This window comes from Protopterus annectens, chromosome 10.part0 (genome assembly GCF_019279795.1).
Source record: "Protopterus annectens isolate FY-2018-M chromosome 10.part0, PAN1.0, whole genome shotgun sequence".
Classification (NCBI taxonomy): Eukaryota; Metazoa; Chordata; order Ceratodontiformes; family Protopteridae; genus Protopterus; species Protopterus annectens.
Window position 1 is genome coordinate 951,860,956 of NC_056744.1, and position 72,089 is coordinate 951,933,044.

A 72,089-nucleotide genomic window follows, 5' to 3' on the forward strand; every position below is an offset into this window, starting at 1 on the left:
CTGTGGTGTAGTTCTTGTGTTGTCCATTACCTTACTTGGATAAGAAGGAAGTTTCTTTGCTCACCAGTGGGAGTGGGGAGCCTTGAGCAGCCTATCTGTCCCTGAAGGAAGTAACCTCAGCACAAGAGCTAAAGTAATTGGTTGTTTTGGACCATTTCTAGCTCTTTTCAAGTTCCCTGTTTAAAATCTGACTCAGAGCATTTTTTTCTGGCTATACTACTCAGAGACAGCTCCACGTGGTCCTGCAGAGTGGTCCTAGCTACAGAGAACTGAGAAAAGTGACTACTTTCCAGATTTAAGTATTTTTTTCTGTTTTTTACTTGGAATACCTTCTCTTGCTTATTTTAAACAAGCTTATACTGTTTTTTTAACTGTTTGCTGCATTTTATAGTATCTGCACTTAAAAGTTTACCTGGTCAAAAATTAATCGAAAATCTGTGTTTGTTTGTTTCATTTAACTATTGAGGCTGCCCACTAAAGTGTGCTAGCCTGTGTAACTGATTTATTGCTGCCTTCTGTATTTCTGAGTGTTTTCTATCTAAAAACAAAAAAAACAAAAAAAATAATCCTTGTTTTCCCGCCTCTCATCGACTAGTTTAGACCAGTTTACAGGCTTTGCTGTATTATGGGCTGTGGTGTAGCTCCTGTGTTGTCCATTACCTTACTTGGATAAGAAGGAAGTTTCTTTGCTCACCAGTGAGAGTGGGGAGCCTTGAGCAGCCTATCTGTCCCTGAAGGAAGTGACCTCAGCACAAGGGCTGTAGTAATTGGTTGTATTGGACCATTTCTAGCTCTTTTCAAGTTCCCTGTTTAAAATCCGCATTAGCATGGCTTTACGCAATTGTGTGCATAGCGCAGCGCCGGTTAAACAGGGTTAAACTTTTCCTGGCTCCGCCAAGTCTGCTCTTCAAATTTTCCCTTAGAAAGCTCTACTCTTAGAATAAACAGTCTACTCGTTATATTATAAACCTAGCACTTGTTCTCAAAGCTTCTCTTCTAAGTAAGCACTCTCAAACTCAAGTAGCAATACATCCACCTACCACCCCAACCACTTCCCTTAAAGGCACAGCACTCTCTTATAATATTCTAGCATGTCGAGTGGTAGATTGCTAGCATCTTCTCCTGCTCAGCTGGTTAATCTGGGAATCTTGAGACAATGCTATAATTGTCTCATGTACACAGACAACCCTCTCCTCCTCCCAACAAACACAAATACATGTGAGAGATGCAACTATATAGCCAAACTGGAGGCTGAACTCTCTCAACTCAGGACTGGCAAGACGAGACAGGAGGAGAAGGTAACCACACACGCAACAAATCCAGTCACACATAGACCTACCCCAACTACAAATCAAACACATAATAACACAAAAACATACTCGGAGGCTCTATTAAAAAACTTACCAAAACAACAGAGGCTCCCAAAGCAGACACCCAAAAATCCACCACCTCAAAACATAACACATGCAACACATACTTCAATAAATCAGTGTGTCAATAAATCACAGCCCTTAAGGCCAAACACTATGCCTGATACACTAGTGATCGGTGACTCTATAGTCAGACACACTGACGTCCCACTTACCAGGCTGAGCAAGGAAAGGGTAATGGTAAGCTGCCTATCAGGGGCTAGGATCTGCCATATAACACACGCACTCAGGTCACTCAAAAGCACGTACAAATATGACTCCGTCATTGTCCATGCCGGCGTGAATGACCTGAGACGTACCTCCTTGGACTACATGAAAAGAGACATTGAGGAACTCTCTGATTATGTAGCCCAGGCTGGTATGACCCTGACCCTGAGCAGCATCCTGCCCTCACCAAGAATGATGCCACAATACAAAGACAAGATGATCAGCTTTAATAATTGGCTCAATTACTGGTGTCATTCTAGGGGGATCCAATGTCTGTCTGCTTGGGATGACATGCTGGACAAGCCACGCTGCTTCACAAGGACGGCTTGCACCTGTCACCACTGAGCTTCCGGATATTGGCTAAGGCTCTTGCCACCCCCATAGTGCCTTTTTTAGGCAAGGCTCAATAGACGAACCCACCTCCTTAGAAAACAAAAATAGAAAGAAATTAAGGGTAATGCTGCTCAACACCAGAAGTCTAAATCTCAAGATGCAGGCTCTCGAAGCACTCCTCAGTATAGAGAACATCGATGTCTGCGCTGTAACCAAGACCTGGTTCAAGGCTCCTGAGAGCACCCCAGCCCTACCAAGCTTTACCTCGTATCATGCTTTTCGGCCCCAAAACCCGGGCCGAACCACAAAGGGAGGGGGAGTGTCCATATCATCAAGGATACCCACACCTCTAGGTTAGTGGCAACTCATGAAGCATCGGAGACCATCCAGGTGCAGCTAACCTTAGGCAAATCTGCTATACAACTGGTTGCATGTTACAGACCCCCCTCCCAATCTCAAGAACCCCACTCAGCCTTCCTGAAGACATTGGAAGATATGAATGTCTCACCAAATACCATCATATTGGGAGACTTCAACTACCCTAAAATAGACTGGGTGCACTATTCTAGCCCTAACACTCTAGCCCAAAGGTTCCTGGAATTCATAAACTCCAATGCAATGGAACAGCTAGTCACCTCATCCGCAAGGGGGGATAATACACTAGACCTGATCATCACAAACATGGGGACAAAATGCTGCACACCGGAAGTATTACCCTCACTGGTGAGATCTGACCACAAACTAATCACCCTGGATATACATTTACCACTTCCACCCCCAGCACAAAAGACTACAGTGAGAAACTTCTCAAAAGCTGACTTTACCCTTCTAAAGACTGAGATGGTATCATTTAAGCCCTCGGGGCCAATGGAAACCATATCCCACAATGCTGAATCCTACACAAATGATTTCTATGGACATCTCCAAGAATGCATGGATCATGCAATCCCAAACAAAACCAAGACCCTCTCCATCAAAGGAAAGCGTCCTGTCTGTTGGACCCCAGCCATAAACAAACTGTATAACAAAAGAAGGAAGCTACTGCAAGACAGAGCAAAATCCCATAAAGGGAAGGCATCTCTGATCAGCACTAGTAGAAAGCTACGTTCTCTCATAAAAATATCCAAGGCCAACTTTGAGAGAAAAATCGCCAAGGACACTAAGGATAACCACAAAGCATTCTTCAATTATGTTAGAAACCTGGGCGGAAACACTCAGATATGCTCAGAGTTAGTACACAACGACAAAAAATTTACCGAACCCACAGATATTGCCAACATTCTGGCAGACAGGTTCAGTGCAAATTTCTCCCCTCCCTCACCTCCAAAAGAAGAAATACTCATCCCAGCTGAATGTAACCTCCCTGTCATCTCTGATGTCCAGGTGAGAACCGCCCTCAACAAAGCAAAAAACACAGCATCTATGGGACCTGATGGTATCCCCGGCTGCGTGATACGTGAACTCCAAGAAGAGCTAAACCCGCATATAAAAATGTTATTTAACCTTAGCCTTACTACAGGATATGTACCTGAACACTGGTGTACAGCAACAGTGGTACCACTCCACAAGGGAGGCTCCACTACAGACCCTGGGAACTACCGCCCCATAAGCTTGACCAGCCTGGTTTGCAAAGCTATGGAAAGAATTATTATGGAACTCATAAACAACGACATTGGGGACCTACAGACACTTGATCCCACCCAGTTTGGCTTTGTAAAAGGCATATCCTGCCTTTTGAACCTGGTTGACTTTTTCGAAACAGTCACTAGAGCCATTGATGAGGGCAAGGCAGTCCATACAGCCTACCTGGACTTGGCTAAAGCCTTCGACACAATACCCCACTCAGGGATCATAGAAAAGCTAAACAGCTTAAAAGTAAATCCATATGTCACAAGATGGGTTGCAAACTGGCTAAAGAACAGAACCCATAAAGTCAAGATTGCGGGAGCCATGTCATACTCAAAGCCAGTCACAAGTGGTGTCCCACAGGGCTCTGTCCTGGGACCCCTCTTGTTCAGCATTTACTTCTCAGATGTGAAAGCAAACATGGGAGGGTTGTGGCTGACAAAGTTCGCAGATGACTGCAAACTAGGCGCCATAGTCGATACACCAGCTGACACATACATCCTACAGAAAGGCCTCACTGAAATGGACAACTGGTGCCGGAATCATGACCTTAAACTGAATGCCAAGAAATGTATAGTCATCCCCTTTGGGAAAAACAAAATACCCACAAATTATCACATAAACAGTAACCCATTTGTACCAAAAAAGTAATAAGAGACCTGGGGACCCAAGTTGATAGTGACCTCTCATTTGACACCCACATTGCCAAAATGGTTAGAAAGACTTTCTACCTTGCCCACCTTATCATGAAGGGGTTCACATCCAGATCAAAGGAGGTCATCGTGCAACTGTACTCCTCCCTTATCAGGCCCATGATTGAGTACAATGCCCCATTTGGTATGTACCTCACCCGGCACTTACAACAGTTGGAGAGACCCCAGAAGTACCTCACCAAGAGGATCAAGGGTTTCCAACATATGTCATATGCTGCCAGGCTAAAGAAACTCCAGCTCTATTCAGTAGCATACCGCCTGCTCAGAGGTGATCTGTGCCTGACATACAAGGCCATGTCCAACCAGGAATTGATGGACATGCTCCACCTCAAAAAAATCAAAATCCATAAGAACCACGAGAGCCAAATATTTAAACCTCAGTACAAACATGAATAGAACATGCTGGAGGGACAGATTCATAACTCAGAGGCTTCCCATACTCTGGAACAAAATCCCAGTCCATGTTAGGAAGAGCACCTCACTGACTCTCTTCAAGAGAAATCTTGACGAGTGGATGGGAGATTGTAGGTTTACCCCGGGGGTCACCCCTGTATTGCTACTTAACAGAGGCACAGTAAACTAATTTTAATAAGTAAGGGGGTCTTCAATGTGCCACTACTAGACAAAGGCACAGTATTCTAAATTTATTCTATACACCTTAGTACCACTACATGGGGTGGCGAAAGCCACATCTCTAGGGCTAGGCTTGCAAATGCCTCAGGGCAGATAGCCTAGTAATAAACTATGAAACTATAACATTAGATTCATGTGCAATCTAGAATTGAGATCAGGGAACTTGTAAAGTGTAACTTAGAGAATCAACCATCAGATTCGTAACAGGACTCTTGAGTAAAGGCAGGACAGAGATCCTGATTTGTAGATTATACCTCTCTATCAACATATTGTACACTTGTAGGTAACATGAAAATACCGAAGGCATAGCTTGTCCAGTACAATTTCTTTCATAATATTTATTATACACTGTACCTTATCACCAAGATCTTGTCTGAAATCAAGGTGCTTTTTAAAATATATCCAAGTCAACATCTTTATCTACTGCTGCAAATAATTCAGCTTTCGAGTCCTACGGTGCTGCAAGCCTAACATGCAGGAAACAGATTCCCACCACACCTGGAAGGAATTTATCATCTGTTTTACATAAGAAAAGATTGAGGGAATTCAAGAAGATAGCTCTGAAATCTACATACCTGGTGAGGTACGTGGGATTCATTCAAACATTAAGGGCATCTTGTACAAATCTGTCAAGAGTTATCCAAAGTCCTAAATGCAGGGGATTAGGTGTTGTTTTGTTGCCCTTGCTAAAAATGGTTTGCTCTAAATTGTGTCTATTTTTCTCTTCTGCTTAATATCTCATGTCCCTCAGAATGGTGTATAAAGGACTTTCTATTTCTCAAAGAAAGAGACTCTACATCTTTAAACTCTAGTTATGCAAATGTCTTCTTGGTCACTTTAGTTAATACAGAGACCCTTGCAGGTTTGGATGGACTAGAGCTTTTTGTACATATTTTGAAGTTAAAATTCCCAACAGCTGTAAAACAGGCATGATGTTTATATACAATGTGATGTATAATGAAATGTGCCTTCTTGGGTTCCATTTCTGGGTGACAGAAAACTGTGAACAAGGTGAATACTTTAGAATAGTACTTCAGAAAAACCCATCCATTTTCCTCAAAGGTATCTAAGATGTAAATATCTGTAGCCCCATACTGAATAAGAATAACCTCCCCCTCCATTTACCTGAGACATTGTATACCACTGTGAAAACTCAGATAAAAGTTCTAGCTAAGGTTAAATGTTCTCCATAAGTGAAATGAATTTTTCTGCATTACCAAGAAATTGAAGAGGAATGTCTTTAGTCAGCAAAATACTCTAGATCAATAAATTCTGAATAAAGACAATTGAGATTTATACTCAGTATCTTCATTCTCCTGTCCTCATAAAGAGGTTTCACTAACTCCAAAAATAAGCCACTGTCTTGAGGCTTCCCTGACAGGAAGGGTATATATTCTCACAATCACTCAAGAGTTTAGTTGAATACCATTTGTGTGAGCAGCAAAAAGGCATTCACGTAGTCATGGGAGCAAAACTTGTGCTGATACAGATTAAAGCAAATATCAAACATGGATCAGTAAATAACAACAGCAATAAATCTGCCTGCCAAATGTGGATTGACACCCACACAGTACAAACAATAACAATTACAGAAAATGGGAAAGGACCTACAAAGGCAGGAAAAGGGAAACCTTTGTCTGTTAATTGCCTTTAGTATACAAGAGGCGGGAGAGAAACAATTAACCTATAATCGGTATCAGATAACTCAGGTAAGTACCCACAGGGGTATGAATCATCATTTAACCAATTGCAAGAAAAACAGCTTGCACAGCGAGGCATTTTGTATGAAGCAGCTCACCTGGCTATTTCTGTTCGACCATATGCCACCTTTCCTTCCAATAAACTGGCTGCATTAAATGCTCATCAGACTTGCCCTTGACCTGTTCTTGTTATATATACTTCCTCAGAGATGATTCAAGAAAAACATGCTCTAATCTGACTTATGCTGGCTCATTACTATTAATTATTACATTTGTTTAAGTGCCAAGTACTTCTGGACCATTTGGGTGATTAACACATATCTGAAAGGATTTATTTACAGTAAAAGTAGGGGCATCACTGGTATCACACTAAGGCATTTGCCTGGGCTTTAAAATTGTGTATCCTTAGACTACGGTTCCTACTTACTTTTTTGCAGAAGCACAACACTGTTGTGGTACTTAAAAGACAAAAGACACACTCTTAAATCCTGGAACTAAGTTTGTAAAGATAAGTTGCTTCAGTTTGCACTGGCAGCATCCCTATTCCCAAAAAAAGGTACAAAAACACCTGGCTGCATTTACAACTTCCCCCTCCACCAACTGGTTGTATCAGAATAGCACAACTGGTCACCATTTTTTCTTGCATAGGCTTGCGCAAAGAAAACTCAAGAAGAACATGTTCTGACCTGATCAGCATTGACCCTTCAATGGAAGTTATTACTTGTGTTTTCAGTGTTTTACTTTTGTCAAATTCTTTTGAACCATTTGGATAGTTGACTGAGATCTGTAAGAGATTCTACTTACAGTATAAGTAAATTATATACACATTGTTGGATTTGGTGCAAAACATAATAAGGACGGGCAAAGAAGGATGAGTAACTATGCAGGTAGTGCAACTGTGAACAGAGGGTGAGCTTGGGAAAGGGACAGTTCAGTAAATGTGCAACTTCTGTGCAAATCCTTCCCAGTGTAAAATAGTTCGTAAACATTTGCAGTTTTGTTGGTATTTGAAAAGGTAAAGGAGGGTGAGGACAGCTGGGTATACATAGCAGGCACTCTGTACATACTAGTGTGTTTGTTTAGCTGCCTGTTGCTGCAGGTACTTACTGAGGCCTGGAAAGAGTTAAGTATTATTAAATGTGTGACTTAATTTGTGATGATAGAAAAGTTACTCAGTACCAGTACCAGCAGGTTGGTCATCTGTAAGGCTTTCAAACAGAAACGGTACATGCAACAGTCATTAAATGCATTTGCTGTTATCTGGATGTAACTGGCAAAGCAAAAATAATCAGTAAATGTGTCAAGTGTGATGAACCAGTCTGTGCCAGTGCTACTAGTAGAATATAGCAACAATTCCATATCTTTTTCAGTATTTTCCTTTCACTAGTAAGGAAAACTTGCACCCTTTCAGACTGTTTCATTGTTTGACTAAAGGTTACAGCATTATAATCAAACTTAAGAGAGATCATTGAGGTATAAAATGATACACTGATTCCATGGATTTTGAATAGGCATGCCTTTTAGAATTAAAAGGGTTAAAGAATATGCTTTCTTGAGTCTGATAAATGCACACTGGTTAAAGTTTAACCTATTGTCTACAATAGTCCCGAGTTCCTTATTGAGGGTGTCCTTTTATTATTTAAATATTTGTTTTGTAATGATAATTTATGCCCCTTTTGACTACTCTCATGATGCTATGTTTACTGAACTTAATGGGGAGCTCACTGGTGTTGCACCAGCCCAGGTATGAATTTTTGCAGTCTATGTTGGATAACTTCATTGGTATCTTTTTTTGAAGTAATTGAGTTATCTGATTTTCAGTCATATAAGATCTGATTAACCAGGCCCATTTCCTAGTTTTATGTCTGAGAAGATTAGTACAGAGATCTATAAGGCAGCATTGGTAACCCTGTTATGATAGGTGTACAATCCCCAAACCTTAACTTGTTGTATCTTCTTACTTAATGACTGTTTTACATGAAACTTCCCATAGACGGTCATTTTATGCTATTAAATTGGCAACTATTCCTTTATCTGAAACAGTGAAAGACAACAAAAAATAGGCAGGCAACAGTAATTCTTAAACTTTTATGGTTACACAATTGTTTATACAACTTTTAGCTACATGTGTTATAGAAATGAGAATTGTGTCAGGTGACATGGTGTCATGTGAGGTGACTGAACATGTGACTATGAATATGGTTTTAAATATGGCTACCATTCTTTTAACTAATGTCTGATGAGGTTGAGTGTAAGAATACTTGACGAAAGTATTAACCATAAAAGTTTAAGAATTACTGTTACCTGCCTATTTTTTGTTGTCTTTCAGTAGTTTGTTTGCAGTTTGACTTTATCTGGAACAGTGTCAAATGCCTTCCCTGAGGTGATGATAATTAGCACACATTGTCAGCCCTATATCAAGTGCTGCCATTATCTTTTTAAGAATACAACAAGATGGAAAGGACGTCTTACCATTAGTAAAAGCAGTGTATTCCATGCACGGAGTTCATACGCAAATCATCCCTCTCTAGAGGTATGTCTGACCTCAGCTGGTAAATAGCAAGAATCCAGGCATGTGCAACTGATGACACTAATCAACAGTGTAACAATCTTTCTTCCCTGTTAAAATTCCACTCAATAAACAAAGGTGAGCAAAATCATAACATGCTTAAAATACCAAAAAAAAAAAAAAAACTGTTACAACCATTACACTGTTGCTGGCAAGTTCCTCCCAAAAGGAATGTTCACAGCAGCAGACCCCCCCCCCATTACTCCTGGTCCATCTTTATGCCTAATGCCTCTCCTTTTCAGTCTCCGAGTTTATCAGTCAGTCATTGTCACTCATCTATAATCTACATGTACCTCATGCTGTCAACTTTCTTTTCATCCTACACCTACATGTACCCTTTTCTTATTTCTTATCCAACTCCATCCTTCCTACTCCTGTGCAACTAAATGTTTACATCATATTGTGCATGGTGTATATAGTCTTGCATATATTATTTCAGTATTATCCACTATCCATTGCATTAGTACAAGCAGAGACCTCATTCTACCCTATGCAAAAATATATCTGTAGTTTCCACTTCAAATCAAGTGTAAATATTTCATAATCACTGTTTATATTCTCTGTATCAGCAAGAAGTATTTTAAACAGTTTCTTCTGTATATCTCTGAGCTGTGCACCACTGTTTGTAACATGGATCTTTGGACCTTGTGTTGTTATATGCACCATATATATTCATTGTTATATACACTGTATATATTCATGCTGTTTTTTACTGAAATGTAATTAACTACATTTTCTATGTTGGAGATTTTCTTTCCAGGCTTAATCTGAAAAGGGTGTCCATGTGCAGTCAGACTTTCCAGGAAAACAAGTGTAAATAAATAAATACAGTAATTAATTAATTAGCTATGAATGATTCATTTTTATGAATCAATACTAGATAACATAGTTGACCATAGTGTAACAGACAGCAGCACAGTTACATATACTTGCCCTTTCTAACTAGCATGCAGCTACTTAGCATGGTACAGTGTATCTTACTAGGTAACTAATCTCTGTTGCATAAAACAGGCATTGTATACTTTTTGCAGATATTTCTAGAGGACAAGTATGCAGGCGTGTTGTGTTGAACAAGTCCATCTCAACTGATTGTCATAGCACAGCAACATGTGCATTTACATGCTATTGCTAAATTGGTGCATTCCCTACAGACACTCAGGCAGTCGTCACATGCCCAAGTCCCACATAAAGGTCCCAGCTAGGTAAGAGAACCTGTTTCCCATATTGAACAGGAATACTATAAACTCTTCCACCTCTGTGAGATGCTTCTGTACTGGTTGTCCAATTCTGTGGTGGACCTGTCCCTGGCAATGAATTGTATCTTGTCTTGGCATGAAGTACATTGGTTAACCTTCACTGCATCGATACCAGTATCTTGTTGTGGCAGCACACAGCAGTCATACTCTGCATTACTCCTTACCATACCTGGTCTCACAAAAACACATCTGCTTTACCTGTGTCTGAGTTGTGCATGCAATATATGCATAGGGCCTGCAGTAACATCCCAGTCTCCTGATTTATAAGCTTTTCTATCTGTAGCTGCCTTGTAATTATGCACATCTGCAAGTTACACATGCTGGTCAGTGTGTGTGTGTGTGTGTGTGTGTGTGTGTGTGTGTGTGTGTGTGTGTGTGTGCGTGTGAGTGTGTGTGAGTGCGTGTGTTTGCGTGTGTGCGTGTGTGTGTGTGTGTGTGTGTGTGTGTGTGTGTGTGTGTGTGTGTGTGTGTGTGTGTGTGTGTGTGTGTGTGCGCATGTGCATGTCTGTGTGTATGTGTGTACAAGAACTGTTATTGTGTGACCCATATGTATCAGCACTGGCCCCTCCCTGCATTTGGTGGCTGTGTACCTATTTGTTGTAGTGCTATAACTACTTTCACCATGTCCCACACTGATAGTAGCAATGAGCATGTGATATCACTGCACACCTTCCCAAATCACTTTGCTGAAGGCTGATAGGGCATTTCAAATCCTGCATTTTACCTATATATACATTGCCATGCTATAAACTATGTTTAGAGCCATTGTGTACCCTCTAGCCTGTTTTACACTCTGTGTGCATCAGACATAGTATGCTCCTCAACTGGTTACTTTCTGTTATGCCTTTGTCCTGTGCTCTCTGTTATCAAAATCTCCCTCCTAACCAGCAGAACCTATACCTGTAATGTCCTTGTCCTGTGTTCTCTGTCATAGTAAACCTCACAGCTGGACATTTACCTCACATGCCCTTCTGCTACAATATGTCGCTTACAAGGACAGCTCCCTTTCTTCCCTTTAGCTGACACCCACTATTGATGCCCAATACAATGTAGAGTTACATTAATAGGCGTCTTGTCCTGCTTAACTATGCCTATATCATAATTCAATGTCTTCTCCAGTGAATTCCTATTCCTGAAGTTTTTGCCTTAATTTATTCTTTTCAGTATACCTGAAATGGGCCTCATACCATGACAATTATGATATCAAGGAGAATTTGGAGTTATCATCTCTGTACCACTACCATAACATATTGTGCTATCATATCTTAGCAGTACTAACATGCACTCCCTTGCCCTTCCTTGGACTAAGTGAGACATGCACAACCTATGCTGATGGAGTCTGTGAAGCGTATATTGCTGTGACTCTATTCTATGGATGCATTCAGTGATGTATCATTGCTAGAGAATAATGTTTGAGTAATGACCAGACATATGGCTGTGTGCATGAGGCTACCATTTTTCCTCATTGTGGAACCATTACAATGGACATGGTCATTTCATGTGCTAATTTCAGTAGGGCCCCTGATGAGTGCAAGTAGAAAAGCAGGAATTTTCAGTATCCGATGCACAAGGACTATCAGGAGCACCTGCATGGCTATTATGACAGATCATTATATTCACAAGATGCCTGATACCAGCTTGCTGAAGTGGAGGTTGATATCACAGGCATCACCCATTTTGGCAAGCAAGGCAGCATTGCTATAGTAAACTATCTTGGTACCACCACAGCTTGCTTCACTGGAGGCAGAGTATGTCAAACTTTTATCATAAAAACTGTACAAACTGTATTTGTTTTTATATGTGTGTGTGTGTGTGTGTGTGTGTGTGTGTGTGTGTGTGTGTGTGTGTGTGTGTGTGTGTGTGTGTGTGTAAATATATATATGTGTGTGTGTGTGTGTGTGTGTGTGTGTATGTGTGTGTGTGTGTGTGCGTGTGAGTGCGTGTGTGTGGGTGTGTGTGAGTGTGTGTGTGTGTGTGGATTCACTTCAGAATTTCGAATTCTCAAAACTTCGAATTTGATATGGTTAAGACCATATGATTTTGGTTTTAGAACTTCAAAACTCTGAAATAAACCCAAAAGGAACACAAAACCATGTTCCACAATGCCCCCCTGCACCTCCCGACCCCCCACTATTTAAATATACCAATTCCAAGATTGCACTACAGCGAGGAAAAGGGAGAATTTCCCATTCTGTGTTGTATGCAGAGATCCATTCAGAATTTTGAAGTTCTAAAACTTCTATCATATGGTTGCGACCATATGAAATTCGAGGTTTTGGGAATTAGAAATTCTGAAGGGAATCTATATCTATATGTATATCTATATATATATATATATATATATATATATAGATAGATATATATATATATATAGATAGATATATATATATAGATATATATATATAGATAGATAGATAGATATAGATATATATATTAATATATATATATATATATATATATATATATATATATATATATATATATATATATATATATATAGATATATATATAGATATGTATATACAGAATTGCTATCAAATTGTCGCACCAACATTTTGCGAGTGTTCAGATTTCCAAACAGGAATATCAGAAAGCAAAGCAATGAACAAAAAAAATATAGGAGGTATTTCAGAAAAGTCAACATTTCTGAGATGTCGACTTTACCGAAAATACCACACTTCCAGTCAACAGCAAAGAACGTTTTTGCAGAGGGGCAAGTCCCCCTGCACCGCCCATGTGGGAGGCTGCACCACCCACACCCATGCTGCTTATATATACAAACTCCGAGATTGCACTACAGTTAGGGAAAAGATACATTTCCTGATCCCCACTATAGTGCGATCTAGATTCAAAATTTTGAAATTCACAACAGCGAATGCACACAAGCATTCACTGTTGTGAATTTCAGCATTTTTTTTTTGTTATTTCTAAATGTTGAATTGGAGATTCAGATTTATGAAATTCGAATGAAGTCCAATCGCCCTTTTCATAGTAAACTGTATATATATATATATATATATATATATATATATATATATATATATATATATATATATAATATATATATATATATATATATATATATATATATGTGTGTGTGTGTGTGTGTGTGTGTGTGTATATATATATATATATATGTGTGTGTGTGTGTGTGTGTGTGTGTATATATATATATATATATATCTATACACATTCTGTCTTCTTGCTGTTTTCCCTCTTTTAATTCAGTGTACTGAATTCTTCCTGTTTTCTTTTGCAGTGCCAAAGGAGTGAGAGTTTAACAGGAAAGCCTCTCTCATGAGAGCTAAAAGAATCTACCAGCAGTGGGGTGCATGTACTATACCCATTACTACATTTGCACTTTCTTTTCTACATGCAATTTAAATATGTACAGATGCACTTTATTTTTTTTTCCTTGTCCTTCTGCAAATCTAATTGTGTTTGATTTTGTAGAGCAGCAGCAGGAACTTGGGTTTTTCCAAGCTGATGTGTCTAGGATGTGACTGGTCAACAGGCAGCATATCAGGAGGCTAAAAGTCTGTTGAAAATGACATACAGAGCTTCCAGATTGACTCAATGGCCACTTCTCAGGAGGATCAGAGGGCTCTACTGTGGTAAACCAGCATTAGCCCTAGGTGCACTAGCGGTTGAATGCCTGACCTGTTAACATGGACTGCCTTCTGGCACAGCTGGTGGAGTCACAAAACTAGACAGTCATGACCAGATGGCCACCAGAGATAGAGCCTGCCCCTGATGTCACCCATTGAGGTAACTAATATCTGGTTGGACTATCCTCTCTGCTTATCAAACATGCCTTCATTACCTCAACCTATCCCCATCCTAGCATTCCCCTCCTTTATGTGCCATTCACTATAACATTTTGTAGTCCAAACTCTACCATCACCAATTATACTCCCTCTGTATTTCTGTGTCCCTCCACTGTTTTTCCTACCTTATTTGTCCATTTTGCCCATGTCTATGTCTCAGTTATCCTCCCTCTGTATATCTGTGGCCCTCCACTGTTTTTCCCACTGTATTTTTCCATTCCACCCATGTTTATGTCTGATTTTTATGCTTGTTTGTCTACCACTGCTACCTCCCCTACGCCCTCTATCCTTAACATACAAACTTATGTTTCCCTTGCCCATTTACCCATTTTTGAATACATAAAATAAACATGGGTGCCTACCTAAAAATAAGCCCTTCTCCTTTCTGTTTATCATTCCCTCTGTTTACACTCATCTGTGTTTCTCTGTTTTTTATTCCCTTTTCTACTTTTACTATTGCCCCCATTTCTACCCATTTATGTAATGAACCTTGTTGGCACTTTGTCACAGTGGCATTCTATGGCCTATTCACAGCACATGGGTTACCGCGATGAGTTGTGTCATTGTATGCAGTGATGTACATAGCTTTATTCATGCCACCTTGCTTTCAATGTCATGTCGGCCATGCAACAGATAATAATGTGGCCCCTAAGCTACACTTCAGTTGAGAAACTGCTGCCACAAATTTATCATGCAGTCTTTCCTCAGAATATCACATCCATGCTTGTATGAATGCATACATAAGCAACAGCAGGCCATGTCACTATGAAGAATCCCTGATATTTATCGTTGGACTACGGTGATCAGAATGCTTCTGAATACCCCAGTTTTAGCATATGACGTGTTATGATCCAAGGTATTATTTGAGTAGCAGATTTATTTCATCCATCTTTCTTTATGCAAAATCCCATTATTTTTGTGGGATTTAGAAAATGTGTATTCAGGTATATAAATCTCTCAGGTAAGTGTGTGCACCTATTTTGGTAGTGTGAGGCTGCATCACTCAACTACTACTTTGTAATGTTTTCTGTGTTATGCCCAGTATAGCCTAATCTATGCCATGCTTTGGGTATACTTATTTTCTGAACAGAACTGTTTGATTATAATTATGTGGTAAACCATTCCAATTTACCTACAGATTTAGTTGGACTGAATTTTAAATTTTTTTATTGCAAGGTATTTATAAAAATGTGCATCTTGGTAAATGAGTACATTTTAGAAAAAAACTACAAAGAATAAAGAATGCTTTGTGTATAAATTCCAAGCATTTCCAAGACATTTCCTTGAAAATGTTTGCTAGTTTACATACTGACTAGTTTTGTGATTGACTTGTAAATTTTGATTTAAGGAGGAGATACTGAAAATATATACTTCTTGACATGAAACATAAGCCTTCAATTTTGTTAGGGGTTTGTTCATAACTTCATAGAAGGTGAAAATGCTATTGGCTCAAGAGTAATTTTAAGCCTAGCCAAATGTACCAAAATATTTCTGTTATTTGTCAATACCCCAAGGAATTTTATGACAGTATAGGCATTTAAAGATTAAGCATTCAGAGACTGCCTCTGTCTGTTATGGACATAGGAGCCAATCCAGGGGTAAATTTGTGATTTCCCATATACTGGTCCAAGTTATGTTTAAATATGTTTAGGGGTGAGATTTGCTTCCCATGGATGAGAAGCCAGCTCCAGAGAAGAGGTAACCTTTTAGACACATACCTCTCCTTTGTCCTGTTTACATCAGAGACAAAATTTAGATCTGTAGAACAGGTATTTCTGGTGCTCTTTGTTTTCCAGATGTGCAACAAATCTATCAGTGTGGGATCAGAGGATGTTTTGTAGGCTAGGCAAAGTTGTCGCTCAACAGTCTGTAGGAGACTGAGTAGAAGGATAGGGCTTTTGGTCCACATAGAACTTCTTTTTTACTCTCTGTATTGTTTTTGTGGGGGGCCTTTGTGGTCTGTCAAGCTGCTTAAACTGCCTGGAAAGGTATATTTTGAAGGGTGTACTGCACTCATTGACTGGTCTGATGAGACCTGAGTATAGTTCCATAAAGACCTCCTTGGATCCCGTTTGTCTCTGCAAAAACAATACCAGAAACTTGAGAAATGTGAGTTTTGGGAACATGTTTTTGGTCTTAAACCTGAAATACAAATGTAATCAAATATGAGCTGCCTTTAAAGATAGAAAAGCAATGTTATAAAGATCACTATAAAAACTGTTTTGAGTTTCTAATGTTTTGTTTTGTTTTTTTAAGTAAAATTGATTAGTATTAAGGGCAGGGTAGAAAAGGGAGGGGTATTAAGGCACATGGAAAGACTAGAAGCCCCATTTAAGCATGAGTATCCATATGTGTATATTTATTTCATAGCTTGTAGTAGTTTGGGAAGATATACACAGGGATTCAGCAAACTTCCATACAGGAATAGCTTATTCCTGTACAGAAGGTACCATTGCTGTATAGCACTGCTGCACGCCATGCATATACATGAAGGTGCGCTGCCGTACTGCAATATGTACACAGAAATGTGTAAGAGAGCAGGGGGTGTGTTTGAGAGCAGTGGTCTCAGAATATACATGCCCCCTGCACACTAGAATTGCCGTACTGCAATGTAAAATGAGCGAGAACACTCGTAAAACACCCAACCCATCAGAGTAAGGAATCTGTCCAAAGCCATAAGGACAATTGTCCAAGAAAGCCATAAACTTGATAGAATAACAGGTTTAGCATAAGCACATAGCACACACCTCCCAACCCATCAGAGTAAGCAATCTGTACAAAGCCATAAGTACAATTGTCCCTACAAAGCCAGAAAGGTGCTAGAATAACAGGTTCAACATTAGCATGGATATACTGGTGTACAAATGAAAAAACACAACAAATATTTTTATTATTTTTTTTTTAAATATGCAATAAAGTTTAAGCATAGCTGTGTGGGTGTGCCTGTTGCTTAGCTATGCTTAGGCCAGCTGAAATGGCAGGATAAGTTAAAAATCAATACACATCAAGCATAAGCATAAATGCAATAGTGTAGCAGTTAGAGCATATGCCATGCGTGTAGTCATTCATGATTCGAGTCTCACTGAAGCCATTTCTATTTTGTATGTGTAAAGATTACAATTTTAATTTATTTGTATATTTATGTAGGAAGTAACTTATTTTTCCAAACCAGAGTAGCGTATTAGGCCTAGATATGAGGTGTCAGTGTAATAAAATAGTGAAACCCCCATATAAACACAAGTGCCTCATACAGTATAGTCACACAAGAATAAATTAATAACAGCACATTGGGGGATGTCAGGGAAGGTAAATAATTCTATATTATGTAATGAATGATGAATTAATCCCATACAGGTGTTAGACCAATATAATAAAACATAAGCAATGCTAAGCATTGCACAGCTATGCTGACCGGGTGTAAGCATTGTTTACATATGAATATTAAGGAATGAATAGCCCAGCTAAGTGGATTTGCCCATTGGTAAGCAATGCTGACCTGCCCCTTTAAGCATTGCCAACCTTAGCTACACAAGTTTGCCCGTAGCTTAGCTTAGCTCAGCATTTTCAAAACCATCCAGTCATGTCAAAGGGTGGGAAATCGGCTGTATTTAAATCCCGCAGGTGGGAATACAGTTCATAACTGGTTGTAACTCTCCACTGTAGGCAGTATGGTAGGTTTGGAGAGGGCATGTGCTTTTGGGCACAGCCCTTGGCCATACAGGAGTCCAAGGTCATGGTAGGACCTCTGGTAAGAAAACATGATGTGAGACTGCTGCAAGACCAGGACCAGGGCTCCCAATATAAAGCAGAGGCCTGGAAAGGTCTCACCTGTGATCTCACCAGTGCCACTGGTATCCCTCGGACTGGTGAGTTGGTCCGGCACCACTATTCCAACTTGAAATGGAGGAAGAGGGAGCTCTTGGAACAGTGGGTCCAAGAAGCAAGAGAGAGGGGAGATGCCCCAGCAGTGTGTAAGTATTCATAGTTTACCAAAGTCCAGCCTATGTATGTGATGGATATGTATGCATAAATGTTTCTCTATTTTCATTACAGCTCCAGCTGAGTGGGCTGTGAACCAGGAAGTCCATGTGGGCAGGTTGCAAAGGCTTGCGTTATGAGGCTGGTGAGTAACAATACTGCTTGAAGCAGTCTTACCAAATAAATCTAAAAGAGTAAAATGTCACCTGGCAGCATAAAAATGTGTATGGTTTCTATTGAATAAACCAGACAATATGACAGTAATAGTCCCATATAGGTCATATGTAAATAAAAGTGCAACTGCCTGGCAATAAAGTTCTAAATCCTGGACTGGTTGTGTTTACTCTGGTATTGTATGGCCTCACATGTTGCATTCACCAAGATCTGATATCCCAATAATACTGTTGTGTTAGCCACTGTTTCTCACACTGTGCTACATAAAAATAAGTATAGGAATGTCTGTATAAAAATGTTGTAATTACACGGTGAGATTGTACAACCAAGAGAGACTTAAATAGAAAATAGTAAATGAAGAATCAACAGTGTCTAAATAGCTCACTCTGATGAAATGCAAATTGTTGTATTTTTAGCATACACAGCCATGGTTTGAATTCCAGGAGTGGTAGTAAGCTGTATGCATAATCATACCTCTCAACTGTACACATTTTCACAGAATGTCCGGATATTTGGCTCATATTTTGGCCTGTTCCTCTTTTTCTTGGCAAATCACTGGGATGATCTCAGTACATAAGGACATATATTTAAGTTTCAGATTTCAAATCCTTCAGAAAATGTATTTTAAAACAAATTATGTTACTCTAACAGCTTTCTAAGTTTATACGAGCAATATATAAAATATGTCTCTATTTGTACCCCCATTTTGTCAAGCTTTGACCAGATTTTTTGCATGAAGAGGTTGAGAGGTATGTGCATAATTTCAACTAGGAATATGGAAATATGTGTAAAACCAGTCAGGTAGTATTAACAAAAATTCCCCCACTGGTCTACCAGGTAAGAGAAGTAGAATGTAGCTATAAGATGGTTAAAGTATGCACTGTGTACAAACATACCACTGCCCAAACCATGGCAATATGGTATTGTAATAATACCTGTAAAGTAATTATTAGAGCAATGATCATTAAAGTTATGAGTACTGCAAGGATATACAAGTTGTTAATTGGCATCCCCCCACCATATCTGCAATAATAACCTAAACACACAAATCAATGGGTATGTTGTACACAAAACCTACTGTTGGGACATATGTCCTATTGTTCAACAAATACTGAAATGTGTTTCTATTAATGTTCCATGTTGAAATACTATCATTTTTGGCCTGTTGCTATCAATGTAACCTGCATGCAATTGTAATGGCCACTGTGGTTCAATATATGCACGTGTTCTGTTTGCTATGCAACTGCTCCAAATCTGTTGTATTGGGTTAATGGGAATATCTATGCATGCTGTTATAACTAATCCTGGATTGTGTTAACTATTACTAACCCACATATGTTCTAAAACTGCAACATCATAGCACGTTTGGGAAGGCTGGTCCCAGTGAACCCACCTCTCCCACCATATCTGGCCATGGCACCAGGCCGCAGCACATCTGGGACCCACCACAGGGCTTCCTCATCCACTGATCCTGCACCACTTTTGGGTGGAACTGCCTCATGGGATGGGGTTTGCCCCCCTGGGAGCTGACGCAGACAGGATACTGTCACCTGAAGCCATGTCTGGGGACTAGTGAGTAGTGAGCTCCAAAAAGACTTTGGAGGTCTGCTACACCAGCTTGAGGGCTGCATGGTGCAATTAGAGAGTCACCCTGCCCCTCCTGCTCATCTCCATGCACAGCCACCTTTGGGGCCGTAAAGCTGCAGTGGTGACTGCCCATGGGTGGGGACTTCAGTCCCACTGTTTCCATTTGGGAGGGGTCATGGGATTCCGATTTCCAAACACCCCTCCCCATCCAAGGTGTTTATCCCCAATGTGTCATATACCACCACTCTATGCTGCTGTCTTGTCTGTCTTCCTACCCAAGCTACCTCCCCAAATATACCTACTATCCTTCCCCAACATCCCACTCTCACCTTAAAAAGAAAGGGCAATCTGTTCACAAAAAAAAAAAAATTCACCCCATGCATAGCTGTCCATTTCACGAACATGTCCACTGGACACATGTAATCTGGTTTAATTGGCTTCACAACACATTATTGTCATCTTCGCCCTTCTCTCAGGGGTCTGAGTGTCCAAATATACCTCCAAATTCAGTATATATGAACAGCTGTTGCTGTAGAAGAAATGGACAGCTATGGACCTTCCCTACACCCGTCCTGCACATCCCTAGATACTTTCTCTATTGTCTTTCTTTCTGCGTGCCCCCTTTTTCAGCAATTTCCTATCACCCCTTTTTTTCTTTACTTTTAACAAAATTAGCATGGGGGTAAGTGTGAGTAGGCTCTTTTAAGCAGTAATAAGCAGGATTAAGCCTGTTTGGGTGGCACTAAGCAATGCATGCACAGATTAAGCAATTTTAAGGCTAACTGTTTGCAAGCATATTTAACCAGAAGTTAGCATTGCTTACTGCCATGCAAACCCATGCAAACCTACTTACAACTGCTTAAAAGTGCCTTAATCACTCTGTATCCAACAGCCCTTTTTCTGCTCAACAGCAAAATAATCAGCCCTTGCAAGTCTCAAACCCAGGACCCTACAATCCATAGACACAGGAATTTACTACTAAGCCATCTGAGCTGTAGATATGTTTGATGTTTTCTCAAACATATCATGCAGCAGTCATTCAACAGTAGGGAAAATGTGTTTATATAAGTATATATATATATATATATATATATATATATATATATATATATATATATATATATATATACATACATACATATGCAAAGGACATGAAGCCACACATTTTGCATACATATAAATGTTTATTTATTGTACTATTTCAGTTAATGCCATTTCTTATTGCATCTAGGTGTTTGAAATACATAATAACTGATTAATGCAACTCTTAAAGAAAACATATTATACAGTAATCCACAAAAAGTAAGATACTTTGTTGTCTAGCCTAAAGCCTTCAAGTAGTACAACAGTAAAAAACACACTTGCTTTGAAGACAAGAATCAGTCAACACTTAATCACAGATATAGTTCAACAGCCTCCACTTACACTCTGTAGTCAACCCCCTAGGGGGAGAAGTATCAATTGTCACAATGTAACTGTATCCCTTGCATAGCAATGCTTAACTTAAAATGGTACTATCATACCGACAAATAGAACTGTGTGCAAAACAGTAAGCTCTAGCCCACCACTGTCCCCATGGTGAAATGTATGAAAGTTTACAGCGATATACCTTTATGTTTCTCATTAGTAATATCCCTCACATGCTCTAACAGCCTAGGTTAAAACATTTAATAGCCCTCCACCACAAAATGTCTTACAGGGGCATATAACAGCATTCTCTATACACTGACCTCTTGACTGTACAGGGTCACACATGTTGTCCAGCTGTAGCCCTCATATGTATGGATCCTACCCCACAACTTGTACGGGAGTCCACAACATCACTGGAATGATAGCAGGAATGTCAGCACTAAATAATGATAGACCATACCTATCAACCTCTTACTGCATGACATCTGGACAAAACCTGGTATATAAGTGGAAGACAGAGGCTGAAACATGGCCATATTTGAAATATTGCTGTTATATACTGTGAAAGTTGCTGGTGTTACAGGATTGGTTGCAACATACCATTACTGAGGAGTATGATGTGAGAAATACAAATGGATGTTGCCATGTACTGATAGCAATCAAAAGAGAACAGACAAAACATAACAGCCAAAACTCGCACCATCATGTGGCTAGCCCCACAGTTGAGAGCTATGCAGACAGACTGCATTCCATGCAAAACTAGCATGGACACACAAACCCTGTAAAACTAGCAGTATTCAATGCATATAACAGCAATAATCACAGCTGCCCCTAGGTCTGGAATCTTATACAAACATGTATTTGACCTGTGTCCAAAACTCTTGTTGTAAGAGGTATTCCTACCTCCTGTCTGTAACACTGCTGCCCCCACACGTGAAGGATGCCTTCCATACAGACATGATGTAGTTATTTATAGCAGTGGGTTGCTATGACATTGGCTATTGGAAGAACTACACAGCTGCCTGCATGCAATTAGCAAGTGAGAAACAGAAATCGGTGTACAGGCCATCATCTGAACATGAGCATTACCTACAAAAGCCATGCTGCAACCTATTCAAACCAGCTCGATCCCAGTAGTTGTAACAAATGGATAGATGATTATGAAAGATGCATATGTGCCATCAATACTCTCTGTAATGATGTCCTGCTGAACAACTGCTATGGACCATACCTGTCAACTGTGCAGATCTTTACAGAATGTCAGGATATAGCCATCATAGTGTTTGTTCTGTTCATCTAAACAGCTATACAAGTCTAGCAAATAGCTGGAGATGAAAATAATGAGGTAATGAGAGACACGTGAGTTGCAAACCCCACCACCTTCAGAACAGACAGGGTAGTGCAAAATGTATCATGCTACAAACTTCATAGGTTTGTAATAGGCATATCTATGATCTGTCCCTATATATCCCCCTAATGTTAGGCTTTGTATACATGTGATGCTCTAAGAGGTGGATAGGCCGGGTCACAGCTGAGGAGCCTGACACACCCTGGGGAAGGTCAGCTCACATATGGCAACCACTAGAGTGTCTGTCAAACAGATGTGTCTGTGCTACTGCTAGGCCAGTTAATGGGTTGTTGCCTATATACATATGTTACCTGTGAATATGAGTATTATACATATTTGTATTGTAAATCTAGGATACCTGTATAGGGCATGGGCATAGTAAAGCACTGTTGCAGATGTGTGTGTTAAACTGCATGTGATATATTGAATTAATAACATTCAGCTGTATAGTGTTCTGCTGGACAATATCCGCAGTTGTGACAGATATCTGTAGTCACATACACATATACTTGAGTTATGTTAGTGTTAGAAAAATATGTACTTAAACATATATGTAGTGCAAAGTTTAGAAACAGTATAATATGTAATGCATTTGATTCTATTTAACAATATGGCAGTAGAAATGATCTTGCATGTAATTGCTTGAAACTTAGCTGCAGTGTGGTTAACCTCTGACCCTGGCAGTAGCCAGCTCAGCAGGCTTATGTCTTTCAGCAATTATTATCTGCTGGGTTAGAGAGAAATAAATATGTATGCATGTATATCTTTCTTCTTTCCACCAAGAAGGATGGCCTTGTGAACACTATCAAAGATAGAGTGCAGCTGCTTACCAGAGAGACAAAGGAACGTATTAAGAAATGAACTGACTATTGTATTCGTACAGGCCCTGGAACCTTGGGAGAAGCAACATTTACAGGAAGACATTGTAATTGACCAGGTGCCTTGCAAGGCTGTATTATTCTCATGGGAAAGTTTTTAAAAAGCATTACCTCAGCACTTTCTTATGAATAGAATATTGTAGACTGTAATGATGTAAGTGCCCTGTGACTGACCACGTCAGTAAGGTGGGCGCAGCTTGAATGTATACTTTATTTAAAGAAGTTTATTTCCTGAATGAAATCAGTCAAAACTCTATACTTGTTTTGTATAGTTTTTTGCCTCCTAATGTACATTAGTAAAGAAACGTTATTTGAACCTGAGCATCCTGTGTTATTGACTGTCATTTTGAAAAGCCTAATGATTTTTACAGTCTAATTTTAACAATTTATTTGATATTTTGGTCCTTCTTAAGTCGGAATTCCCTTGGTAAGCTGCAGGTCAGAGTGCATGGGTGGTAATAAATCTGCGCAGGAGAAGCTGCCAAAATGGTTCTTCTTAAAGTGAAAAGACCTCCGACTGAATTGTTGTGTGTAAAGAGGCTGTCCACTTTCTGATCTGTGGCTGAAGAGCGGAAGACTGGACCCCAAGAAGAAAAATATGCAGTCATAAACGGGAGGCTCAGGTAAGAAGAATTTCCCTCTTTGTCTTTGTTTTAGATCAGGGAAAAGGTTACACTGTACTGTTATTGAGATTTGTGATAGCAGGACGAGAACGTATTGAAGTACTGTACGTTTGGTCATAGATCAGGAAAAAAAAAACAAAGCAAAGTAAACAGTCATTCTAGACACTACTGTGGATACAGGGAAGAAGATACCACGTGGTACAAGAGAAGGGTTACGTAACAGTCTTTTTTAAGACATGGGAAATCAGTGCACTGAGAGATCATGAGATCCGCCCCTAACGGATAATGTGAAGTATATACAATTGCAGCGAGCAGATACTGTGAGATATTTTGCAAAATGTGTTAACAAATATGAATTTGATAGTAAACTAGATAAACTTTCACTAGTTAAACTCCTTAAACAGCTTAAATCTGATGCAGGAGGTCAGGCAAAAAAGCAGCACCAACTAGGCATACCTCAAGCACACAGGTGGATTGAGGAAGCAAATTGTAGAAAAACAGAAGCTTAGAAATTCAAAAACATTTTTTTAGACAACATAGTGAAAGGTCTGGCAGACAGAATCTCTGAGAAATGAAAACTTAAAGCAGACTGAACTTGCATTAATCAATGCATACAACAGGAAAATGAGACAATAGATGGATATTATGCTAGATTATTAGAATGCTTTGAACAGCAATTAAAAAAGTACATTTTTAAAAGGTTGCATTGCCTCTATCAGTAGCTTTATTACAAAGCATATGATAGATCACCGAACAAGCAGACTGCAAGCCTTACTTGAGTATGCTAGACATGCTGAAAGACACTTTAATAGTGAAAAGAAAAAAAAGGCACAAGTCTTCACTGCTGAAGATGGAGCTGAAGTATTTGTATTACAGTCAGGTAAAAAGGGCATCTAGCTAGGGACTGTAAACAAAATAAGAAAGCAATGACAGAAGATAATGGAGATGAGGACTGACTATATGATAGTGATAACAATCAAAAATCATCAGGAAAGGTTAATAAACAAAAAGAAAATGTGAATGTAGTAGAGGGAATAGAGGAAGTACAAACAGATGTAGAGGATAAAAATGGAAATGAAATTTTAGATTTAGCATTGTTGAGCCTGGAGCTCTACCTAGCAGATACAAAACCAGAAGTGACACTTCTGGTGGAGGGAAGGGAAGTCAAATTCCTGTGTGACTCAGGAGTGTCACAGACTTTGATACACCCCTCCAAGTTACCAAAACATTCTGAATCACCTGATTATATATTAGTAAAAGCAGCAAATGGACAGCTATACAGGGAACCACTCTCCCATAATATAGCAATAACTGACCCTGTTTCAGGTACGACTCAGAAAAGTAAAATTGTAGTTTCTGCAAAATATCCAGTAAACTTACTGGGAAGAGACCTTGTGCAGATATTTGACATAACAGTAGTTCCTACCATGCAGGGTATGGAAGCACAAAGACAAATGGATGCTTTTGTGGTGTGATCAGAGGGTGAAGCCTACTATTGGTACAGCCAGGACCTAGTTACGACTGGTCCAGGGGCAGTGACCGAAGAACTGATGAATGTAGCCATCAGTAAGGTACCATCCCTTCACATTGATCAACAGCATTTGTTACATTGTACTCTGTACTATTGTAGTACACCAGGACCTGATAAAGAATATGAGGAAAAATTGTTCAGAAATCCTGCAAATAGGTTAGTATTACGAACCCTGTACTGGGATACTGAGGGTAATAGTGTGGTGAGTTGTTCATTACCCCAGGAATTCACGGGACTGTATAAGTCCAACTGGCTACCGCATGTCAGTTTAACCATACATAAGAATGCCAGATGGGTAGACCTAGGTGAAAAAGTGACAAGATGGGAAAGGCAAACCGACTTAGAGTTGACAGAACAGGGAATACAAAAACAAAAACTGAATTGGTTAACGCAAGCACGTCCAGCTGTACACTTACAGCAAAGTGAAGACAGCTGATTGATGTTCTTACTAGAAGAAGATGAAAAAGCCTTGTGTGATATACCAAGCACTCTTTGGTCAACAGGGAAATCAGATGTAGGGCTTATTCGGACAGCAGGTCCAGTAACTATCACACCGAAGTCAGCATTTAGACCACAAAAGAAACAATACCCTTTGAGAAAAGATGCAGAACAGGGAATTAAGCCTATAATAGCAGCATTACTAAAGAAAGGAATACTGGTAGAAACTTTGGATTCACCATGTAATACCCCTCTATTTCCTGTTAGGAAAGCAAACGGGGAATGGTGGATGGTACAAGATTTACAAGCTGTAAATAATGCAGTAATACCTAGAGCACCTACGGTGCCAGACCCACATACCTTGTTGAATGATTTGAGACCGCAATAGAAGTATTTCCCTGTGGTAAATATTAGCAATGCTTTCTTTTCAATACCTATACATCCTGATACTCAATATTGGTTTGCATTTACATTTCAGGGTAAGAGGTATACATATACTCGACTACCACAGGGATATTGTGAGAGCCCAATAATATTTGCACAAAAAATGGCTAGCAACCTGGCAGGGTTTACCCCACCGGAAGGTAGTCAAATTCTACTTTATGTAAATGACATCTTGCTAGCAGCACCCAGCAGCAGTGCAGGGTGGATACAGTAGCATTATTAAAATTTTTAGTAATACAAGGACACAGAGTAAACAAAAGTAAGTTACAACTTTGGAAAAAACAGGTTAGATACCTGTGATATGTGATATCCAATAAAGGTAGAATACTAGATAAAGGAAAAAAGAGAGGAAAAAAAACAGCAATTTTGCAAGCACCCAAACCAACAACTAAGAAAGAAATAATGTCTTTCTTAGGTACAACTAATGTTTGTTGGAGCTGGGTACCAAATTATTTTACAATGGAGAACAGAAGCAGAAATGGCTTTCTGCAGGTTGAAGCAGTTAATAGCTTCTTCATTAGTTTTAGGACTTCCAAGTTATCACAAACGGTTCTTTCAGACCGTAGATTGTAAGCAAGGGTACATGACATCAGTATGAAAGCAACAACATGGGGATAAGCAATGCCCCATAGCTTACTATTCATCACAGTTAGACCCAGTGGTGCAATCTTTGCCTCACTGTGTACAAGCAGTAGTTGCAGCAGCAATGTCAGTGCAGGCTTCAGCCTCAGTGGTGTTATTCCACCCTCTCACATTGAGAATGCCTCATGCAGTTGCAATAATTCTGCTACAAGAAAAAGTTGCATACCTTTCTCCTGCTAGACATCTTTCATGTATGACCATACTGCTGAGTCAACCTCATATGAACAGTTAGCTTTACCTAGACAAGATCTTACAGATATGCCCTTGGATGATGCTGAGGTGACATATTACGGATGGCTCATGCAGAAGGGGTCCTACAGGGAAGAATCTGGTGGGGTATGCAGTAGTTACAGACACTGAAATTTTAGAAGCACAAACTTTGCCACACAACTTGTATGCTCAAGCAGCAGAACTGGTAGCTTTGACAGGAGCATGTACTTTAGTAGAAGGCAAGAAAGTGAACATATATACTGATAGTCAGTATGCTTTTTCTACAGTGCATGTGTTTGCACAACAATGAAGAAAATAGAGGAATGATTACATCCAGTGGAAAACCTATTAATCATGCAATTTATTTTGGAGCTATTAGAATCTATTCAGTTGCCTACCAAAGTAGCTATTTGTAAATGTGTAGCTCATACAAAACAACAGGATAAGATTTCAAAAGGTAATGCACAAGCTGATGCAGCTGCAAAGCAAGCAGCCTCAGACTCAGAAACTTTATTTTTAAATGAGGAATTACAACCCTTTGAGACTTTAGATTTAGACATGTTAAAAACAATGCAAATGCTTACTACAAAAGCAGAAAAACAAAAATGGGTAAAACAAGGTGCAATTTTTGAGAATGGACTGTACATTTCCAAGGGGAAAAAAACAATATTGCCGTCTAATTTATTTAGATATGCAGCTTTGTTGAGCCATGGGCAGAGCCATATCTCAACAGGGGGGATGGTACAGTTAGTAAATAGAATATTCCAAACATATGGATACATAAATTATACAACAAAATTGTGTGCAGCTTGTCATACTTGTAACAAGCACCATGCACAAGGAGCATTTAAAAACAAGCAAGGAAGTTTTCCTATACCACCATACCCATTCCACACTATTTGTATGGATTTCTTAGAATTAAATAAATGTAAAGGGTTTGTTTTTTGGGAGAGCATATTATGTGCCTCAGTGGAAAGCTCTCATGCCTGCAGGGCAGGAGGCTGACAGTTCATTAGCTAATTATATAAAGAAACTGTTAATGAATAAATCTGGTTTGCAGTTTAACTCTTTTTCAGATGAAAGACAGAACAAACCGGTAAAGAACTTTCAATTTGATACACAAGGGCAAAATGGCCAAGAGTAAAGCAAATAGAAAAGCAGAGCAACCCCAGAACTATTGCATAATTATTTTGTTGGCTGTGCATTTGTTGACTATAAGTGTGACAATTTTTCTCTTATTGTGGTTTTTTCCTGCACTCAACCACACGAGTGAAAGTGAGAAGACGTGATGAACTGTTTATAGACTGGCATCCAAACTTTAACACATACCTGGCCATGAAACGTGTGTATGCAGAGACTATGAACATTTCAAATTGTTGGGTTTGTACAGCTATACCAACAGCATATAAAAGACTGTTAATGTCCGCTGTCCCTCTGGGGATAAATAAGACTTGGGAAAATTTGTTTTTGATACAGGAACTGTGAGATCACAGGACAAAATAGCTTTATTTTTACCTGTCACACAAAAAGGAGTTGTATGTTTCTACAAAAGTGATACCCTCCAGGTGGGCTGGAGTAATTGTAATATAACAATGTCTTATAAATGTTACATTAAAGTCAGAAGTGGGGTACTGTTTGTAATACTAACTATGATTCATATCTGAGTTCAATGAAAACTACATTAAATGCAGTACGTGACAATCCAGTCTTAACTAAACAATTGTCTATTAAAGATAGTAAAATGTTTCATGCAGGGAATAACACGTATTAGTACCAAAGTAATGATTTTATTTGTGGGAAAAAGGCATATGAATGGTTACCTGAGAATTGGTCCGGCAGTTGTTTTTTGGGTTATCTGGTTCCAGCAATAAGACATACTGCAGAATTACCTTTGGGTAAGATACGAAATGTAAGGGAAACAGCTCGAAAAATCTGAAGGTCCAGGTAAGAAACCTGTGAATCCAGTTGGGAAGATCGAAGCTGGTTGGAAAGACCATAATTCAGTAAAAGACAAAAATAAATTGACTCATATGGACTTGGGCAACAGTGTTATATCCTGGGCAGGAATACTACCAGCCTATGGAGCAGTCAAATCGATCTGGGAGCTGAGGAAGCTGTCAAGATTTCTCGAAGTAATGAGTAATGCAACTTTTTCCGCCCTAGAATTGGTGACTGATGAACTGAATGCAATGAGAACTGTTGTGCTACAAAATCGAATGGCTCTTTACTTCACCCTAGCGGCAAGAGGTGGTACACGAAGAAGAATGCTGTGCTTTTATCCCTGAGAATCGCACGAGACAAATAATCACCTAGAGGTAATTCAGCAAGTATCAGCAATGACTAAACCAGGCCCAAACCCACTGACGGACTTTTTCCAGAATCTGTTTGGGGGGTGGGGTTCCATCCTATTGAACATTTTAATTGCTATTTGTGTGGGTATACTCCTAATGGGAGCATGTGTTTACTGTGGAATTTCCTGCATGAAAAGATTAATCAAAGATTTTGTTGATATATTTGTTATTGAAACTTTTTACCAAGATTTTGAAATTGAAAGATTGATTTCAGATGATGCTTTTTCTGAAGTATAGATTAAATGACTTGTCTAGTTAAAAGTTCCAGAGAGGAAGAGACTAGGGAATGAAATAATGTTGTTTATGTTTCTGAATAGAATAAAAAGCAATAAAAGGAGGGAGAATGTTAGAAAAATATGTACTTAAACATATATGTAGTGCAAAGTTTAGAAACAGTATAATATGTAATGCATTTGATTCTATTTAACAATATGGCAGTAGAAATGATCTTGCATGTAATTGCTTGAAACTTAGCTGCAGTGTGGTTAACCTCTGACCCTGGCAGTAGCCCGCTCAGCAGGCTTATGTCTTTCAGCAATTATTATCTGCTGGGTTAGAGAGAAATAAATATGTATGCATGTATATCTTTCTTCCTTCCACCAAGAAGGATGGCCTTGTGAACACTATCAAAGATAGAGTGCAGCTGCTTACCAGTGAGACAAAGGAACGTATTAAGAAATGAACTGACTATTGTATTCGTACAGGCCCTGGAACCTTGGGAGAAGCAACATTTACAGGAAGACATTGTAATTGACCAGGTGCCTTGCAAGGCTGTATTATTCTCATGGGAAAGTTTTTAAAAAGCATTACCTCAGCACTTTCTTATGAATAGAATATTGTAGACTGTAATGATGTAAGTGCCCTGTGACTGACCACGTCAGTAAGGTGGGCGCAGCTTGAATGTATAGTGTATTTAAAGAAGTTTATTTCCTGAATGTAATCAGTCAAAACTCTATACTTGTTTTGTATAGTTTTTTGCCTCCTAATGTACATTAGTAAAGAAACGTTATTTGAACCTGAGCATCCCGTGTTATTGACTGTCATTTTGAAAAGCCTAATGATTTTTACAGTCTGATTTTAACAATTTATTTGACAGTTAGCTATATTAATACTTAATCAAAATTGATTTCCTTGTTGACACCCAGTAATGTGGACCAATGGCCAAAAGCCTGGTATAACAGGTTGAGACGTATGATTGAGCTGCAAGACTGTAAATACATGTGTGTCATACGTACATAGAGCACAAGTGTATACCGGGTATCCCCTGAGCATGTGTATCTATGCATATGTTCAGCTGAAAGGCACAAAAGTAATAACATGGGTCACAAGCAGACCAGAAAATAGGATGTGCATGTTGCACATGTGTGTAATACCACAGTCACTGCATACAACAAAATAAAATGTGTACTGCTAACTGATTGTTGCATTGCCATGACACTGATATGGGTACTGCTGTAGGCAGGCTTATCAGGTAGTAATTAGAGAAGTGTACAACTGTGTTATGACCCACTGTCCATGCCTACCATTAACAGCTATAGCAACACCTATATACATTGGATATAAAAGTGTACACACCCCTGTTGGAATGCCAGGTCTGTGTGCTGTATGCCATTGAGATCACAGAAAGTCATGTCAAAACGTTTCTCACCTCACATGTGACCCATAACCTGTACAGTCCTACTGAAAAAGAAACAAAGCCGTTTCATGGAAGGTGATCAACCATTGCCAAGTGAAGATGTGATATGATGTTAGAGTACAAACCAAGACAAATGGATGCTGTAATCATCTCAGCAGGTAATTACACAACATACCAGTGTAATGGTGTGCATACACATTCAACTAGCTTATTGTACTGAGTATTAATGCCCATATGTTTTCACAGGACAGGTTGTTTTGTTCCCTATTGAACCGAGCAGGCTATAGGTCACATCACAGGTGGGGATTGTGTTGACATGTGTTTTTGTGGGGTCATGTTTCAATTGCACAACTACCATGCATTGTAACAGGGGTGTGTACACTTTATATCCACTGTAGCTATATGGAATCAGCAGTACCTGACTGTGCAACCAGCCTCCACCAACAATAAAGTAATCCACCTTGGTGGACAGCAGCAAGACACAAAGTACATAACAGGTTGCTATATTGGCTGCACAGGGACACATAGGTGCAGACCACAACTTGGAAGCAAGTGCACCTCTATCTGAGCAAGCATGTAGGTTCACAGGTGACTTCCTGTAAGGCTGACTATGGCTAGAAATCAGACATATCCAAACCACCAAGGCCAATTGCAACCATATCTCCACATATGTATGCAGTCTCAGAGGCAGTAACTCAAGTCAACCTGTACTTGGGTAAAGCACACCTCATACACACATGCCATGGATACAGGCAACCTGCATCAGACAGGATAGGTGGGAACATTGGCACCCTATCCACAACACTTGTACAGGGGGATATGCACATCAACCACACTCCTGCCCGCATCAGTAGTGAGCATGTACATAATGCCGACTGATGGCAAGTCTCCATGGGGCATGAGAACTTCACAGTCTGCTTCCTACATGAACTCAGGCATGTGCTCACAGCTCCATCACACACTACAGTCAAACACAGACTTGACAGCATCCACACACTATCCACATGGAAGAAGGCCACTATCATCCCTCTACACAGAAATGAATGGAGAATAGTGGATTATGCCATTAAGTGTCCAACACTGAGGTAACTGGACAGGTCAGGGCCAGAAGTGTAATGCAAGATGTCAAAGCCATGATAGTGCACAATGTTATGGTATAGTCTGGATTATTTGCAAGTAATATCCACTGTTGATGTGCATGTGGACAACCGTATGATGTCCTGTGACCTTTTTTCATGTTTATGTCTTCCAGGTACAATCCCCCGGGAATGTTTGCCAGCATTCATGAACCTTGAGAATGCCACAATTATCCAATTCATCATCCAGCATCATGGCATACTATTTGGCCACAGGGCCCAAGATCTGCAGGAGAGGACTACCCTGTGAAATTAGCTTGTCCACAGGGAAAACAATGTCAGCCAGCACAGCCAAAATTATGAGCAGGTGTGGCATCATTGCACTGACCTAACCCACCATGCCTCTCAGCGTGCTGCTGCTATTAGGAGGGACCAGCTAGCCACAGGTGGGGGTCATGCCATCCAGCCCCCATTGACACATGCTGAGAAGCTCCTCACCAGCCTTGAGGCACCTGCCTGCCAGACAGCCAGCAGGCTGAAGACAGCATTGTGGAGGTGGGTGCCACCCACACAATGGAAGTGGAGTGTACAGTTAAGGCCCCAGGGTACATTACTTGACCATTTTTGCTTATCCATTTTATCTGTAAAGTATCTATGTGCATATGTCAGATAAGATAGTCTGTTGCTAGAGTGTAGTAATGAACAGATGTGCATAATCCTTAGTATTGTGGGTTTGTACTGTCAATGTGCTGAAATGCTGCTTCCACCCTGTACCAATGCCACAGGTGTGGCTACTGACATTACTTCTCTCACACAACTATTTAGGTCCCTCTGGAATATAGCTGGGGCAACAGCCTGCAGCTCATGAGTATGGAGTTGATTTGTTAAGGTTTGCCAATACCCCGGCCATGTTATGGCCATGCTATTTGCCGTGCACACATTTAACACACCTACCCATAATGGATGCTGTACATGTTCACATTTGTTGGTGTTAACTGCACTGCATCACAGTGGTCACCACGGTGGCATATCTGAAGGGTATGTAAGATTCCTGCAGTATACCTAGCAACCTGTCAGTGCAAGATGTGTGGACAGAGAAGAACATAATGGTGGGACAAATGGCCTACAACAGGGACATGTCTGAAACGTTACCCTTATACAGTGGATACAACAGTGTATACACCACTATTACAATGGAAACTGTTCCTGATATAAACAACAGCAGATCACAATACTACATTCCACACCTTTTACAACCTGTAATGTGATCCTAACATGAGCAATGAATGTGTAATATGGAATCCTATGTTAGGACAACAAATATGGGGAATACAAACCTTACCAAACATTGGAAGCATATGAGTGTGCACACTCCAAATAACATATTGTGGAAGCAACTTGTGGTGTACTAACAGCATTCACTCTTCCTGTGCTTTTTCTGCTATCTGCCTAAAAAAGAAAAAAATATATATATCCTTGTTTCCCACCTTTTCTGAGCTAGAATAGTCCTTAATACAGGTTTTGCTGTATTCTAGACTTTAGTGCAGTTCCTGTGTTGCCCATATCCTTACTTGGATAGGAGGAAGCCTCTCTGTTCACCAGTGGGAGTGGGGAGCTTTGAGCAGCCTATCTGTCCCTGCAGGAGTGGTCTCAGCCCAGAAACGTGTTTATTGGCCGTTTTGGGCTAATTCCTAGCTCTTTCAAGTCCCCTGCTTGAAAACCTGCTTTAGCGCGGTTTTGCACGATTTTGCGTAGCATCGGGCAGCGCTGCTTAAATAGGTTTAAACTATTACCGGCTCCACAAAGTCTGCGCTTCACTTTTTCCCTTAGAACTGATCTAAATCTTAAAGGAAGCACTCTATTTTCATTTTAAAGACTTGCACTTGCTCTTATAAGTAATCTTATAAGTAAAACCCCAATAAACTCAAGCACTACATCCTCTTATACTCTTTTTAAACACTTAATACCCTATAGATCCTTTTTGATCAGTCAAATATTTCATCATAATATCCTGACATGTCCAAAGGTCATTTTCGGGTATACTCTCAAGTCCAGCTGGTGAATATGGGAATCTTGAGGCAATGTTACAACTGCCTTATGTACACAGACAACCCTCTCCTCCTCCCAACAAACTCAAATATATGTGAGAGATGCAACTATATAGCCAAACTGGAGGCTGAGCTCTCTCAATCCAGGACTGGCACAGTCAGTCAGGAGGAGAAGGTAACCACACATACCACAAATCCAGTCTCACATAGACCTATCGCAACAGCAAACCAAACACATAAACACACAAAAACATACTCGGAGGCTCTAAATAAATATCTGCCCAAGCAGCAGACACCTCCAAAGCAGACATCCAAACAACCGCTACCACACAACAATACCCACGTATCACATAGTTCACAAAGTCAGTGTGACACACAGTCACAGCCCTTAAGGCTAAACAACACACCTAATACACTTGTAATATGTGACTCTATTGTCAGACACACTGACGTCCCACTCACCAGGCTGAACAAGGAGAAGGTCACTGTAAGCTGCCTGTCGGGGGCCAGGATCCACCACATAACACAAGCACTCAGGTCACTCCAATGCAAGTACAAATATGACTCCATCATTGTCCATGCTGGTGTGAATGACCTGAGATGTACCTCCCTGGACTACATGAAAAGAGACATAGAGGAGCTCTCTGATAATGTAACCCAGGTCGGTATGACCCTGACCTTGAGTAGCATCTTACCCACACCAAGAATGATGCCACAGTATAAAGACAAAATGATCAATTTTAACAATTGGCTAAAGTATTGGTGTCATTCAAAGGGGGTCCAGTGTCTGTCAGTCTGGGATGACATGCTCGACAAGCCACATTACTTCACTAGGGACGGCTTGCACCTGTCACCCCTGGGCTTTTGAATATTGGCAAAGGCCCTTACCACCTCCATAGTGCCTTTTTTAGGCAAGGCTCAAAAGACAAACCCACCTTTATAGACAACACAAGGAAAAAGAAACTTAGGGTAATGCTGCTCAATGCCAGAAGTCTAAACCTCAAGATGCATGCACTCGAGGCTCTCTTCAGTATGGAGAATATCAATATCTGTGCAGTAACAGAAACCTGGTTTAAGGCTCTCGAGAGCACCCCAGCACTACCAGGTTATACCTCCTACCATGCTTTTCGGCCCCAAAACTCGAAAGGAACCACAAAAGGAGGGGGGAGTATCCATATTCATCAAAGATACCCACAAATCCAGGTTAGTGGCACTCTACGAAGCAGACCATCCATGTGCAACTAACAGTGGGAAAAACTGCCTTTCAGTTTGTAGCCTGCTACAGACCACCCTCCCAAACTCAGGAACCCCACTTGGCTTTCCTGAGAACACTGGAAAATATGAAGGTCTTTCCAAACACCATCATATTGGGTGACTTCAACTACCCAAACATAGACTGGGAGCACTACTCAAGCCCCAAAACCCTCGCCTAACGGTTCCTAGAATTTATAAACCTCAAATGCCATGGAACAACTAATCACCACTCCCAGAAGAGGGGAAAACATACTGGACCTGATCATCACCAATATGGGGACTCCATGTTCCATACCAGAGGCATACCCCTCATTGGTAAGATCTGACTATAAATTAATCTCACTGGGCATCCTTATCCCATCCCACCCCCAGCCAACCACGGTGAAGAACTTCTCATAAGCAAACTTCACGCTTCTCAAAACCGAGGTGGAATCCTTCAAAGCCCCCGGGCCAGTGGACAATACGGCCCAAACCGCAGAATCCTTTACAAATGCATTCTATGGACACCTACAGGCATGCATGGATTGTGCTATCCCAAATAAAACCAAGACTCACTCCTCCAAAGGCAGGAGACCTGTCTGGTGGAAGCCAGCCATAAAGAAACTATACAACAGAAGGAGGAAACTACTACATGATAGAGCAAAATCCCAAAAAGGTAAGGCATCTCTGATCAGTACTAGCATGAAACTACGATCACTCATAAAATCATTTAAGGCCAGCTTCGAAAGAAAAATTGCACAAGATGCTAAAGATAACCACACAACCTTCTTCAGTTATGTGAGGAACCTGGGTGGCAACTCCCAGATATGCTCTGAGTTAGTACAAAATGATAAAAAATACACTGAACCCACAGACATTGCCAACATCCTGGCAGACAGATTCAGTGCAAACTTCTCCCCCATCCCTCCCCAAAAGAGCAAATGTCTATCCCAACAGAGTGTGGCCTCCCTGACATCAAAGATGCACAGGTGAGAGCTGCCCTCTCCAAAGCAAAAAAACACAGCATCAATGGGGCCAGACGTTGTCCGGGGCTGCATCTTACACAAGCTTCAAGAAGAACTGAACCCTCATATAAAGTCACTGCTCAATCTCTGCCTCACTACAGGATATGTACCCAAGGAATGGCGTACAGCAACAGTGGTCCCATTCCACAAAGGTGGTGCCACAACGGACCCCGGAAACTATTGCTCTATAAGCCTGACTAGCCTGGTCTTCAAAGCTATGGAGCGTGTCATCATGGAACTCATAAACAAAGATATTGGGAACCTCCAAACACTGGATCCCACCCAATTTGGCTTTGTTAAGGGCAGATCTTGCCTCTTGAAACTATTTGACTTCTTTGAAACTGTCACCAAGGCAATAGATGAAGGGAAGGTAGTCCACACAGCCTACCTAGACCTCGCAAAAGCCTTTGACACAATACCCCACTCGGGCATCATAAATAAGCTCACCAGCTTAAATATCAACCCCTATGTCACAAGATGGGTTGCAAACTGGCTCAGGGATAGAACCCACATGATCAGAATTGCAGGTGCCATGTCAGACTCTAAGCCAGTTACAAGTGGCACCCCACAAGGCTCAGTCCTGGGACCTCTCTTGTTCAGTATATATTTCACGGAAGTACAGGCTAACATGGGAGGACTATGGCTGACCAAGTTTGCAGATGACTGCAAACTGGGTGCAATAATCGACTCGCCGACTGACACAAGCATCCACCAAAAGGGTCTCACAGAGATGGATAACTGGTGCCAGAGCCATGGCCTAAAGCTAAATGCCAAAAAGTGCATAGTCATCCCCTTTGGGAAAAACAAAGTGCCCACAAACTACCACATAGGTGGAAATCCATTAAGTACGGAAGAAGTAATTAGGGATTTGGGGACCCAAACAGACAGCAATCTCTCCTTTGACAATCACATTGTCAAAGTGGTTAGAAAGACCTTTTATATAGCCCACCTTATCATGAAAGGGTTCACATCTATATCAAGAGAGGTCATTGTGCCCCTCTACTCATCACTCATCAGGCCCATAATTGAATACAATGCCCCATTTTGGATGTACCTTTCCCGACACCTGCAGCAATTGGAAAGACCCCAAAAGTACCTCACCAAGAGGATCAAGGGACTTAAACAGATGCCCTACGCAGTTAGGCTAAAGAAACTCCAGCTCTACTCAGTTGCTTACCACCTACTCAGAGGCGATCTGTGCCTGACATATAAAGCCACGCCCTACACAGATTTAATGGACATGCTCCACCTCAGGAAATCCTAATCCCTTAGAGCTACATGCTCCAGAGACTTAAACCTCAGCACAGAAATAAATAGGACATGCTGGAGGGACAGATTCATATCCCAGAGGCTCCCCTCACTCTGGAACAAAATCCCAATCCATGTTAGGTAGAGCCCCTCAATGACCCTCTTCAAGAGAAATCTTGACGAGTGGATGGGAGATTGTAGGTTTACCCTGGGGATCTCTTCTGTGTCCCTACTAGACAGAGGCACAGTAAACTAACCTTGAAAGGGCTATCTTCTATGACCTACTATACAGAGGCACAGTCAAATAATCTAAAAGGGTGATGAAAGCCAAACACACTCTGGCTAGGCTTATAAATGCCCTAGGGCAGATAACCTAGTATCAACCTATGAACCTATGAACCTTTTGACTACACACCTGCCATCAAGTACAGGGACTCAATGTCACACCAAGTAATGGTCTGCTGTCCAAGAAGTATGTCCATGACATTTGCCCACTCACCTGCAACAGAGGCAGCTGTGGGTTACACACATCGTACAAGCCATGAAATGGATCCCATATCTGAAAGGTAGCACTCAGGAGTGGGCCTTACCTCACCATTGCATATACCATGGCAAACAGTGCAGTCATCTATGTATTTATAAACTATGGGACAACATTGATGTAGAAAATAAACAAATGCCCATCCAAGACAGATGACAAAACATGTTGTAAACTGGTCATGGAGGCTGCCCAGAAACATGCAGCAACATTGAGGGACTTGAAGGAATGTCTAGCTAGTACTGCCTGGGCAGTACCTGTGTCGGCAATCACCTGGAGTCTGCATAAGTGGGCCTATGGGTTAGGGTAATCAGATGGAAGAGTTGTCCCACATGCAACATTATCCAGGCTCTGTACAGGTAGCATAAGCATAACTTCAAGTCTCCCAAAGGCATGTGCTGCAATGTGTAATGGTGTCATGAGACCATGGCTCAAACCTAGAGACAGTATTCATAAAGATACATGTGGTGCACAAGCAACACCTCACTCCACCTCAGGGCCACCATCCACAATGTTTAGCTTGCTGGTGACAGTGTACACCTTTAGGGTTGCTGTTCCTTAGCTGGAACTAGACCTGTAGACATGGTGTTTAGATTTTGGATCACTGCAAAATAACACTTATGTGTGGCTCATAGATTTCATGCATCTGTAATAAGGCTGAGGATGGGGAGGGGTGTCAGCATGAAACACAGCAGAGAAGTGAAACATACATCCAAAGCTCATTAAGAATGGCTGTATCTGAGCACTGTCAAGGTTATGAATTGTGCCAGACATGACCAAGACTCTACAGCAATAGTGAAGCCACTGTGTGACCTCCAAGGACTGTGCACCTGAGCTGACCTTGCAAGCTGGCAGAGTTGGGGGATCTTTGTAGGGCAGAGTGATCAAATAATGGCAAGGGAAGATGGGCCATGCTAGTATACCCCTTCCAGGAATAGTGACTGCTGTAGTTAACTTAACAGGTGCTTCAACAAAGCATCATGTTAAGGGTGTGCACACTTAAGCAATCCACATATTGTATGCATCTCATTCAGCATCTGCATGACTAACACATTTGTTTTATACTGCATTGGATTGCACAGGTTATATGTCACATATCAGGTGTGTGTAATGTTAACAAATGCAGTATTCTGGCCCTACTGCATTTCGTAGAAGAGGCTGGCATGTCAACAAGGGTGTTCACACTCCTCATATCCACATTAAGCTTTGAAGGTTGTCAGTGTAACCAGATTTTATTGCACATACATGCACTGCTGGTGATGAGATCTGCAAATGAAAGGTCAGGCATTAATTATTGACATCAGTCCTCATATCATCCCAGGTATGTGTCATACAAACACATAGGGGCTGAGAGCAACAGAGCAAACATAACTGCCACACATATACACATTCAGCAATGGTCTGTACACTTGTGAGGTATGGTGCACAGTACATGCCAGTGTGCTGTACAGGTGCACAGCAATACTGTGTACATGGGTGCAGTGTGTTCACCTACTAACACAACTCATGCATCACAGAGATGTATAATGTTGGTAACAAGGATTATGTATGGCTGCAGTGCATGCTGTTGAGTGTCATATGTCATGCATATTGACTGTTGGGTAATGAGAGGTCTGTGTAATATCTTTGTGCCACCTCACCTGTAAGTGTGTGTGTGTGTGTGTGTGTGTGTGTGTGTGTGTGTGTGTGTGTGTGTGTGTGTGTGTGTGTGTGTGTGTGTGTGTGTGTGTGTGTGTGTGTGTGTGTGTGTGTGTGTGTGTGTTTAGAAGTAGACCATATCATACAGGTCTTAATTTACATTTTTTGACTGCCCCTCACAGGTAGCGAGGTGAGTCAGGGTCCCTCCTGCAGGCAAACAGATGTTAGTGTCCATACAGACCCTGACAATGATGACAGGCATAGTGAAGCACAGGTAGGGTTGTCAGGGCCTGAATATGTGCCATTGGTTGCCATCACACTTTTATACACCCCATCCCTGCACACAGTCACAATGCCCATACATAACCCATCAGCAGTGGCCATAGATGGACACTTGGTGGGTGGTGGCATGGGACAGGAAAGTCTGGTGACTATGGCAAGTGTGTCTGTACACAGCAGCCATAGCCGGATGATTTGCGAGGTCCCACACAGGCAGATGTACAGGGGTGCTCATAGGAGGGCCTCTTGGCATCATGCCCCTGGCAGAAATGCCACAGCAGGTGTCACCAGATGCATGTTTTGGGCCATTATGGAGGCACATATGGAATTTTACACCACAGATAGTCTGAGGCTGCAGAGCGCTACTCTTCCTGGTGTATATGACTACATCTGTGATCTTGCAGATGCCCACTGTTATTTTGCAGAGGTCATGGATAGACGGTTGAGTGAGATGGTGGAAATCCTCTACTGTGTGGTGTCTGTGGCACAGCATGTGGTGGGAGTAGAGGATTGGCCACATGGATGTAGATCAGCAACACTAACAGGAGGAGGTCTACGTGGACATGCAACATCTCACAGCCACTTCCATAGTGGCATTACCAGCACTAGCAGTGCAGGGGGGGTGCTGTCCACACCACAACACAGCAGGCCACATGCATGTGGTCCTGTCCAGTCCCAACAGCGATGCAGATCCAGCGGACAATTGTCATCATCAGGGGAAGAGTACCATATCTTGGCTTCTGCCTGCTGGCACCCATGCAAGCCCTGGCAGGCACAGTTCCTGTGTCTGTGGCTGGACACAGTGAACTGTACACCCTGCCATGTACAGTCTGCAGATATCCAACATACACCTGTATGGGGCAGCCACATGGCAGAACTGTGTGCATACATACATGCACACACACATCACCAAAACAGCTAGGGCAACTCCATATCTAGACACACCATGTCTGCACAGGCCATTTAATAAAGAACCCATAAACCCACACATATGATGTCAACCAAATGGCTCAGCCTAGGCCTCTGACAAACCCACACAACACCCTGTGCATATGACGATACATGTGCCACATCCCTGTCATCCATACCATTGATGCAGGGATATGCTAATATGGTTCTGATGTACAGGTTGAATGTACTAAAGTTTAGCAATGTAATGCTGTTTTATGTGTTGTCAGCTGGAATGTTTAATGCTTACACATCAGAGTGTGTAGCTGTTCAGCCATGATGCATTATAGCTGTTATTAACACTGACTGATTGTGGTCTCCATAATGTATTCTGTTTGTGTTCTAGGTGTCTATGTGTCAAGAGGATGTTGGTCTGCTGTCCTTTCCTACAAGGGGTGTGGCACTGTGGTGACGTATTGACTGTGTCATATCCTGGGTACAGCTGAACACAAGTAACAGGTCTGTATCACAGTTACTGCATGTGCCACATGGCTGATAGGTCTGAGGGGTGTATACAGGTGAGTGCATCATGGCTGATGTAAGCAACTCTTCTACAGTGGACAATGGTAAGTGTAGTGCGTGACACACTCCAGATGTTTGTGAATAACACGGACACAGAGGCTTTTGTGTTGATGCAATATACAGCGAATACTGTTCACATGGATGTGCTTCATTTTGCAGAGAACTCATTTTGCCCTACGTAATTCCACCAAGACCAAATTGCCAAAACATCACATCAGTAAATAATCAGTCCGCCAGTTTAATGTAATTGAAAATGGTACTGGCAGGGTATATGTCCTCTTCCCCAATGTAGTGCAATCCTGGAGTTGGTAAACATAGGTGTGCTAGTGTGGGTGGCACAGCCCCCCACTTTGGAGGGTGTGGGGTGGTGTAGAACCACACATAGTGTGATTAACAACTACTTAACCTCTTAACATAAACTGTACAGTATCAGAGCACGTGAAGCAGGGGGTCCACATAACAATAACCCCAGTGTGGGTAGCTGTGCCAACAACAACCACAACCAACTATATATACCAATTCCAGTATCACTGTACAGTTGTACAGTGGGGAAGAGGGCATTTACACATCCACTACTAGTTTTGATGGAATGAATTTCCACAAAATGATTGATTTGAAATGTTACCTTTTGCCAGTTAGTTCTCGGACAAATGATCCCCTGGGAAATATATTTTCTGCAAACTGAAGTAGATCCCTTTACATACACACACACTTACTTGGCAGCAGTGAGAGTAGAACCCCTACATAGGTACTTATTGCTACTAATGTGTTTGGCCTTAATTGCACACACCACAGAGCTTGTTGGGTGAGGTATGTCACGAGCTTCCAGTAAAGTGAACAATATCACCAGGCCTTGTACAGTATGGTAATGGGGGATGTACTGTGTGTTAATGGACAATACATATAACATACTGTTATAATCACATTGACAAACACATACAGTCATAGACACATTTGACAGACCTGGATTTAGCAGTGCTGACTACCTTGTCAGTGAGTCCATACTGTTACAGAGTTTTTGCAGACAGCACATGCATCATTGGGCTGGATAGTGTCATCAGTTACCTGTATGGTTGATGGTGACAGTGGTCCTCATAACAATGGACCTTGGGACATGTACTGGGGGCACTATGGCATAAAAACAGTATACCCAGCATCCCACCACACATTGGATATTATACTCACTGAAACCCACGATAATGCTTTGACATACCCACAATCACACATTGACCAGGACTGCAATACAAACCCTTGTCTATCTAATTATTGTGACTACTGGGATATGCATTTATTGCACATGCCACAGGGATAGTAGGGTGAGGGTTTTGTCATGGCTCTCCTAATGTCAGTAATATCACCATCCCTTATAATGTATGGCAAGGTTTAGTGTATTTGGAGAATGTGGCCTCAGAATGTTGTCTCCTACAAATATGCACACATACACATGCACACACACACACGCACACACGCACACACACACACACACACACACACACACACACACACACACACACGCACACACACGCACACACACACACATTGGCAAGGACTCAGAGGGTAACCCAACGCCTATCTATCCATTTGTAGAACAGTGTTATGCTGGTACTGCAAGCTCCAGGTAGCCCATAGTGTGAAGAGTGTCACAAGGTACATTTAATGTGAATTACAGCAGCAGCACTTTATAAGTATAGCAATGAGGGGTGTAGTGAGTGAGAAGGCCCTCAGGGTATTTTCAACTACAAGTTTACAAACACACAGACAATGTTATACTCAATAATGCACTCAGACACATTTGTTAGTACTGAGGTCCATAGGTGCAGGAGTTCCTAGGTGTGTGCAAGGCTAATGTCCATGGAGAGATGAGAAGAGTAGGGCATGTGAGTACACTGGTATCATGCCACTTGACATTTGTCAGCAGCTCACCTATCAACTGATGCCACTTGAGTGATCCACAGGGTGACAGTTAAATTTAACATCCACTCATCTGGTTTTCTCTTGAAGAGGGCCAGTGAGGTGCTCCAACTGACATGTATGCAATATATATTGCATAACATAGCCAGTGTCTGGGTTAGGGATCTGTACCCAAACATGTTCTGTTGACTGTGGAAGTCTGGTTGATGTATCCATGGCATGTGGTGTATACAGAGTGGGGTTTCCTAGTTGTGGCATTCATAAGACAGCTGGGCAAACATGTAAGTCTCACTCAATCAGAGATTGCTTGTAAGCACCCAAGATGAATACCTGACATCTGCACATCTGTACAGAGGACAGACAGAAAGTGGCTAGCCAACAGGTTATGCATTAGGTTTTGACAGATGTCTGAAATTGATAGGTATGCCATTAGTACATGACAACAGTCCTCAATGACATATCCTGAAAACATAGCAGTCTACAGTTAATATCAACATATCAGATCAATATCCAATAGGAGATGCATAAAATCATACAGGTTAAACATCAAGAACACGGTAGTCAGTACTCAGAGTCCAGCTTTGCATGCAGGGGTGTATGGTTCCAGTACTACAATCTGCATTTACTCTTACTTAGAAAAGCACTGTTAAAAGTAGTAATGTAATGATACAATACACGCAAGTGTGACTGCATATAACCTGGAATACTACCCAAGTATGAAACACATTCAAAGAGAAACGATTGTGGTACTACCCATGTATACTCAGGTGCCCCATACAGTATGCTCACACCCTTTGCTACTGTAATGACAGCACATAGAAACATGTTATGCACATGGAATTAAATACACTTATTAAAGATGTCATTGCCCTGCTATTTTATCAGACTGGAATGTGATCACTGGTTACCAGGGCTGACCTATGCTTAGTAGGTGTAATCATTGCTTAAATGTAAATGCTAAGCAGAATTGCATGCTGATAAGCGCCTAGTCGTTTAATTGTACGTTAGCACTGCTTACCATCAGGCAAACCTGTGCAAACAAACTCAAAGCTGCTCAAAACTGCTTTAACCACTCTGTATCCAAAAGTCTGTGTTCTGCCTATCAAAAAACAAAATAGACCATGCAGGTCTTAAACCCAGGACCCTGTACATTTTAGTCACAGCAGTCAACCACTAAGCCATCTGAGCCGTAATGATGTCTCTTGGTTTTTAAAATACATCATTCAGCACACATACTGACAAGTAGTGAACAACTGATTTGACTTCTACAATTGTTTAGTACTTGTAAGTGAAAATAGTGTTGAATCAGTCATGTTCTTATATGTAAATATACACATATCAGATTAATATGGTGGGATACATCTGAGAAGGTATACACAATACTCCTGTTTACACATAAAATTATATATATATATATATATATATATATATATATATATATATATATATATATATATATATATATATATATATATAAATAGATATTCATACACACACACACACACACACACACACACATATATATATATATATATATATATATATATTTCTATATATTTCTATATATTTCTCTCTCTCTCTCTCTGATATATATATATATATATATATATATATATATATATATATATATATATATATATATATATATATATATATATATATATATATATATATAAAACATATGCCCATGCCATGTAGTGGAGTCATACTTCAGCACCATAACTCTCAACCTCGTAGAGCAAAGGAACGTATTCTATGTATTGCAGTTATAAATGTAGAATGTTGCTACAGTGTCAGGAGTTGTGTCAATATACATGTGAAGGAAGGCTCTTCTGAAACTGACATGTACGTCATCAGTTACTGACAGACATCATAAAAGCATCATAGAGAAGTACCACACAAATCACAGTAATGATCCTGTGGAATATTAAAGAAATATGAGCCATAAACATGGAGAGTCTCAAATAATCTGGCCAGTCAGGAGGTATACACAGAACTCCTTAGTGCAAGCAATGTGGAACAAGCCTGACAAAGGGGATGTTTAAAGCCATGAAATGGGGATATATCACAAATACTGGACTAGATAAGCACACACAGTTGATGCATTCACACTGTACTGTCTGTCCTAACACATATTAACTGAAGGAGCAGAGGTCCCAAGCCCACATACTTCACACTAGTTAGTGACATGCATCTTCACACCAGCCCACTGCTTTGCTAGAAATACACAACACGTATGGTGGCCATGCAATGGTACATCTGACAAACATCTGGACATAACATCACACTGGGGTAAATACACTGAGCTGCTAGGCATGTCACCAATCACTGTCTACACTACAGGCAGACTGCCACAACACTAACCCAATTTACCTATGGGGAAATACACATGTAATTGCAAATATAGCATGCACTACAGGCATGTAACAGCATGGAGTAACAGATGCCAGCGTGAAAGTGCATACCCACAACCAATCTCAACACGGTCACAGTCAATAAGCCTAAGTAATAATACAGTCTATGGCCTGTGTGAACAAAAGTCATCATCATGTTTGCCACTCATACACTAACCTACATATACTGGCCCAATTCACAGTGTAGTCTGAAGTCTGACTGTGGTATGGGACATGTCTCAGTATGGCCCTACAAACATATAGGCTGATAGGGTATCAGAAACTGGAGCAGCATGTAACGTCAGACAGAACAGTGCCAAGAACACAGACATCTACCCCAGTCTGTACATAGGCCAAATAACATAATCACAATATACTCCTACATAATCACAATACACTCCTACGTAATACAGACACTGTGTCAACAATCACCATAAGTACACAGACCTCACTACTGTACAGACTACAGCAGAATGTCCAGGTTTTGTCCTCAACTACTAGGCCTCCTATACATTACATGTCTGGCAGTCTGATATCTCACTGGCTTGATATCAGGAATTATGTCAGTAAATAATGGTATACTGTACATATCCACCTCTTACTGCATGACATATGAACAAAGGGTGACAGGCTGGGGAACACAGGCACAAACATAGGGTCAATATTGACGTATTGCAGTTATAAACTGAGAACATTGCTGGTGTAACAGGGCTTGTTGTTACCATTCCATTTATTAACTACAATCATCAGAGTATGCTACTGCATTTATAAAGACATAAAATGTGTGAGTAATACTCGAAGTCTAAGACTCCAAACTCTGGCCAGTCTGCAGATAGCCCTAAAGGTGAAAGTTTTCTCAACCACATAACACTGTCATTCCAGACTTTAAATCATGCAGAACAGCCATATCCACACAAAACCTGTTAAACCAACATTACCTCAAATGTAGAACAGCAATACTTACATTCTGTCCCCATGTCGGGAACCTCCCCCTCCAGTTTGTTGGCCTATCTACATAGTGTTTGTTGTAAGAGGTATTTCCAACTACCCACTGTGATGCCATTTATCACACACTCACATGATATCCTGCTCACAGTGAAGGAGAAGGGCCAACACCCACTTGCAGTGCTTACTTATAGGAGTGTGTTTTTATGCAATTGGCTATAGGAATGATACCACAGCTGTTCCACATGTAATTAGCAAGTGAAGGACTCCAATTTGTGCAGAGGCCATCAGCTGATCAGGAGCATTACCTACCAAAGTCAAGCTGCTGCCTATGCAAAACAAATGCATTTTTTCACATTTAGCAGAGAGGGTGAAAGAGAGAGGCAGAAGGAAAGAAAGAAAGGAAGAGAGAAAGAGCCAAGTATGTTTGTGTATGATCTCTGGGTGGATAGAGGTCTCTGGGTATTATAATGGTTGCCTACATATAAATTTATGGCTGTGGATTGCCTACAACAGCCTCTACAGTGTTTGACAACTGTTGGCCTTGTAATATTACATATGAGTCCTCAATATGAAAGTGTAGCAAACCCCACGTTGCAATGGATCTTGTTTTTTGCACAATCACACCAGCACCCAAACAGGGCACTGATGACACACACACACTTGCTACTACTGAGTTTCAAACCCCTACCTAGCTATGTATTGGTACTACAGTGTTACACAGTTATCATGAGCACCACGGAGCTTATATGTTGGGGAGCTGTCCAAAGGTAAGTTTGAAGGTGAGTGACATTGGCTGCAGTGATAAAGGAGGGATAAGGGAAGAATAGTAAGTGTTAATGACCACAGAATCAGGTGTCAACAAAACACACACAACTTTTCACAGTTGCCAGGAGCAGGATTAAAACTCCTATTTAACTAGTTTCATGCACTATGGTATTATGCAGTTATTGGAAGTGCCATGGAGCTTACATGGTGGAGAGCTGTCCAAAGTTATCTTTGAAGGTGAGTGACATCAGCTGCAGTGCTAAAGGATGGGTAAACAAGTGCCAGGAACAGGATTAGAACTCCTACTTAAGAAGTTTGGTACACTATGGTACTACACAGTTATCGCAAGCTCCATGGAGTTTATAAGTTGGAGAGCTGTCCAAAGGTATCTTTGAATGTGAGTGACATCAGCTGCAGGGAGGGGTAAGGGAAATGTAGTAAGTTTGAATGACCACAAAATCAGGTGTCAACAAAGACACACACACTCTCACACACAGATTTTCACAGTTTCCAGGACCAGGATTAGAAATCCTATTTAACTAGTTTGCTGCACTAAGGTATTATAAAGTTATTACAAGCACCATGAAGCTTACATGCTGGAGAACTGTCCAAAGGTATCTTTGAAGGTGAGTGACATCAGCTGCAGTGCTAAAGGAGGGGTAAGGGAAGTGTGAATGACCACAAAATCAGGTGTCAACAAAGACACACACACACACACACACACACACACACACACACACACACACACAGACACACACACGCACACACGCACACACACACACACACACACACACACACACACACACACACACTATCACAGTTGCCATGACCGGGATTAGAACTCCTACTTAAGTAGTTTGTTACACTGTGGTATTACGCAGTCATGACAAGCACCATGGAGGGATGTTGGGGAGCTGTCCAAAGGTATCTTTGAAGGGGAGTGACATCAGCTGCAGTGCTAAAGGAGGGGTAAGTGAAATGTAGTAAGTGTGAATGACCACAAAATCAGGTGTCAACAAAGATGCTCACACTCTCACACACATTATCACAGTTGCCAGGACCTGGATTAGAACTCCAACCTACCTAGTTTGCTATACTATGGCATTACACAATTATTGCAAGTGCCCCAGAGCTTATCTACTGAAAAGTTGTCCAAAGGTATCTTTGAAGGTGAGTGAGTAATAAAGGAGGGGTAAGGTAAATGTAGTAAGTGTGAATGATACCACGGTATAAGGAAAAAACTATCAATTTCAACAACTGGCTAAGCTTCTGGTGTCATTCAAATGGGGATCCAGTGTCTGTCAGCCTGGGATGATATGCTCGACAAGCCATGCTGCTTCGCTAGAGACGGCTTGCACCTGTCACCTTTAGGCTTTCGAATACTGGCCAAGGGTCTTTCCACCCCATAGTGCCTTTTTTTAGGCAAGGCTCAAAAGACAACACCACTGCCATGAATAGCACAAGTAACAAAAAACTGAGGGTAATGCTACTCAATGCCAGAAGTATAAATATCAAAATGCATGCACTCGAGGCACTCCTCAGTATGGAGAAAAATGATATATGTGCAGTAACAGAAACCTGATTTAAGGCTCCAGAGAACACCCCGGCATTACCAGGCTACAACTCATACCATACATTCGGCCACAAAACCCGGACCAAAATACAAAAGGTGCGGGCGTATCCATACTCACCAAGGATACCCACACCTCCAAGTTAGTGGCACAGCACGATGAATCCGAGATCATCCACGTGCAACTAATAACGGGCAAAACTGCAGTTCAAATTGTAGCTTAGTACAGATCACCCAACATGTCCCAAGACCATTCTGCATTTCTGGAAACACTGGGAAACATAAAGGTCCTCCCAAACACCCTAATATTGGGTGATTTCAATTACCTAAACATTAACTGGGAGAACTACTCAAGTACTAACTCCCTTGCTCAACATTTCCTAGAATTTATAAACTTAAACACCCTAGATCAACTGGTCAACACCCCCACCAGAGGTGACAACATATTGGACCTGGTCATCACCAATATGGGCGACTGGTGTTCCACACCAGAGGTAAACCTCTCACTGGTTAGATCTGACCATAAACTAATCACTCTGGATATCCACATTCTGCCCCCACCCTCGGTCAACGAAACCACCATGAAAAACTTTTCAAAAGCAAACTTCATGTTACTTAAGGCAGAGGTGGAAAGTTTCAAAGCTTCCATGCTAAAGCTGCAAAATCCTTTACTAATGCACTCCATGGGCACCTACAAGAAAGCATGGATTGGGCTATCTGAAGCAAAACCAAGACTCACTCCTCCAAGAAAAGGAAACCAGTCTCTTAGACCCCTCCCATAAACAAGCTATACAATAGAAGGAGGAAACTAGTATAGAAAAGAGTAAAATCCCAAGAAGGGAAGACATCCCTGATCAGTATTATCAAGAAACTATGATCCCTTATAAAATCATCCAAGGCTAGCTTTGAAAGAAAAATTGCCAAGGACTCCAAAGATAACCACAAGGTATCCTTTAGCTATGTCAAGAATTTAAGTGACAATTCTCAGATCTGCTCGGAGTTAGTGCAGAATAGCACAAAATACACTGAACCAACCGATATCACCAACATCCTGGCAGACAGGTTCAGTGCAAACTTCACCCCCCTCTCACCCCCAAAAGGGCCCATAACCATACCAGAAGAATGTAGTGCCCCTGAAATCACAGACATTCTGGTTAAAACAGCCCTCTCCAAAGCCAAAAAACACAGCATCAATGGGACTGGACAGTGTCCCGGGCTGTTTCCTACATGAGCTCAAGGATGAACTAATCCCTCACCTAAACACACTGTTCAAACTCAGCCTCTGCACAGGCTACGTGCCCTTAGAGTGGCACACAGCAACAGTTATTCCACTCCACAAAGGTGGAGCCACAAAAGACCCCGGGAACTATCGCCCTATAAGCCTGACTAGCTTAGTCTGCAAGGCTATGGAGCACATCATCATGGATCTCATTAACAGAGACATTGGGAAACTCCAAACACTGGACCCTACCCAGTTTGGCTTTATTAAGGGCAGATCATGCCTCCAAAACCTGGTGGACTTCTTTGACACAGTTACTAAGGCTATAGACGAGGGAAAGGTGGTCCACACAGTCTACCTAGAGCTTACAAAGGCCTTCAACACCATTCCCCATTCTGGTATTATAGACAAGCTCACCAGCCTAAACATAAATCCCTAGATCATGAGATGGGTTGCCAACTGGCTCATGGACAGAACCCACATGGTAAGAGTTGCAGAAGCTAGGTCTGACTCTAAACTAGTTACAAGTGGTGTTCCCCAGGGCTCAGTCCTAGGACCCCTCCTGTTTGGCATATACATCTCAGAGGTACAGGCAAGCACAGGAGGACTATGGCTAACCAAGTTCACAGATGACCGAAAGCTAGGGGCTAGAATTGACTCTCCGGCTGACACAGACATCCTCCAAAAGGGTCTCACTGAGACAGATACCTGGTGTCAAATCCATGGCCTCAAGCTAAATGCCAAAAAGTGCACAGTCATCCCCTTTGCAAAAAACAAAGTACCCACAAACTACCACATAAGTGGTAGCCCCCTAAATACCAAAGACGTAATAAGGAATCTGGGGACCCAAGTAGATAGTAATCGCTCCTTTGATAATCACATTGTCAAAGTGGTTAGAAAATCTTTCTATGTGGCCCCCCTAATCACAAAAGGGTTTGCATCCAGATCAAAAGAGGTCATTGTGTCCCTCTACACATCACTCATCAGACCCATCATAGAGTACAACACCCCATTTGGGATGTACATTGCAAGACACCTGCAACAGCTGGAAAAACTACAGAAGTACCTCACCAAGAGGATCACTGGCCTCAAACAGATGCCCTATGCAGCTCGACTGATGAAATTCCAGCTGTACGTGGTTGCATACCGCCTACTCAGAGGTTATCTCTGCCTGACATACAAGGCCATGTCCAACCCAGAATTGATGGACATGCTTCACCTCGAGCCACATGCTCTAGGGATCTAAACCTCACCCCAACAATAAATGGGATGTGCTGGAGGGATAGATTCCTGTCCCAGAGACTTTCCATGCTCTGGAACAAGATTCCAGTCTACATTAGGCAGAGCTCCTCTCTAACACTCTTCAAGAGAAACCTTGACGAGTGGATGGGAAACAGAAAGTTTACCCCGGGGATCACTTCAATGGCTCTGCTGGACAGAGGCACAGGGAACTAATCTAAGGGGGTGGCGAAAGCCAACACATTCTGGCTAGGATTATAAATGCCTTCAGGCACATAGCCTAGTACCTACCTATGAACCTATGAATGGCCACATAAGCAGGTGTCAACAAAGACACACACACCCTCATATGCAAACACGCACATTTTCACAGTTGCCATGTCTGGGGTTAGAACTTCTACCTAACTAGTTTGCTACACTACAGTATTACACAGTTATCCTGAGCACCACAGAGCTTAGTGGGCCAAGACTTGGCCAAAGGTTTTTTTCATAGTGACTGACATCAGCATGCATGCTAAAGTAGGGCAATGGCACACACACAAAAATCACAGTTGTCATGACTGGGATTAGAACTCCTACCTAGCTAGATTGTTACACTACAGTATCATGCAGTTATCGGGAGTGCCACTGAGCTTATAAAGCCAGGACTTGGCCAAAGGGTTATTTCAAGGCAACTGACATCAGCAGGCATGCTAAAGTAGGACAATGTCAGGCATAGTGAGTGCAAATGGCCTCAAAACCATTCATCTCCAGATACACACACACACACACACACACACACACACACACACACACACACACACACACACACACACCCACACACACAGTTGCCATGTCTGGGAATAGAACTCTGACCTAACTAGTTTGCTACACTACACTATTACACAGTTATCACAAGTGCCACAGAACTTATAGAGCTGAGGCTTGGCCAAAGGGTTATTTTAAGGTGACTGACATCAGCAGGCATGCTAAAGTAGTGCAAGGGTAGGTGTAGTGAGTGTGAATGGCCTCAAAATCACTCAACTCCGCACACAATCACAGTTGCCATGCCTGGGATTAAAACTCCTACCTAACTAGTTTTCTATACTAAAGTAATATGCAGTTATCGTGAGCGCCAAGGAGCTTATAGAGCCGAGATTTGGCCAATGGTTTATTTCAAGGTGGCTGACATCAGTAGGAGTGCTAACATGGGCAATGGAAGTGCAGTGTGCATGAATAGGCCATAAATCATTCCTCTAGAAACACACACACACACACACACACACACACACACACACACACACACACACACACACACACACACACACACACACACACACGCAGTCACACACAACTTTACATTTGACAGGACTGAGTATACAAATGCAAAATGAATACTGATTTGTACTATCATGTTGCACAGTTATCACAAGCACCACAGACACTATAGGGCTGAAGGCTACCAAAAGAAATGTCTACAATGATTGACATTAGCACATCATGTGATATTGGCCAATTGGATGTGTAGTGGAATGGAATTTGTTCTGTCACTGTCTGTCTCTCTCTTCCCCACATCTCTGTGTGTGTATGTTTGACATATTACAGTGTGTTGGCCTTCGATATGTGTGAGTATTCCTATCTATATCCTACCTATATATCCTATATGTGTCTGAAGCATAAATGGTGTACAATATGGTGTGTGTGCACAGACATCTGCAAATGACAGATATGTATAGTCCACTGTGTTGTCAGACATGGGCTTCATTTCTCTAAGTGTAGGAGCATGGCCAGTATGACCTTCTGTATTGAGTGTGTGAATCCATTCCAGGTAGAGTTTTACTCCAGTAAAGGGTTTTGTGTTCTACATCTACAGATAGCAACCTGTTTCTGCAGGATATCTGTAGATAGATTGACAATATGGAGTCACAATGGATGACAAATATGAGGATACTGTAGCTATTGCTGTCTGTGCTGCTTGTGTTACATGGTTGGGGTTAGCAGAGATATTCAGACATATGTACTGTTTTACACTGTGATGTATTATTTAATCAACTACTGTCAAATATAATTATTTGCTCATAGTTATTTACTGGGAAATACAAGATGAATGAAGCTGAGTCCAGTATTGTGGTCCACAGCCTACACATTCTTGCACACTCCTGCCATTCTGCAGGGTTAGCTACAGACACTTGCTGATGGATCTGTGTAAATGGTCCAGCACCATGGTACTATGGTGGCTGAGGATCCCCTTCTTGTACATATATTGACTTAACAGAATGGCCATATCCTGTTGTGGCCATACCTCTCAGCTGTACAGATTCACCCAGGTTACCCAGAGCAGGGTTCATATACCTGGTTAGTTCACCTTTACAGTGTGGTTTACAAGCAGGTTTGTAGCCACCCATTACTGTGTTTGCAGGTGGGGTAGTATGGGTACACATCAAAGTTTCAGACTTCACATGCTCCATGACGTCCGTGCGTTTACACCCCCTACTCTGTTATTCTATCCTCTTCCTAATGTTATGCAGGTGATATCTGAGAAGTATCCCTATAGTTTGCTCTTTATCCCAGTAGTATTTATAGATTGGTCCACAGTTCATGCAGTAGGACATGAGAGGCATACTACTGGGACTTGTCAGCATGGCCTTGCATTTGTGTTCTGTTGACTGTGTTAGGTTGTTAGTTGGGACCCCATGAGATACCATACATTGGCACTACAGGTGAGGCACAGGCCTTTGACAGAGGACTGTAGGCCATTTGGTACTGATGCAGGCCATCTGTAGCAGGCCAGTGCATTATGTCACTCCTACATTCCCAGGCTACAAGCCAGTGGATTCCCCTGGGGTGACACGGTAAGTGTGCAAGATGTTAATACCAATAGTTCCTGTACATATTGACCCATTGGTCTGGATGCAGGCATGGTGCTGGTTACAGCTAGGGACACACCTGCATAGGACACCTCTTCAGCATGCTGCATTCTGTGGATATTCCTATACAGAAGTATGGGGGGGGGGTCATACTGTACTCATTACCAACGGCAAGGATATGACCTGTGATAAACCTGTGGCTGGTGGTGGGGTTAGCTGAGTGCTGTGTGATATGGAAGCTACTTGCAGCTGACTCACAGATATACCTGGGACATTCCACTTATGCTGTCTTGTGTGGGGAAATAGGCAGTCTCTCATTACTTCATACCTGTGCCTTTTGTGGTCTGCCAGTGATTGTCCAGACTACATCAGTATTCCATACTACACAGACAACTAATGTGCTGCTAACCTGTCTGTACAATTCCAAAGTTGTGTGCAGTTGACAGTTACATTTTATGCACTCTGTCTAGGGTACTTCCACCTGTGTACTGTGTGTATGTATGGATCCACATTCATGGCATGTCCATCTTTCAGACAGTGAAAGATATTGACATCTGGACAGTGAGTATAGATAACTGCTGACATGGGTATTGCTGAGAAGCATTGTGGTTGGCACTGCAGTTGTCGGAACATGGCCCTGTCAAGCACAGTACTGCCCATAGGCCACCAAGACAGAACCCTCCATGCCTATATCTTGGTCACTTACAGACAATAATGAACACACAACAACCTAATACACAGCTCCCTACATATTGTACACATGCAACAATCTATCTTGTAGATTGGGCCAGCTCAGATAATCTGCTCCACTGATATTACTCCTCACACTTACATGTTACTGCATTTCTACATAGGATTGTGGGGGGCACACCTGATGACTTTAAACATTTGCTATGACTGTACTGGTATTTCAGGTACTCTGTTGGCTTCCAGCTCATTTTGTATTCTGACCTATCATGCAGACTGGAGGCATATAAGTAGATTGCTGATCTTAGGTTTTATTGACCTACATTTCAGTTTCAGACGTCTTACCCTTCAGAACTAACATACAACTATCAGACCTGATGTAATCTGTCTGTGTAGGTCTGGAGGGTGGCTGTGCTCACCGGAATGTGCTGACATGGCATCCAGGAATTGGTGAAGTACCCTGGATGCTGATGCCTGTGAGATCCCCATGATATCCCCAGTTACCCTTTGGAAGGTACCTGTGGCTAGTATTCTTAAGCCTACACATACTTTGGTATCCATTGGGATGGGTTACCCTCTGTTGGTTCTGTGTGTGAGTTGGGGCCAGCACAGCTCAACAATTTGCTGTAGAATGTCCCAGTCCACCCTATAGCACTCCACTATCTCCAGCTCATGTAGCCCCTGGTAGGTTATCCTGGGTCTGTACACTCTTCTCCTCCTGCTCACTGTAGGATGGTCTTCATCATTCACATCCTCACCACCCTCAGCCTCTTGCACATATTGATGTATGAGAGTGACAGCAGCCCCTAACATTTTGGTAGTTTTTCAGGTAAAATTTCCCTGTCTGTGTACACCAGTGGTGCAGAGTTTGTAGGAAAACCATGAGTGAAAAGGGTTTGCATAGTTTATAGTAGTGTTCTGGGCTGGGCTGCTACCTGTGTAATTGGCTGATTCTGATACATTTCACCTGCCAGCTATGCTAGTTCTCCTTGATTGCCATTCTACTGCTGTATTCCCTTCCCATTGCCTTCACGTTTTAGCCCTGAGGTGCACTGCACTCATATTACTCCTCACACTTACATCTTACTGCATTTCTACATAGGATTGTGGGGGGGGGGGCACACCTAACAAATTTAAACATTTGCTATGACTGTACTGGTATTTCAGGTACTCTGTTGGCTTCCAGCTCATTTTGAATTCTGGTCTATCATGCAGGCTGGAGCCATATCAGTAGACTGCAGATCTTAGGTTTTATTGACCTACATTTCAGTTTCAGACTTCTTACCCTTCAGAACTAACATACAACTGTCAGACCTGTTGCAATCTGCCTGTGTAGGTCTGGAGGGGGGCTGTTCACCATTGCCATTAATTGGAGGCCTTAGCACGGCCTTTTTCATCGTCATCTACATCTGTCCTGCTGGCTGAGGCTGGTGGTGGGTATGTGAGTCTCACTGACATGCATGTATGTGTCCTATGGACACACACAGTTATTTGGACCACCAATGTACTGCAGTGGGATTTGTCACCTTGTCTAATACTGCCTAGTATGTTGACACCAGTATTTGTTATGGATTTCATGCTGCTCGTATACGTGTTCACTATCTGCTGCCATCCCGTTCAGGCACCCGATTCCCTTGCATGCTCACATCCATACCATGAATACAACTAGAAGAACATACTACTCCATTCAGTAACTGATAGGAAGAGTGACTTACCTTGTGGCTGGGACAGTATTGAGGACGGTGCTAGAGAGCTAACTATGTCAGATGCACATAGTACATTCCCTATACATGGTAAATCACTGGTAGTGTCATGTTTGTTATCCCTTTTACTGTATGTGTGAGTCAAGAGAGAGGAGTCATTCCCTGTGTCCCTACAGTGTCAGTGTATGTGCTATGTGTTGCCTCTTTGCCAAGGCCTGGGCATACTGGGCACTCCTCCTTCTGCCTACATGGGCAGGCCCAGGTAGTTCCTCCTCCGAGTCCCTCTGTGCCTGTGATGGCCTTGGCAATGGTGGGGTGCTGTGTGGCCTTGCCCCGTGTTGTTCCTGCTGCAGCTGTTTCCGCAGGATCATATTGTGTAGCATGGCACATATTATGAACATTTGTGTACATGTAGCTGGAGAGTACTGCAAGGCTCCACCAGATATGTACAGGCAGTGGAACTGTGACTTGAGCATCCCAAATACATGATCTATTATGATTCTGGTTTGTGCGTGTACCTCATTACGGAGTTCTTGTTCAAGTGTGTGTTCATTTCTGAGGGGTGTCATCAGCCATGGTTCCAGTGCTTAGCCAGCATCCCCCACCAGGTGGCCATATGGGATGTCCCCACTGACAAATGACTGGTACAGCTGTGTCATATGCCAGATATGGGAGTCATGATAGCTTCCAGGGCTGTCAGCACATGCATTCAAGATAATGCCCTGGGCATCGCACATGACCTGACAGTTGATTGAGGTGAAGCCACTGCGGTTAATGTAGACCCTACCCCACTCACCTGGTGGTGCTTTGATGTATATATACATGCAGTCTATAGCACCCACTACCTCAGGGTATTCTGCTATTTGGTGGAAGAGACACATATTGCTGGTCAACACCTCATGGGTGTTGAGGAAATATATGTGCTCACTGGCATGTGTTGACATGGCATCCAGGAACTGGTGAAATACCCTGGATGCTGATGCCTGTGAGATCCCCATGATATCTCCAGTTGTCCTTTGGAAGGTACCTGTGGCTAGTATTCTTAAGCCTACATATACTTTGGTATCCACTGGGATGGGTTACCCTCTGTTGGTTCTGTGTGTGAGTTGGGGCCAGCACAGCCCAACAATTTGCTGTAAAATGTCCCTGTCCACCCTATAGCACTCCACTATCTCCAGCTCATGTAGTCCCTGGTAGGTTACCCTGGGTGTGTACACTCTTATCCTCCTCCTCACTGTGGGTTGGTCTTCAACATTCACATCCTCACCACCCTCAGCCTCTTGCACATATTGTTGTATGAGTGTGACAGCAGCCCCTAACATTTTGTTAGTTTTTTCAGGTAAAATTTCCCTGTCTGTGTACACCAGTGGTGTAGAGTTTGTAGGAAAAACAAGAGTGAAAAGGGTTTGCATAGTTTATAGTAGTGTGCTGGGCTGGGCTGCTGCCTGTGTAATTGGATGATTCTGATACATTTCACCTGCCAGCTATGCTAGCTCTCCTTGATTGCCTTTCTACTGCTGTATTCTCTTCCCATTGCCTTCACGTTTAAGCCCTAACATGTGCTGCACATACCCAGTGCTCAGATGTGAACAGAGCTGCTATTTCCTGTTTAAAATGCAGTGTGCGGCGTGCACACCTGTTTAAGCAGGGGAAACAGTGCTCAACAATGTGAGACACACCACCTTCCTTAGCTCTGCTTAGCTAAGAAAAAACATGGGCCGCAGGGCTCCAATAAGTTTACACCAAGCATGACACACTTCCTACTGAAGTCATCCTCTTGTCCTGCCTTCATGGTTCCCTATTCCAGCACCTGCATGGTTAGGTGCAGGCTGCCAGTAGGTAGATATCTGTGATTCAGTATAGGTCCCTTCATTTGCATACTCAAGTGTGCAGGTCCATAGTTACAATTCCCCTTTCCCCTTGGCAATCAGTGCTCCCTTGTTTTGTTTGCATTCTGCCTGCCATTGACTATAATGGCAAAATGCAGATTTCTTTTAAATGGTTGTTTTCCCTTTTTTTTTATTTTCGGCTCCCCATGTTTGCACGCCGCTGCCCTTAGCTTAAATGGCCGAGATTGGCCAAAAAAAAATAAAAATTTAATTTTTTTAAAAAATTATGTTTCTTTTAATGCTAATGGCCTTATATTTGGCCATTGGCTTTTCTGTTCAACATAATACATGCTTTTCATGAGCTGTCATGCCTTCGTTTTGTCAGATGCAAAAACGTATTCGGCTACTAGCCGAATACGTTTTTGCACTGACACTGTTACTATACAGAATCCATTCAGCTTGCTGGATCACAAAATCATGTCATTTGCATGGTTTTCACTAGCAAATTAGGTGATTTGCATACTGAATGGAATTCTGTGCAAGAACAGTCTAGGACCGCTCGTGCACGTGAAGACATCCCTACCCTGGATCGCACGGCAGCCATATTGCATGCAGGAGCATCTATACTGTTCCTGCATGGAATTCAGTCATTCATGAATCCAGTCCTTAATAAAAGGAACAGAGAATAATATGTCCTGTTATAATATATAGTTTTCTTTGCACCTTCTTTACCAACTTATTTGCTTTTTCCTTTTTGTTGCATTTTGTGATTTTTTTCCAGCAATTTTGTTTTGCAAACTGTTTATATACATTTGTTTTGAGCATATAAGCACTAACGTTAACATGTTGACTGGAAGCAGGAGTCATTTTCTTGGCCTTGTTGTCAGCAGATTGAACAGTCCATAAGCCGCATGGTTTATATCCCTCAATATTTTTCGGACTCTACTACAGTATCTGTTTGAATATATGTCCTGTATGGACTGAAGTTTGGAGACAATGGTTTTGTGGGTTGTTTAACATTCTTATCCAGCGCCTTCTGATCAGCTTGAGACCAGTGTCCATACCAGGCAATGATGTTGTTTGTCAGTATGCTGTAAGTGGCTCTGTAGAAGGTAAATAGCACCTGTGGTGGGAGATTAGCTCTACAAAGTCTCGTAAGGAAGTAGAGATGTTGTTAGGCTGTCTTTATAAGGTAGGAAGTGCTTGTGGCTCAACATAGGTCTTGCAAGATATATACCCTAGGAATTTGGTACTATTTACTCTCTCCACTGTGGCACATTGATGATGATAGGGGTGTGTAGCTTATTTTTCTTCCTGAAGTCGATGATGATTTCCTTGTTTTTCCCAACATTTAGTGCTAAGTTGTTGTCAGTGCACCAGTGAATGAGATGGTTCACCTCCTCCCTGTAGGCCCCCTCAGCTTCCTTCTTAATAAGGCTGATTACTGTGTCGTCATCTGCAAATCTGACGATTCTGTTTGACTGATGCATAGCTGTGCAGCATGTGTTAGAATTGTGAAAAGAAGAGGACTGAATACGCAGCCTTGTGGCACCCCGGTGTTTAGGGTGATGTTGTTTAAGTGATGTTTTTCTGCTTGAACTATATGTGGCCTTTAAGTCAGGAAGTTGAAGATCCATCTGCATATTTTGTTTTCTATGCCTAGATTACTCAGCTTAGACAGCAGCTGTTGTGGAGTTACCATATTGAAGGCAGAGCTGAAGTCTATGAACAGCATGCATACGTAGCAGTCCTTATTTTTCAGGTGGTCCAAGGTGTGATGAGTTTTAAGGCTATGGCATCTGCAGTATAACAATTTGGCCTGTATGCAAATTGTAAAGGATCAGAGATGTAGCAGGTAGGCAAGATGTTATGTGATCCTTGACCATTTTTTCGAAACACTTTATCACTACTGAGGTAAGTGCAATTGGCCAGTAATCATTTAATGATGCTGGATATGGTTTCTTGGGCAGAGGGATGATGTCGGTGGTCTTAAAACATTTGGAGACTATTTCCTGTCTGAAAGATATATTGAAAATGTCTGTGAAGACTGGTGCCAGCTGATCAGCATGATTTTTAGGTAGCCACCCTGGGATCATATCTGGGCAGTTGCTTTGCCGGGTGAACCCTACATAGGTTCCTGCACACCTCTTCCAAGTTGAGGCATCGTGATATGGCATCTGCATTAGTGGGTAGTCTCTTTGTTGAGGTGCTGTTTGATTCTTCAAATCTACTGAAGTAGATGTTTAGCTTGTTTAAAAAGTCTGGGATATCATCACATCGCATGGATGGTGGCTTATAGTCTGTGATGTTTTGGATCCCTCTCCACAGCTGCCTGGGATCTTTCTAGTCAGTGAGGTGCCTCTGCATTTTTAGACTGCAGACTCGTTTTGTTACTGTTACACCATTGTTCATATTGACCCTGGCCATTTTCAAAGCTTCTCTGTCTCCAGCCTTAAAGGCAGCATTACGTGCTGTCAGTAATTCATATACCTCATTAATGATCTATGGTTTTGGTTGGCTCTAATGGTTACAACATTCAGGGTGGTGACATCCTCAATGCATTTTTTGATGTATCCCACAATTGTTTCATTGTACTCTTCCAAATTAATACATTGATTGATTCAGTTATCTGAATGCTTAACTAAAGCACTGTTGCTATTCTTCTTTGTTATCACACATAAATGCTGATATATTTTATGATATAATAGTTTTCTACCACTCTGTTTTACCTAAATAGCTTAACAAGCTCAATGAGTAGCTATATATATGAAATGTTTGCCACTGCAGTTTGAAAAAGCTTTCCCATAATATGCTTTTCTAGTTACTGTATGGATTAAATGTATAGTATTTAATATATAAATTCAAAGAGTGGAACACAGCATTGAAAAGATTGACATACAGGATCGTGATCAGTAAAGTACAGTTTCTGAGATACATTTTCTGAGACTGAGTTTGTGGTATCCTAAGGCTGAGATTTTAAGATTGCAGGCGAGATGGACCCAACAAGTCTTATATTAAGTTTTGATTTGCAGTCTGTCTAATATTTTACAATATTGTGATCACAGCTGAGTGCTGATTTATGGTTGGCCACACTGGTGTCTTACAGTACATACAGAGTAAGTGTTAGTTGCCTTAACACTAACACATGTTTTCCTGCTATTCTATTCATATTTTAATTATCATCTTTACAGATTCAAATTTAGGTTCATCATCTACTAGCAAATTTCAAGTTTTCTGAAATAATGCTTTAAATAGCTTTTGTGCCTCAAGTGTATCTTATACAATATCCACTATTTTTTGTTTCTTATGCTGTGCATTTAAAAATGACATATCATTTATTCTTACCCACAGTTTGATACACAATATCTTGACCATGTATTTGATCATGCACTCGACTATAAAATAGAGGATTATGATTGGATCACAGATGATAACCTACTTATCATGTGTTTAAGACCTGGATGTCAAGAAATTCTCCTTGAGAGTGAAGCTTGAGAGGTGAATCTTGGCATCCATGTTGAGAACACATAATACGGGGTTGTGATCTGTGAGACAATCAAAATTCTATGTAGTGCATAGAGCTTTATCTGCTCCATGTACTACTAGCTACAATGAAAACAGCTGCCAAGTGTTTTGCCGTCTTTGAAAGCCATTAAACACTTAGCAGACAATGTCAGTAAAACTGTAACAAACTCCTTTATATTTGCACTCACATTTCATGCTTCTCTACTATCTAGACTTTCATAGACTGTCCAGATTATTGCTTCATATTTTTGGTCCTTTCCTCATAAAATCTGTTTTTTAAACAAATCACGGAGGATTGAAGTCACTAAATAATGACATGCATTTGAGTTTGTGTTCTTATCCCTCAGATTTTGCAGGAGGGCACATCCTGTTATTCTAGCAACTGTCAAAATCTTTTTACAAGAAGTTAGGGACACGTTAAGGGTACAGACAGCAGGCAGAAACAAATGTTTTTTTCTGCCACTGCCATTACGTATAGACAGATTTTTCTGCAGAGCAGTAGAACTGACCTTGGTAACATAAGCAGGGGGTGCTTAACAATTATTAAGGTTGGGTTGTGCACCACTTTGGCACTTAACTGGTTTGTCATTTACTGAATATTGGAGTGGGATCACAGTGCTCTGTGCACTACAATATTATGTATTGCATTTATAACTTCATGAAAGCACTCCACATCTATTTCAACCTGCTTGTTCTTACATCTAGATCTGGTTCCCCTGCACATTCTTGAGGTGAAATTGCTTGAGCATCCATATCATACAGAAGAAAAAAATAAACAACATACCACCAAATGCTGTTTGACATAGGAAAACATTTCTGGTGTGATTTCTAAGTGTGCACCATCAAAGATTCACTTGTTTAGGGAGATGTTTCCTTTCTTCAAACTGGTGCAGCTAAGGAGTTGATATATATATATATATATATATATATATATATATATATATATATATATATATATATATATATATATATATATATATATATATATATATATATATATATACACACACACACACACACACACACACATATATATATATATATATATATATATATATAATTTTGAGGGGGTGGGGGGTCTTGACCCCACATTATGGGGTGCTGGGGGGGGGCAAAAAACACTTTAAAGGTTTTTTTCACCCTTCCAAATTTCAGGCATTTTTTTTTTTAATTTCCTTTCAGCAACTCTGCTTCTAGGAAGTTGTTTCATTCTACAGCCAGGGATCTAATACATTTTGTCTCATAATTTACAAATATATGCCATTACCTTTCAGGATTCTATCATTTCTAGAGTATTTAAAAAGTTATTTTAGCATGACCTTCTAAACTATTCTTAAAAATAAAAATTTCTAAAAACTAATATATTTAATTTCAAAATTAAATATAAATTTAAAATATTTTGTGTAAGAGTTTAACTATTCTTTAAAGTCTTCTAGCCTATCAAATGTTTTTGGCCATAAGATATTGTCTATGAAATGAAAATATCATAAAATATAGATTCTACAACTTGAGGCTTTATATTTATCGTCTGGGAGTACATGGCCAGAACATCCATGATTAGGAATGTAGAGAGGCTTGTGCCCCCCCAATAAACTGTTTTATACTTGTTGCTAATCACTTAAGCCATGGTATAACCCTGAATAGCAACATGGTTTTGAATCTTGAGCCGGTGGTACTGCAGTTAAAAATTATATCCATATTAACTTGCTGCAGTATTCTACTAATTTCTAAATAGTTCCTTTTCTGGTATATTATCCATATTCTTAATACATATTCGGCTCAAATGTGTCTGAATAAGTATTAGCGCTATATAGAAAGGACTTTTAAACATAAGCTGCATGTTAGGATTAGGGGCAGAAGCACGGTTACATTACGAACTTGCATGTATAACTAAGGTGGGCAACAGAAGTGTGGTTAGGTAACAAAGCTGCAATTAAGAACTATAATTAAAGCAGGTGCAGTCAAAAAATCATGGGGAGCACTAAAAGTTAGTTATACCACAGAACTGACCCTTACTATTTTAGCAGTCATTGTTTGTGTCTGAGAAGATGCTAATAGTTAAGATGAAAGGTATGGTATCTACTAGCATGCCTCTCAACTGTACCTCATGCTGGAAAATGTTCCTCATTTTGCCTTATAAAAATTCCCTGTTCCACAGTAAAAGGGTTTGTCACACTTTCATTATATATATATATATATATATATTTATATATATACACATACGAATATAGATAGATATAAATATAGATATAGATATAGATATTGCATGTATATTTTATAGTTTGTCTTTCACCTTGTGAATAATGTCATTTATCTATTGTGTTAACCACCTGGCTGAGAATGAAACAGGTCCAGTGAGATTAGTATATTGAGCAATCACTTCCTTGGATCTGGAAGAGATGCCCTTTTATGATATTTTCATTTCATGCAGAAGGATGTCTTGACTACAACAGCTGTATGGTGATCAATGGAGAGAGAACAATCCTAAGTGCCAAGATCTCAAATCACTACTTCACTGAATAATGGGGTGTTGCAATTGCTTTCGGTTGCAGAGCTTTGCTGTTTACCAAAGCGGTTGATAACACATTTCTTGGCATTTAGCTTCAGAACTTTTTTCATGCACCAGGAGTGAAATAGTATGAGCTCCTCTTGAATGAAATAGGCATCCTTGGGATTTTTTTGATTATACCCAGTTTTCAGTTGTTAGAAGACTTCATCAACCAAAGGTAATTGTTTTCTGGTCAGAGGAATAGTTGAAAAATGAAGAGGATCAAGCTCAGAATCCTGTAAAACACCACCGGGCACTTTCTCTATGTCAAAAGTGGCATCTGCTACACCGACAATGTGGGTTCTGTCCTAAAGCAAATTGGCTATCCGTTTTACCATAAATAAAGTTGATGCCTGTAATTAATAGCTCCTTTACTATACTTTCATATGGTGTAATATTAATAGCTCCTTTACTATACTTTCATATGGTGTAATATTAAATGCCTTGGCCAGATCAAGACAGAATGAAAAGTAAGATGGACATCAACCACTTGAATAACCTTCTCAAAGAAGTTGACAAGATTTAGCAGGCATGATCTACTTTTACAAAGCCAAGCTGCTGTCGGTCAAGCCTAGCAAGATTATTGATATTGTGATTAATAAGGTCTGAAATGATACACTCTACAGATTTGCAGATCTGACTATTAAGTCTGATAGGCCTGTAGTTTCACGGGTCAGGGGTGAGTCCTCCCTTATGGGAATCACCACAACAGTGAATCACAAGTTGGGAACTTAGCCTGCAGCTAGGCTTAGTTAAACAGTCTGTGGAGTCTATTCTGCTTGTGCATGCTTGACACTATTGAACAACCCAGTATATTATTGTTACGTACAGAAAATGTATTCTTAGTCTTTGAATGTTCCATTAGGACATGTTCCTTAGTAATGGTAGTGGACAGTGGATATGAGTGAATCAGGGATAATCTGAGTTTGGATGGAACTTTCAAGGGAAAAATACACTGGCAGAAAACTTGTTTGACCGTATATTTGTGATGCCTTTTAGGTTTCGGTGGGATACTCCATTCTAGAAAAACTCAGACGATGTTGTGAATTATTTTTTAATTTCCTCACAAAGCTGAAGAAGGACATGTAGTTATCCATCACCTCAGATGCAAACCTCAGTTCATGAGATGCTTTCTGTCTTTTATAGTGGCCTTCAGTTGCTTTGTGAGATTCTTTAAATTATCTTCAAACTGGGGGTGGGGGTCTGACCCTTGCAGTTGTTTTGAAGAGTTTCTTCCTTTTACTGTAGAGTTTGTTTATGTTAACTAACTATTAGAGTGGTGTTGTTTTTTTAATTTCCCAGTTATTGTGAATATAGTAGGAGCAGCTAGGTTGATACAGTTGTCTAAATGGGTAAAACATCCTTAATGTGGTTTGTAGCTTGTTCAGGGTGAAGTGTGGGAGTTTAGTGAGAAAATGAGGAGATTTCATTATACAATTGTATGAGGTTTGCCTTTTTGAAGTGTCTAAAGGGGGGGGGGTTACTGGTTACTGGGGAGTAGGAGCACTGAGAATGAAGGTCATAAGGTGAGGGTCTGACTTAACTGCTGAATAACAGACTAGGGGATGGAATAAACACTGGTGAGGACTAGAGCAAGACTGATTCTGTTACAGTTCGGTTCAGGGTATTTTTATTTACCTAGTGTAAGAATCTTTGAGCATACCCACATAGGAGGTATATGTACTCCAATCTATGGAGATATAGTTAAAGTCACAAAGGAATACAAAGTTGTAGCTTATCCAGGGATGTCAGGAAGTGTGCATTATCATTAGGTTCATGCACAGAGCTCTATAACAGGCTAGAAGTTGGAAAGTTAAGTTGCTCACCTTAAGCTGAAGATCAAAGAACTCCCTATAGGGGTCTCTGGGCATTAGTCTTGAGGGGATATTGCCCATAATGACTACCAAATCTCCACTAAAGTTTCAAACAGGCCTAATATCATGATGGGCACAAAATCCAGTCATAAAGGGAGTGCTTTCCTTTTATTTGAGCCACATCCCAGTAACCACACAGACGCAAATTTGTTCCAGATGTAGATGTGATTTGAGATCAGGCAGCTTGTTGTTAATCCTCTTGGCCTTGAAAAGAGCCACATTCATGTTGTCTAGTTTGTGATTTGAAGCATTCATTAAGGTGTGATGTTCATTAGATGAATACAGCATAAAAAAGGCTACCAATGAGGCAGAAAAGGCTTTAGCCAGTGTGTGACAAAAACATTGAATGAGTGATGTAGGCCACATTTCACAAAGGAAATTGGGCTGTGGATTATTTTGTCACAGACTGACAATGCTGAATCCCCTTTAAATGACACCAGCTATTCAGTCCATCATTGAACCCAATTATCTTTTCCTTAACTTTAGACATTATTCTCAGTAAATGTATATGAAGCAAACGAAGCACACACCAAGACAACGGAGCTGGGACCCAGCTATAGCAATGGATAAAAAACTAATAACAACCAAAAACAAACACTAGTTACACTAGTAAGTTCATTGATCTGTTGGCCCTTTTTTTGGAAACTATTCTTACCAATAATGTTTTCATGTTTGGGGATAATGTTTATTTACAGAATGATGGCGTGGCTATGGGCACTTCTTGTGCCAATAGCTACGCCAACATTGTTATGGCCTGTTGGGAGGAACAATATCTCTTCCAAACCAGTCCCTTCAAGGAACACATAGGTTTTTATAAAAGGTTTGTAGATGACCTTTTCTTCCTTTGGTTTGGAACCAAGGAAGAATTGTTGTTGTTCTTTCATGATGTGAATCAGTCTACAGGTTTTTTAAGATTTACTTTGAATTACTCTGAAGAAACTATTTCTTTCTTGGATGTTCTTTTGTATAGACTTCCCAATGGACTTATTAACACATGTATACACCGGAAACCATGTTATAGGAATGCCTTGCTTCATAGGAAGAGCATGCATCCTACCTATGTGTTCAATAATGTTTTGAAGGGACAAATTATGAGGGCGGCCAGGCTAAACCCTAGTGAGATAGGTTATACAGAGGAACTCAATAGAATGAGAGGGATGTTTGTGAACAGAGGGTATGATTATCATACCTTTAACAGGATGGAGTTAGAGGTTAGCTTGCTTCGTTCCACTGTAGCAAGACCGTATTACTCTGAGCCCGTTATGGCGTGCAATACAGAGCATTCTGGTCATATGACCACTCCCCTTATATTAAGAGCTCCATTGTTTTATACCCAAGATGCAGGGGCGATTAAGAACTTTTTAGAGGAACAATGGGAGATCTTAACTCTTGATCCAGTAATTAGGGAAGTGGTAGGTCCGAAGCTTATGGTGAGCTACAAAAACAAGCCTAATATAAGAAGAATGCTATGTAATAAGACCATACACCCTTCCCTAGGTGTAAGTAATATAATAGGTACGAATACAAAACCATGTGGAAATTGTAACCAATGTGTTTTTATTGACACTAGTATGTCTTTTGTCCACCCAGTTACTCATTTTGAAATTAAGTTTTGTTCAAATACCACTTGCATTAGTTCAAATGTCATCTATCTGGCCAGGTGCACAGCCTGCACTTCGTTTTACATTGGTAAAACGAATAGGACATTAAAAGAGAGAATTAGAGAGCATATGTACCAGATAAGGCTAGGTAATGATACTAATGCACTGGCTAGACATGTAAAGTCCACAGGCCCACAGCATACATTTTTATTCCTCATCATACAAGAAATCCTTCCAAATGCTAGGGGTGGTGACCTTATTAACTATACGTTAGAAAGGGAGATGAATTGGATTATCAGGTGTAGGGCTGATAAATCGCCCGGTTTGAACGATAAGGTACATATAGCCCCCTTCTTGAGGAAGAAGAGGTGCTATAGACCTTAATTTGATAATATTATCATGATAGTGACTACACCTGTATATAGATTTGAGTGTTAAGAATAGTTACTGTCACACCAGCACTGGGAATGTGTTTTTTATATTTTTATAATATAGATATTTATACAAGTGTTTTTATTTAATGTAATATGTTCTTATAGGTCAGTGAGTACATCTATATATTATAGATTGTTTTTAATTCATACATATTTTATTAGTATTTTTTATTAGTAATATGTATGTGATTTGTCATGAAGTTTGGCGCCCTTTTTGTCTTTATATATGCCCTATGCCTTTAAATTAAGGAATTCTTTAGATGTGCACATGTTTTGTTTTTTAACCAATAGATAGAGATACTTCTGTATTTAAATCTTGAATTAATTTGTATCTTTGTACTGTCTGAAGAAGCCTACGGGTGAAAGCGCTAACAGTCTGGAACAATAAACTGCTTGCTTTTTATTATTATGCAGTTTTTCCTTTGTATGAATTACGTGGTTTTGAACTGTTTTTTATTGTGGAGATTCTATTTGTGGAAATTTCACCTTCATTTCATGAAACCAACCATTGGACCCAGCGCATGGTTTTGTTTTTGGTTATTATTCTCAGTAAAGCAAGTAGTACACTTACAACTAAAGCCTTACCTTTATCTGATACTTGCATGTTCGTCTGCATATACTTACGAAAATCACAAACTGGTACAAAACACAACTAGGAGAGCAGACTTATAAAACGGGCTCTTTTATTTGGTAAGCGCTTTCACTGGCAATAATAAGCCAGCTTCTTCAGACCATAAACCAAGTTTAAAATACACTTTCAGACACACAATCTTTACTTTTATACATCATGTTAAATCAATCAAGCAATCAATCAATTAGTTACATATGCAACAATAAATTACTTAAAATTCTATGACCAAATGTTTAGACTGCTGAACCAAGACTTTATGTTATAGTGGATTGTCAACACACTTTAACCCTAAACATTAGGTTTTCCACAAACCTAAGCTTCTTGTTGTTAAAAATACCAACCACTACCTAAAGTGGCCATACCGTAAAAGCTTGACTTTGTATAAAAAATACATAATAATAAAACCAAAAAACAATATTGAGAATAAGATGTATGCTTATGTATAAATATGTTCAATCTATTCAACTAGTACTATAACTTTGTTGCACTTATCTAATTAAAGCTTTTATTTTGAGAAGGCACTTTATAGACACATACTCATTTAACCCAGGCATGACATACGCCATAGTATGAGTCTGCCACTCCAATTCTGCTTCCTCCAATCTGAGTTGCCATGGCCCTCCTCTAATGTTTTGGTCCACCTTTTGCGGGACAAAAAAACTAAAATTATGATCTGGATGTTCTATGACATGCCTTGCTAGAGCATTAGTGCTAATCTGCCTACCGATGCTATATTGGTGCTCATATATTCTTTGTTTGAGCTTTCATTCCGTTTTACCAATATAGTAAGCTTCGCACTGGTTGCAGATTGCCCCATACACAATCCCTTGGGAATCACAAGAATATTTTCCCCAAATCTGATAAGGCGTTTCCCTAATAATAATCTTGTTAGTAACCTTTACGTGTTTGCATTGGGCACATCTTCCACATTTAAACATTCCAGTTTGGCCTCTGGAAACTTCTTTTGGTCTCTCCACTATGTTTTTCAAATTTGGGCCTCTTCTGTATGTTATAGATAGTGTTGTGCCCAACTTCTTCACCACCTCATTGTCCTGTTGTATTATAGCCCAATATTTGCACATAACCTCTCTAATTCTTCCTGCGTCAACAGTATAAGTTGTTAGAAAACTTGCAACATTCAGATCTTTTTTATTTTTCAAAAAACTGTTGCCTGTTTGCCCCCCTAAAGGGGTTACATGCATTTGCTTATCCTGTACCAAGGGCTGAAAATGCCCTGTTATTCTTTTGTTACATACCTCTTCCATTACTTGATCAATGAGGGACAAAGGGTATGCTCTTTTCAAAAACATCTTCTTAAGGAGATCACACTCTTCTAAAAAATCTTCAGATCTGGACACCATCCTTGCTGCTCTTACCGCCTGTCCCTTAACCACGGCTCTCTTCTGGTGGAAGGGAAGGCAGCTTGTATAATGTAAGAACGTATTAGAATATGTGGGTTTACGATGAATTGTAGACCTAAACTGCCCTTTAATATGGTCCTTACTAAGATGGATGTCCACAAAGTTGATCTCATTTTCACCCACTTCGTATGTAAACTCCAGAAAAGCAGTAGATGAGGCTAATTCAGAAATAGACCCATCAATTGTGTCTACCGGCCCTTTCCACAAAAAGAACATGTCATCTTGGTATCTAGTATACCAAGCCACATGTTCTTTGTATGTTGCACAATTAAACAAAAAGGAAGTTTCCCAGTGGGCCAGGACACTATTAGCAAAATTGCTCCCACAAGGGGAGCCCATTGCAATGCCAGTTTTTTGAAGGAACAATTTGTCTGTGAATAGAATATAATTGTTTTCCAGTACTATTTCAAGTAGGACTTCTATTAGATTAATTTGCTGATGCACCATCCCCCTTGTGTGGAGGAATTCCCTAACCCATTCAATCCCTATTGTGTGCGGAATGGAGGTGTAGAGATCCTTAATATCCACTATTAAAAAGATGTAATGCTTATTAAACTCTAATGTACTAATGCTTGCCAGAAAGTGCCAAGAATCGCGGCATACTTGTATCTCTAGTTTAAAAAAGGGTTTTAACCTACAGTCAACAAACTTAGCACAAGCATAAGTTATAGAACCCCTACCATCCACTATAGGCCTAAAGGGTGGGCTAGTGAGATTCTTGTGCATTCTGGGGGCTCCAAATAATGTTGGAACTACTGGGGCTGGCATAGTCAAATAGTGGTATATATCCACATCAATGCTTCCCTCAAGAAAAAGGTCGCTCAACATATTATTAATTTTATTGTA